This window comes from Euprymna scolopes, chromosome 1 (assembly GCF_053919585.1).
Source record: "Euprymna scolopes isolate OS-2025 chromosome 1, ASM5391958v1, whole genome shotgun sequence".
NCBI classification, from domain to species: Eukaryota; Metazoa; Mollusca; class Cephalopoda; order Sepiida; family Sepiolidae; genus Euprymna; species Euprymna scolopes.
In genome coordinates this window covers 23,454,247-23,515,194 of record NC_136482.1, presented here as the reverse complement: position 1 = coordinate 23,515,194, position 60,948 = coordinate 23,454,247, and the positions used below count along the sequence as shown (strand labels likewise).

At 35.3% G+C, this 60,948-nt stretch overlaps 1 protein-coding gene across 1 annotated transcript; it reads right to left on the bottom strand.

The window, feature by feature from the left end:
* Positions 1–1,391: 1,391 nt before the first annotated feature.
* LOC145286558 (ubiquitin-conjugating enzyme E2 L3-like) lies at positions 1,392–58,080 on the bottom strand. Its single transcript, XM_080135453.1, has 4 exons — positions 57,935–58,080; positions 29,404–29,499; positions 28,877–29,063; positions 1,392–2,680 (listed from the first exon to the last, which is right to left on the bottom strand). Exons 1-4 carry the CDS (start codon positions 57,959–57,961, stop codon positions 2,526–2,528), a joined length of 465 nt encoding a protein of 154 aa, XP_079991579.1. The 5' UTR covers positions 57,962–58,080; the 3' UTR covers positions 1,392–2,525.
* Positions 58,081–60,948: the final 2,868 nt, after the last annotated feature.

Genomic DNA, 60,948 nt, shown 5'->3' with positions numbered 1-60,948 from the left:
ATACTGTACAGATCACGAGATCCAAACCAGTCATTAACACTTTCACTGCATATTCACCGTATCATTTCTTTCTATGCAACGCATTTCCTCAACACCCGGAGCAAGTTTCACTTCCATTCAACATTACATATGCTCGACAGATTCTTTGAGGAGTATACTTCATTTTGATCAAAATTATTTGTAGAACCACATGACACTTGGAATTCCTTAATTTTATACCTTGAAATTAGTATAAAAGATCAAAAGGGTTCAGGGCTGGAAGCAGGAGTATTCAAGGAGAAACGGGGATTCTGATTGATTCCCAAGAAACACTAGATTTATATCAATGGGCGAGAATGATTAAAAAATATATTTTAATTAAAATCAATTTACATGCGTCACACCATCAATGCTGCTGTCTCATTGCAAATGAAAACTTCAATAAAATAATCCATCATTTGTTTAACTCTAAAATTATCTTCACCAAAACTGGTCAAAATGTCATTAAAATGTATAAAAAAATCACAAGTCCTGTTTGCTGACTAATTAGAAATCTCAAAAGCCAGTCACTAGGATGGAGAGACGAAAGCAACAGTTAACTTATTTTTTCTGCAATCAATCTATATTATATTTCTCTTAGTCTGTCCATTCCAGTTTCTCAGAAACTACTAGGCCAATCAGGCTGAAATTTTGTATGGACCTTTGGTATAAAGTGTAGCAAACTAAGTAATATTTGATGCACAATTAATGCAAAAATGAACAAATTTAACCATTAAGCACCCATTCTTAATCAACAGGCTATAACTTTTGCCCATTTTTACCGATATTATGAACAAACGAAACTTGGGAGTCTCGTTGGTTCATAATATACAAATTATTCAACAGTTAACCCGCCACCATAACGCACATGGAGGGGGGGGGGGAGATACCTTCATAGATGTTATGCTTTACTCCTGCATGTTCTACACTTAGCACAGGATAGAGTTTACCTAAAACATATTTTAGATTTTCACATGAATATTACCTCAGGTCTTTCACAACATTAAATGTTTTGTTTAAGAAATTAATTGATTTGGAGATACTGAAACTGTCAGATTTAAAGAATGAAATGTGAAAGCAATTATAAAAAAACGTTTTGAATTTTCCTGTAAAATGTTACTCTTCTCAAAGTTTGGTAGAAAAATACCATCAAGCTATCCATAAGCCATTGCAATTAAACCAGAAAAATTTAATTTGGTTTTACCAATTTTACAGCAATTTCAAATACGAGTTGTTGAATGCTTACAGACTAATCATAAAATAAGATTTTCTCTTTTACCTGTAAACAGAGCACGCATGACTCCAATCCTTTCCAATTGATTTAGTGAACGTGATCCAATTAACAGCATCGAAGATACAACATAAAGTCAGAATCAGATTTGTCAATGGTTTATTCTTTTTACCTCCATCAACGCAGCATCATTCTTCTAATCTTACAAAGTTAATGTTTAAAGAATTTCTACCCTCATTACAAAATTAACTCAAATCTTTTGAAAATGTAATTCTTTAAAATGGTTAAAATCCAAGAATAGTTTTATAATATAACTATAACATCAAATTAGGTTCATAAAATTTTAAGACAAAAACAAAAGCCGTTTAGACTCATTAGGAAAACATGTTTTTATAGCAACTAATTTTAAAAAATTAAAAAAAAAAAAAAAAAACCAGATTGACAGGTCACAAAGTACAGTCAGCTTATCGGCACAAATTGTTACACTCCATTAGAAAACAAACCGATTCCACACATGTAATGGTTTGTTGCGTTTTTTTTTTGTTTTTTAAAGACAAGCAAAACTTTGTGCAAGGAAACTGATTTTAATTGTGGAATTTATTTGCATTGTTTTAGTAAAGAGAAAATCCTAACTCCTTCAATTAGTGGAAGTGGGGCAGCGTAGAAGAAAGAAAGATTGAAATAAAGCATAATAGTGAAGACAGCCGCATTCTATTAGAGAAAAAGAAATTCCTTGAGATTAAAAACATGTTTACATGTGCAGTCTGTGTGCGGGGGAGAAAACATAAGAGGAGGGGTGAGAAGGACAAAAAGAAAGAAAAAACAAATTTGCTGTAGTCATCCGCTTCATTCATTTTCTTTTTTATTTCAGTTTTATGAGTTATGAAGATTTTGTAACATCAAGGAATCATTTAGATCAAATATTGCTGCAGAATTGTCCACATTCAAGTAGAGAAGGTCGCTCCTCCAACACGACATCAGACACTTCAGTCAAGAGTCTAGAAGCTTCTAAAAGACAGAATTTTAGAAAAAGCATGAAGATTCTAATGGCAAATCTAAGTATGATCTTTTCACATTAATTATTAACTCCATAAGATGCATTAGTGTATGAATGTGTGCGTGTGTGTTGTGTTATGTGTGTGTATAGCACTCCTTATTAAAGTAGGAGTACTGATGTACACTCACAGAAAGGAGACTATAAACATGGCACAGGTTTCTTTTCTTTTTTTTCCTTCCGTACTGTCAAAATAATATACACATAAAACTGGACCGCTTCTTAATCAGCTGGTCTCTTTTCTCCAAATTTCTTAGTATATTCCTCAGCATTCTTCATGAATTTTTTCTTATCTTTGGAAAATTCTTCTGCCAAGTCAGCACGAAGAGGATGTTCTGGTTCAGGATCATTAACCAGGGCCACCAACGACTGTATCACTGAAAGAGAAAACGAAAAAAATCCATAAGATTTACTTCTGGCTAAGTTCAAATTGAAGACATTAACATTGTCAATATACAACATTAATTTTCATAACTTGCTAAGAATAAAAAAAAACAAAAAAAAAACAATTAAGCTATATAGAATTTTTCATGTTTTATCCCTATAAGGATTTGTCAAGTTGAAGTTCATTTTAGCTTAAAAAGTCCTTACAAGGATGAAACTGAAAATTCAGTGTAGCTTAATTACCACATATTTTTTATAACCTATCTACTCACATTAATGTAAATACTGAAAATCAATACATAAATTATATCTTATAAAATTTTATGTGGACAAGTGAAATGATTTATTTTTCTAAAAAGGTTAATTCCTTTTAGTAAAAGGAAGACTGCATTTACATTTGGTAACATTTTACTCAGATTGAGCTCACATCTCCACATGATGGATCAAATATACTACTCAACGTTTAATTCCATAATTTAAATCACACACACGATTTATGACAATCTATTTCAACGAAAAACGTCTTCAAAATGCCCACCAACGATTTACATTTACTTATTTCTCTTTCCAGTTGGAATTGAACATTTCTCACTTGTGGTGTTCTCAAGAAACTCACACCTATTCACGCTATATTTACATTTTTTCATCAAAGCCTTTTGCCATTTACTTTCAATACAATCTAGAATACTATTTATGGAGGCCCCAAAGAGAATGAATCTTTTTCCTTTTTCACTTTGCATTGTTACATAAAACATTACAGAATTTTGTATGGCTTATAGCATTTCGTAAAAAACAATCGCCGAATGCCCCAGGAACCTTTTTTTTTGTTTTGTTTTTTTCAGTTGTAGATTTAATTCTTATTTTCAGAATAATTCAACTTTGGAATAGGAAAGCAATTATAATTTTTTGTTTTAAAAAGATATTTTGTTAAAATTTTTCTGTAAAGCCCGTCTTACCCTAAAAACGAAAATATATTTTTCTTGTAGATTTCATTGTGCTAAAAACGAATCTGCTAACCGTTTCCGTCGCAGAGGAATAGTTTTCATGATATGAAGGAATTACTTTTTTAAAAGTGGATGAGCCCTTTTCTATATAAATTGAACTTGTGGGGGGGGGGACATTTTGATTAATTTTTCTGCTTTCATCTTTCAATAAAGGCATAAGGACATCGAAGAACAAAAATAAAAATCCTTACAGATACATGTAATTCCTTATGTTATCAGTGGTGACCATTTCTGTATGCACAGAAATGGCCACCACTGATAAAGAATTACATTGTTTGATATCCGAAAAATTACTTGTTTGTGGCAAATCTAAAAGCGATATTCGTTTTCAGCATACCACAGGCGGAAACTAAAAATTTACTAAATTGGTTTTCAAGCAGCCCAAAACCCAAAAAAAGTATCACTAAGTGGCCAGAAAGTGGGTGCTCATTTTACGTTAAAATTATATAGAAAAGCGATCCCCACTTTTTTTTCATATCATGAAAACTTTCTTTATAATGGAAAAGATATACGATAGTGTTATATGTGCTCTCAGGATTCCATAGAACATGTATCTTTTGCCAGGAGATGGACCTTAAAGGAAAAATAATACCAATATTTCTTTAGCAGAGTCAAACGATAGGCATGAATTATAGTTTTACGGTAAGTTTTGTCCAGTAATTTATTGGGTGAACATCTATTTATATAAAAGACAGAATGTGTATTAGTGTGTGCACTTTTTGTGCATGTCCGGCAAAAACTTTTTTTTGGTTAGGGGTGCTCACTCATTCTTAAAACTTCTTATATACTCTTTAAATTATGATATCTACAAGTCACGAAAAGAGGTCGCGTCCATCTTTAATTTGGCCGACTTTTACTTTTGCTATTTTCAAGATATTTTTCACTCGCCACCTCTTTGTTTCGCTTTTCAGTATAAAAAAAAGAGAAACTGAACTCTGTAGCATAAGCCCCCTGGCACTCATGGAAGGGGGTTCCAGAAAAGCAATAAGGTTTAATCAATGTGGGGAGATGACTGCTCTTCATTGGGACACTAGGAAGCTGGTTTCCCCTGCCAACATTTGGAAAAAACAAACAGTCAAAGTTGGGGAAAGAAAGAAAAAAACTGCCTCGCAGCAAAAGTTAACTGCTGGATATGTTTGACCTCATTATCATTAAATTCGTGCACCTGTTAATTAAGTTTTAATTGTTAAAAAATACTTTTGTTACTCCGCCGTCATTGGCGAGCGAGTAATATGTCAGGATTTTTTTTCCACCTTAGTCTCAAGGTTCAAGCTTCGATCCTACCTACATATCAAAACTTTTCTCTCTTACCACGCAGGCGATGCCAGGCAGTTCGCTGTTTTTTTTTCTTTTTTCGATTTTTTAAAAAGTTTAACTTTTTTTTTTTTTTTTTTTTTTAATCTTTAGTTTTGCACCAACCTAATATTTCACATCAAATTCTATTTGAAATTTTTATTAAAATATGGTAATACTCCAGTTTTATATTAAAGCAAAAAAAAAAAAAAAAAAGGTCCATACAATTTTATTCTACACATTCTTTACAAAATATAACGTAAATTTAAGTTTTTCTACTTAATAAAAAATACTTTGCAGAAAATTAGTGTCAAATTTTAATTTTTTTTATTTTTAGGGAGTAATTGTTTTTAAGCAGTGTTTTTCTTCTAAAATTATAGTTTTAAAATCAGATAACCTACAAAGATTAATACGAGTAAATAAGAAAACTCCTTTAAAAGGTTTTTCGTTGTGTGTGCATCACTGCATCTATGTTACTGTGCTAAAATAACTTTGTTATTTAGAAAAGCCATTCTTAATATGGGAAGGAGGTTGCATTGTAACTATTCTGTACTTTCACCTAAAAATTTAATAAACAAAAATTTCATAAAAATTAAATTTAACTTGAAAATACTACTAAAAATAGCATAGTAACATAGATGCATAAGTACTGGTTTTTCAAACTCTAAACATTAAGCACTCGTTTAAAATGTCACAGCTACACATATCAAGAATGAATCTATGGATAAATTCAAGTTATCGAAGGAGGAGCTAAAATCTGCTAAAATGTCTAAACTAAACACTACTATGCCTCTGATTTGGTTTGGTCCTATCTTCAATACATCTAATTCAACTCTACAAAGTTTTTCATTATGACTAGCGCTTATTTTTTTACGTATGAAACTGGAAGATAGCCTAATAAAGTTTCCTTCAGTTATAATCCATTTATTTATTTTACTTTTCAGATTAGAATGTCAGTAAAAGCACAACGTTCAGTTTTAACCCGTGGTTCACAAAATTTGCTGGTCCATCTTGTCATTTGTCAACTTCACAACAAATCATCCAGTTTAGTTTTTCCTCGAAAACAGTTATCCCCACTTCAAAAATAGTGAGATTTTTAAGTTAATTGCCAAGGAAATCAGTATTCAGCAAGCAGTCAATTCACAATTGCCCTCGTTAAGTTAACATTATAAAGGACAGAAGGTCAATATATTTTGCTATAAGAGGGCCAAAACAGATTGACAGGAAATCTCTTGCAGCAACCAAAGAATGAAGGAACAGCTAGACAGACTATTTGATATATCTTCTTGTAGCTGTAAACTTTCAGTCTTGAGATGTGATGACTTTGCAGTAAAGTGCAAAACAGAAAATTGTCAAAGAAGGCACATAATCTGCACTTGTCCTCCTAACAAGGAGGTAAAATTAATTCTATAGATTCACCTGCAATTATGTTCCTTTTTTGTGGAAAATAAAATAATATATTGGTATTTATTATGCAATCTGACTATTATTAAACATGCAAATTTTCCAATTTTTAGGTTCCACTAGAAGAACTACCATTTACAGCAATTTTTAAATTAATTGATGGAACAACAAAAAGCCTAACAACATGTACTGGTCCTTTGGGGAAACTTTGCATCAATAATTATCAAGATTTGCCTCAAGTAGAATTCTAAAAAATTAGTGTCCCTCCCAATCATATCATTATCTGACAGCAGAAGAAATAATTTAAGTGTGAAGACTAGAGGCTACTTTTTGAGTATGCTGTTGGCATTTCTTGTGGAGAAGTTAACTTAAAAAATTGGGCCCTTGAATCAAGAAAGATGGCTAACATAAGCCACAAGGTTAATGTGTTTATGGACCAGAGGTGTCTATCTTCAAACACTATGATAAATTTAACATTCTGGTCAAATTTATCATCCGAGTGTATGCAGTTGGGTTGAGAACCAAACCAACAATATTTTTTTTTAACCAACAACAGTATATTTTAATATGATTCAGAGAACAAAACAGTTCACTGAAATCCAAATTACTGTTTTAAACTGTTCAAAATACAGTGCTTTTGCACTACTTCCGGAAAATATATCGATGATAAACTCAGATGAATTGGATGTGAGAGAAGAGGGCATTCAAATGATTTTGTCCATTAGGTAAATATTTATCCATTAAATTTCATTAGTTTTCTTAATTTATCCAAACAATAGTTAGTTATATTCATATTACATCGCAAAAATATTAAAAAAAAAAAGTGTTTTCAAATAATTGTTTGTTTTTTTTGTGTTGTTTTTAGAAATAGTGAACAACTGAAAAAAAAAAAAAAAAAAATTACTATCAATTTTGCAGCCACACACTGGTCAAATTTGATTAATTTTTCTCAAAAAGTTGTATATGGGCAGGAAGCAAGACAGATACATTATTACAAAGTCATCATGCAAGCAAATTAGACCTTCATTTTCCTCAAAAAGAAAGTATACAGAACAATTTAGTTCTATTATAACAGTTTATATTATTGCATTTAATAAAAAAATTAAAATACATGGTTCTGTTCCGTTGTATCAAGTTGTTATATTGTGTAATACATCTTCACATATCTTTGTTGCTAATTAGCTTTTTTTTACAATTTTTGATTAATCAATGCAGAAAAAGATATTTTGCTAGTTGTGATTCATAATTAAAATTATAATTCATGTATTTATTTTTCTTTCAATGTATTTCATATAAATATATCAATTTTAATTGGATTTTTTTTTTTATAAAAATAGTGAAATTTCAAAGTCAGTGTTGTGAAAAATGCTATGAAAATGAAGGATTTTTCAGCATTTTTTTTTTTTACACGATTTTTAAATTTAAATGCTCAATTTTCTGTTCAAGGTGGGAATATAATTTTTGGTATATGTTCTTATCACATCAAATCCCAACTATCAACACCAGTGCCATGTTGATTTTCTGAAAAAAGTTGCAAATCGACCTGACCTATTGCAGCGTCTGCTGAGCCCTTTGCCATGCCGTTGGAGAAACAGAAGAACTTTGAAGACGCGGCCGACCAGGAGGATGTCGAGTCAGGAGAAGCAACTGGAAGCATGGATGCAGTATGTCAAAGTGTCTCCCGACCTAGACGCCGAGTACTGGCGTGAAACCAGGAGAAAGAGAAAAAGGCCAGTAAGGCCCTGGTGAGTCACTGGCGAGGAATCACCAATACCACCACCGACGAAACCTCAGTCGGAGACCAGCAGTCCCCAGAAGTCAGCTGCCAAAGGTTTCCGAAAGACCAAGTCTCTGGAGATTATAGTAGTAGAAGGGTGCTCGCCGGGGGGACGTGGATTAATCAAGAAAGTGCCAGCTAGTGCAGAGGAATGGCCAGCCCTCACAGCCAGCGACTGATACCGGCAGCGCAGAGACCATCAGCCAGGACCAGCACAGTGAAGGAGCCAGAGAAGTCACCAGTGACCTGGGGCCTCAAGGAAGGGCCCAAGAAGACTCCCGAGTACTACCGGGAGCTCTTTAAGAATAAATTTCAGGACTATGTGGAGGATAATAACCTCAAAGTAATTCCTGGAAAAATGGAAGAGATAACAGAGCGGTCGGTGTCCTTGGAGGTGAAAGGGAAGGGCCTGACTGGGGTACCGAAGGACAATGTTGGAGGTACTGGGCGACCTGAAGATCCCGGCACAGTACATAGTGAGGCGCAGCTACGCAATGTGGGATCTCCTTTTGCCAACGAAAGAGGAAGCCGAGAAGGTAGCAAAAGGGAACCTCACATGGAAAACTCTGCGTCTCAAACCACAGTATAAATAAAAAGGAGGACGATGGTCACTGTTTGTGAGTCCCAGGTTTCATCGGGGAGAATCGACTTGGAGCCGCGGAACCCGGTGAGGGGCCCCAGGAACATCTTGACCGGAGATTTCAAAATCCAGATGCGCGTCGACCATAAGGGGTTCCAAGAAATCCCCGCCTAACTCATCTGTGAGGGTTGGCAGATGTCAGTCATCGTAGAGGGTAGAAGGCCGCACTGCTGGCACTGCCAGATACATATGTCCCGAATCTGTCTGCTCAAGAAGGGACCAGAGCCGAGAAAGGAAGACAAGCCTGCGGAACAGGTAGAAGTGGAAAAGAAAGAGGAAGCGAAGACGGCGGAGGAGAGGAGCGAGGTCGCAACTTGGAGCAAGGTCGCCTCTAAGAAAGGAGAAAGCAGGAACCAACAGCCCCTCCAACACTAGCAAGAGGAACAGTGGCGGCGACCAAAAGAAAATTGCGAGTGAGCTCCTCAGAATCTGAAGGAGAGGAGAAAGAGAAGATAAAGCAGGCAGAGAAGAAAGAGCGGAAAACAGGACCAGAGGAAACAACCAAAGACCAAGATGCTGAGCCTCCAACATCAATCCCCCACGAGAAGATTCAGCCTACCCCTCCCCTATTCAGCATCCGAAGCAGAATAACAGCAGTAGAAGTAGCAGAGGAAAAAAAGGGACCAAGAAAAGGTGACCCCAGAAGTGGAAAGAACCAGAAAGTATCCGTTCTGGCCGGGGGAGCGTCTTTGCGAGGTAGATGGTGACCAAGTGAGCGGCGACCTCAACGGGCAGCAGAGGAAATTCCTTAAAAGCCTCGTAAAGGTCGATGAGAAGGAGGTAGCCAATCAGAGGAACTTCCGACGCCCCAAACCTCATAACGTTTATAAGGCCAAATATGGGAGGATATGCCAAGGCTATGTGGAGGATGTTGGAAGCTGGGAAAACGACGTTTCCGGACATCAGGCTCATTGACGGGGAGCCCCCATCGCTGGTGCAAATCACCCAAAAATGTGAAGGGAGGGTCCCTATTTATGTTCACTCCTTTTATAGGGCACTAAAAGTGACATTCCCCTTGGACGTGTGAGGCCTGGCACGAGACGGACGGCTTACGTCCAACCTGCTCACGGGCAGTCTCGGTCAGACCTTCGACGGACTTACTTCTGACGATTTCAGACCCATCTGTGACGAATACTACTAGTTAGGGAATAATGGCCACGGGCTTGAACCTAACTAGTTTTAATGCGAGGGGCATGAGATCCTGAAGCAAGGCTGCTCGCATGCTGAGGGATCTCGTGGCCATGAGGTAGACGTAGCTGCATTGCAGGAGACCCACTTTGTTGGGGCCGGGAATTGTGTGCTGGTAAATGACTGACGTTTACTCAACATATGGCAATCTCCGTAGCTGCGAGGTTTCTGTTCTAGTGAGTCGCACCCTGTCTGCGATGGTTACCGTTGTCCACACGGACACTCATGGGAGGTTGGTCGTGGTTGACGTTGCCATTAAAAGCGGCGAATTCCGGATCATGGCAGTTTATGCACCTAACGTCTGCAGCGAGAGGGTTTCCTTTTTTTTGGCGGGTGGAGGTGTTTCTCTCTTCAGGTCTGGAGCAGTTAGTGTTAATGGGAGACTGGAATGCCATCCTGGACCGCTAGATAGATAAGGTCGGGGGAATAGAATGTCGGAGAGGTGTGAAAGCAGCCAGTCTAACCTGATAGCCTTGTGCGATCTTGTCGACAGATTACATCTGGATCACCCAGGAAGGGAGATCCGCTGGTGGAGCAGCTGCATCTGTCGAGGGGGGGGGAAGTTCTCTTGCTGTGGAGTTTTCCAAAAGTTTGGTGAAGAACGAGAGAAACTACTTGTTTACATTGGGAAAAAAAAAAAAACATTCGAGCGTAAAAATCCACAAACATGGCATAAAGACTTTCAAGAAGGACAACAATCCTTGCCAAAAAAAGGATTTAACAAAGATGTTGTCAAAAGCCTTATCTTGCTGTTAAAGCTACTAAAAGCATAAAACTTGTAAGTTGAAACAGAACTCAAGACAATTGCGAGACCAAGTCAGTAAATAAAAAAAAAAAAGCATATCCCGCTAATACGTCTTATGGATAAAAGGCATTAGTGTTGGGAAAAGCAAAAAATAAAAAATAAACTCCTGCAAAAGTAAATGATAGTATATTTTATTTTATTGGCTAATGCAATTATTCGCACACACAAAAAAAAAAAAAAAAAAAAAAAAAACACGGTGGATTTTAATCCGATTAAAATAAATTTTTCACTGTCCAATGGGACTGCATGTTAAAGAGAAAAAAAAAAAATGATTTTGCTAAATACGACAAAGTGTTAACGAGAAAAAGACTTTCTTTTTTACACAAATCAAAAAAAAAAAAAAAAAAGCCAATATTAAATAAATGCTATAAACTCTTCCAGATAAGTAAATGATTTTCTTTAAGGAAAAAAAAAGAGAAAAAAAAAAATGTGTAAGATCAACAAGGAATTGAACCTACACGTTACGAAAATTGAAAAATGACAAACGAAATCTGCTTTCTGTATAAATGCAAACGCTGAATTATTTTCTCGGGAAAATTGCCACATGAGGAAATAAACATGTGAAAGAAATATTCGTTAAATAACCAGGAACAAACTTTGTAAAGTTTTTTTTTCTATAGAGTAGGTAGGAAAAATAAATCAACGAATTGTGTTGTTTCTGAAAAAAACTCATTTTGTCATTAATTCCACACTGTCCAAAAAAATAAATAAATAAATAAATAAATAAATAAATAAAAAATAAACAAAATGGACGATTTTGCAAAACAAATTTTGGAAATGGTGAAATTCCAATAAAGTCAACAATTAGAACTTGAAAAAAGGTTCCAAAAAGAGCAATTGGCAATACAAGAGAAACAATTGGCAACACAGAAACAAAATGAAGAGAAACAGTTAAATTTAATGAAATACTTAGAGGAAAAACAGAAAAGAGAAAAGAAAGGAATGAACAAATATTGGAATGAGAAAAAATACAGAACGAACAAATATTGGAATTGAAAAAAATTACATTTAGAGCAACAAACCCAGTCAGATAAAAAGTGGATCTGATGATGTAAGTTGTAGTGAATAAGGACAGTGGAGAAGAAACCAGCACAGTTTTTTCCCAAAATGGGATCTGGTCAGCTTTTGATACATTTCACTATGCTCCTGAGGAAGACCGAACGTTTGACGCATATTTCAGATTTGAAGACCTTTTGAAGATTGATTGCAGTGCATGGACAGATGCTACGGAAGTTAGGTACATCCAAACATAAAATTTGTGGACTATATTTTACCAAGAAAAACCAACGCATTGTCATTTGACGAGGCAGTCAAACTGTTAATGGAGTTATACTGTCCAAAAAGAAGCCTTTTTCATAAAAGATGGAAATGCATGAATCTTACACATAAGGAAAGTCAGGACTATATGACTTTCGCGTCTACAGTTAATAAGCACTGTAACAATTTCAAATTGTCGTCCTTAACGGCGGACAATTTCAAATGCTTAATATTCACACAATGTTTGATAGTCACAAAAGACGGCGATATAAGACGTGCTCTAAATAAATTGGAATTAGAACATGATCTGACACTTCAGAAACTGGCTTAAGGTTGTCAGTGGTTCATGGCAATGAAGCAAAATTCCCGAAACATAGAAGCAGGTATCGCTCACATTAAAAAAATATGCTTCAAAAATAAAGGATACCCACCCGCCAGCAATTAACAACCAAGAGGCAAAGAGAACCCCTCAGAAAATTATCAGGATAGACAAAATCCTAGGACCCCTTGTAGCAAATGTGGAGGACCTCATGGGTACAATACATGCGAGCAGGGCACAAGGCCTCATATTGCAGAGCAAAAGTAGCAAGAAAGAGCTACATAAAAACTTCAAAAATGGACTCTTCAGATAACATAAGGAAATATGTTACAGTGAGAATCAGAAATAAAGTGAAACTGCAGCTAAATTCAGGGTCGGATTTATCAATTATAAATTTTCACACGTGGAAGAGAATAGGAAAGCCCACGATGACAAAGACTAATAAGATCGGTAACTGATGAAAAAATAAATTTTACAGGTGAGGTAGTTCATGTGTCGCTAAGAAGAACGACAAAAAAGCTAAAAAGTTTTCGTTCTAAGGACTTATTTGGGAAAGATTGGATTCAGGAATTTGAATTATGGACTCGCCAATGAGTGATTTTTGTCACAAAGTCAAAAACTTAACGGTCGAAGCCGACAAACTCAAAAAAGATCTTAAATCTTTCCCAAGTGTTTTCTCTGAAAAGCTTGGATGCTGCACAAAAATAAATGCAAGATTTGAATTGCTGGATGAAGCAAAACCAATATTCAAAAAAAGCCACGGGGCCTACCGTTCGCTTCCAGGGGAAAAAATTAAAATGGAAAGATGAGTTAACACAGGGATTTTGACCCCTATTAACTATAGTGAGTGGGCAGCCACCACCGTATACGTGAAAAAAAAAAAAAAAAAAAAAAATCTAGAAAGATTAGGGTATGCGTGGAATGCTCGATCGGATTGAATGCAGCGCTCAAGGACCATCACTACCAAACCGAGATGAAATATTCGCCAAGTTAACTGGTGGAAAATTATTTTCAAAAATAGACTTAAGCAAGGCATACCTACCTTAAATAAGAGAAAAATCCAGGTTGTCCTCGACGGTCATACATCTAAACAATATGATGTAAATGAGGGAGTGCCTCAGGGGTCTATCGTTGGACGTCTATTACTATTAATATTCAGAAATGACCTCCCTGACAAAATTGTGAGATGGGTATATATGCTGATGACACCACACTATAACAGACGACAGGAAAACGAATGAACACATATCTAAAGAAATGGCAGAAACACTAGAGGATGACCTCCAATCTGTAGTGGAATGGGGACAAAAATGGATGGTCACCTTCAATGCTGCCAAAACTAAGCTGGTTTCCTTCAATAATTACAAGAAACCCTCTCTACCACCAATAGCAATGGCCAAAGACCCTTTATCTGAACGTACATCTTTTAAACTCCTCGGCCTAATGTTCACAGTAAACAAGAGTTGAAACAATTACATTGAGAGCATTGCCAGGGCTGCTGCGAAAAAGGTAGGTTCTCTCTACCATGCTAGAAAGCTACTAATGCCCGAAAGTATACTGTACCTCTAAGGTCACCATTCGCCCATGTATGGAGTATTGTTGTCATATTTGGGCTGGTGCATCTGCTACTAGTCTCTCGCTCCTAGACAAGGTTCAAAAGAGTCGCCAAGCTGAGAGGTCCCGAAGTGTTATTTAAGCTTCAGCCTCTGTCCCATCGAAATATAGCATCCCCCTACCTGTTCAACAAGTACTTTAAACAGTGAATGCTCCGATGAACTGCAAGCACTTGTACCCCCGCCTCAATAAACAGCTAAATCCCACCCCTTCAGAGTAGAGATCCCTAGATGTAAGAGAGCCTTCTACTCCAGTAGTTTCTTCCCCAGAACCACTAGACTTTGGAACTCCCTTCTGGGTTCCTGCTTCCCTAACTGTATTGACATGCAGAAGTTCAAGTGTAACGTGAACCAACATCTTGCTGGCCAACTCCCTACATAGTACCCCTGTAGTTTATGTCACCGATAGTAGCCCCCCCCCCCCACATCAACGTGGCAATGTGCCTTGTTTGAGGTGAAAATGTAAAAACACACACACACACACACACACACACACACACACACACACACACACACACACGCACACAAGTAGAGGAAGATAGTTCGAAACTTGTGAATCTCAGCACACAAAGGATTTTATAAATTCAATAGATTAGCATTTGATATAAAAGTAGCACCTGCAATTTTCCAACAAGTTATCGATACTTTGTTAAGCGGTTTGGATTTGCAATAGGCTATCTGGAGGATATTCTTATGTGTAGTCAAAATGTCGTACAACAGAGATCATGTATTTCATCCTAACTAATCTCAGAACGTATATACCAGTCACTGGACAAAGCGGGGGAGGGTAGAGCGGTAGCTCTAGATATATCTAAGGCTTTTGACAGGGTATGGCATAAGGGTCTTCAAGAAAATTAGATCATACCGCATCACTGGAAGAATACATAACATAATTAGATCCTTCTTGGATAAGAGAAAAATCCAGGTTGTCCTTGACGGTCATACATCTAAACAATATGATATAAATGCGGGAGTGCCTTAGTGGTCTATCCTTGGACGTCTGCTATTCTTAATATTCAGAAATGACCTCCCTGATAAAATTGTCTGTGAGATGGGTATGTATGCTGACGACACCACGCTCTATAACAGACATGACAGGAAAACAAATGAACACATATCTAAAGAAATGGCAGAAACACTAGGATGACCTCCGATCCGTAGTGGAATGGGGACAAAAATGGATGGTCACATTCAATGCTGCCAAGACTAAACTGGTTTCCTTCAATAATTACAAGAACCCTTCTCTACCACCAATAGCAATGGCCAATGACTATCTGAAAGTACATCTTTTAAACTCTTTGGCCTAACGTTCACAGGAAACATGAGTTAGAACAATTACATTGAGAACATTGCCAGGGCTGTTGCGAAGAAGGTGGGTTCTCTCTACCGTGCTAGAAAGCTACTAATGCCTGAAAGTATCCTATACCTCTATAAGGCCACCATTCGCCTATGTATGGAGTATTGTTGTCATATTTGGGCTGGTGCATCTGCCACTAGTCTCTCGCTCCTAGATAAGGTTCAAAAGAGAGTCGCCAATTTGATAGGTCCTGAACTGTCAGTTAAACTTCAGCCTCTGTCCTATCGACGAAATGTTGCATCCCTCTGGCTGTTCTACAAGTACTTTAACAGAGAATGCTCTGACGAATTGCAAGCACTTGTGCTCCCGCAACGTAAATACCCCCGACAAGCAGCTAAATCCCACCCCTTCACAGTAGAGATCCCTAGATGCAAGAGAGCCTTCTACTCCAGTAGTTTCTTCCTCAGAACAACTAGACTTTGGAATTCCCTTTCGGGTCCCTGCTTCCCCGACTGCACCGACATGCAGAAGTTCAAGTGCAACGTGAACCAACATCTTGCTGCCCAACTTCCTACACAGTACCCCTGATGCTTATCTCCCCGATAGTAGCCCCCTACAACAAAGTGGCAATGTGCCTTGTTTGGGGTGAAAATGTAGTAAAAAAAATAAATAAATAAAAAATAAATAAAAGAAAATACGGCTTCACATTGAAGGAAGCAAAATGTGAATTTAACAAATTAAATACCTGGGTCATATAATAGATAAGGAGGGGAGGAAACCCAATCCAGACATGTCCACAGCTATAAAAGACATGCCAGAACCTCATAATGTAACGACATCAGTTTTTTTAGGGCTCGCAAACTATTATTAAATGTTCATTAAGAATATGCATGAATTGCGTGCGCCATTGAATGTACTATTAAAAAAGGACCAAAAAAAAAAAAAAAAAAAAAAAAAAAAAAAGGACTGGACGCCTGACTGCTAGGCAGCGTTTAAGAAATTAAAAGATGTATTAATTTCAGATTTATCCAGACTCCTTTCAATCCGAAATGAGAGATTATTGTTGCAAGTTCTTAAGGGATCGCGGCGTGCATTCTACACAAAATGCCTGATGGGTCCACTAAGCCGATCACCCATGCGTCCAGAACTTTACTACCTGCCAAGAAGAATTACTCCCAAATCGAAAAGGAAGGACTGGGAATCATATTCGGGGTTACAAAATTCTACCGATTTTTTTTTTTTTTTTTACACGGTCATAAATTTAAATTACAAACTGACCATAAGCCGCTTATAACCATCTTTGGCTCTAAAAAAAAAAGATCTGCTAATTTACAGCCAAGAGGCTGGAAAGATGGAGGACCATTTTACTGAATTACGATTTCAGTATGGAATTTCTTATCTGCGAAGTCACGCAGACGGATTGTCGTGATTAATCCAGAAATCAAGGAAACCGCTGGAAGACAGTAATAGCGTCACTACAAAGTGAAAAGAACTATACAAAATACTATGTAATACGATCAAGGAACTACCAGTGACTTTGGAAGATATAATAGTCTATGTGCAATGAAGTACTGTTATACCGAGAAAGAGTAGTAATCTCAGTTATACTACAAAAGAAAATTCTAAAGGATTTCCATACGGGGCACCCTGGGGTTACGCGAATCAAGAGCCTCATGAGGTCCTACGTTTACTGGAAGAGTATGGACACTGATATAGAAGGCACGGTAAAGTCATGTAAGGGATGCGCATTGGCTGCAAAAGCGCCCTCCAATACAATTTAGCCCATGGCCTAAAGCGGACCACCCATGGCAAAGAATACATGTAGATTACGTGGGCCCACTGGATGGAAACTTATTTAATAATGGTAAACAGTTTTTCAAAATAGCCCAAGGTATTTTGATGTAAAAGTCCGACGGATTTTACAATCAGTGCTCTTCATGAATTGTACACTAGGTTTGGTGTGGTTGATTGTCTAGTGTCAGACAATGGCACACAATTCACTTCAAATTTTAAAAACTTCTGCGAGGATTTCCAGGTTAACCACATAACGACGCCAACCTATTATCTCCGATCGAACGGTCAGGCAGAGAGGTTTGTAGACACGCTGAAAAGAGCCCTGAAGAATGCTAAAGGAATGCCCTCAGAAAAGGCCCTACAGCAGTTTTTACAAGTTAACCGAATTACGCCAAATGAAAGCACTCCATCGAAGATGTCGCTGGCAGAGTTAATGTTCACAAGGAAAATTAGGCAGATCTTTGAGAAACTTTTGGCAGAACAGGTGAAACCGCCAAATACTATAGTTCCTAAAAGAGGTATTTACCTGGTGAAAAGGTAAATTTCCAGGTACACAAAAATAATAGTTCGATGTGGGAACTAGGAAAGGTCCAGAAAAAGGATTGGGCAGAGGGTATATATATTTTATACACTTTACACTACTTGTGGTTTCTTTCATTTATGATTCCCTAGCATGGGTCTACAACAGTAAACAACCCAAAAAACTGCCTCACAGTAAAAGTTAACTGTGGTATTTGTATTTGACCCCATTAAATACGCGCAACTGTCAATTCAGTTTTTAATGCTTAAATAAATTCAAATGTCTTTGTTACTCTCCCTTGCTGGCCGAGCAGGTAATGTGTCAGGGTTTTTTTTCCACACTTTATTCTCCACCTTTGCCTTAAGGCTTCTGGTTTGATCCTACCTACCTAAATTTTTTTTTTTTTTTTGTTGTCATCTATCCTCCCAACACACAAACACCCGGCCAAAGCCGGGCACCCCCGCTAGTCTATAATATAAATCTCACCTGTATATATGTTGTTTGTATGTCTCACAAAAACTTTCGACAGAGGCAACAGATTTTCATGAGATCGGTATCATTTTGAAGCTCAACCCTTCGGACGATATATTGAAAAATTGGCCAAAAGCATTAATTCCTTCACCCTCAACTGGGCACTTTTCTACAGGTAAGGGACCACTTTTTTTTTCGCAAGTCATTGCTTATTTTCGATTGTCTTGCCTTAATTTTAACCTAGGTCACTTCTGGTTTGGCGATGGGCATAGCAGCTAACGAATTATTTTTGTTTATTTTTTTTTACACTTTCTTTTCCTCCTTCACAGTATGGGTTTGAGCCTGGCTGTCTACCACTTTTTGCACTTGTTTTTTCTTGCCATCTCTCAACCAACACTCTTACACACCTCCACTTTCTTTTCCACCTTTACGTCATGGGTTCAAGACTACCTACTACAACATTTTTTTTTGCTCCAAACACCCGGGCAACACCAGACACCCAGGCTAGTACAGAATAATTCCAAAAAAGAAAACTGCCTCTCCCATGTTAAGAATGGGTTTCTAAATGATGTTATTTCTACACTACTTTCTCTGCATAAGTACAAAATTACATAACCGCATATATCATACTGTAAGTTTTTTTTTTTAGGGGGGGGGGCATTTATTCATGACTTTATATTTATTTAAAAAAAAAAAAAAAAAAAAGTCTTTAAACTATTCTGTAAGTGCATCTAACAATACATTGAGTAGTATGTTGGTTTTGTAATTAGTTTTACTTTCAGTCAGTTTCCATTTTGTTTACGTAGCCGGAAAGTGTGTGTGTGTGTGTGCGCGTGTGTGTATACATACACACACACACACACTAGAAGGCCGTGCGGCATAGCCCAGTCATAAAATATGACTAAACATTTTTACTAATGCAGATTTCATATTGTATCATTTATAATTGAGAATTGAAACCAAAATGTTTACCTTACGGTTTACTTTTTCCTTTGACGTTAATGACCGAGCTATTAGCTATGAAGACATGTTTGCTGCAAGGCTAAAAATTAAAAACATGAACCAATAGCTATTACATTGCACATGCATATTCGTAATGTCATTTGATTTTCATCTGACGAATTTCATTTTTAAATTTTCACTTGTTTTGTCTATAGACCGAAAACTGGTAGGAGTTTGATAGGCTATGTATGTATGTATGTATATATATATATATATATATATATATATATATATATATATATAATAAAAGAGGTTTGTGTTTACAAAAAAAAAAAAAAAAAAAAAAAAAAAAAAAAAGAGGAAATTAAAATTAATGCTTAAAAGAATATGCAAATTAACTAGATCTTTTGCAAATGAATGCAATTCCACGACCCATAGATAAAGTATTTTCTTTTTAAATAAATAGAAAAAAGGTTTTTACTATGAATACACACCACAACAAAAAATTTATAGCATAAATATAGTAATTTTGGAAACAGTGGTAGTGAAACAAATATGGACGCCCGAGTAAAGTTTATATAAAAACAGATACTGAATAAATGAAAGTGTTAAAACTTTTCTTGCCATATGCAGAATATGGGCCATTCTATTTTTTTCTTAGAATTTTCAAGTTAATCTCAATTTTTACAGTATCTTTTGTTCAAATTATTACGTGAAAGTAATGAATAATTGTTATAAACCCACACACAAGGAATAGATTTTTAAATAACATTTCAGCATCGTATTCTCCATAAAAAATTTTTTTTTAAATCTTTACTTCAGAAATCAAGTTTACCATGCCAATCAAAAGGCTTCAAAATCAATTAAAAATAAAATAAGCATCTTTTTCAGTCATTTTTTGTGCATTAGTCACAGCAATTTTTCCTTGACCGTGCCAAATTGAAAATAACTTTGAAGCCTTTAAATTGAACCCAGGGCCTTATGTTGCGAGTGAAACATGAATGATTTTTCACAATGGTAACTAGAAATAAAACGCTTATATTTTGGCAACCTTTTTAACCAACAAGCTTCCAAAATTCATAAAGTGAAAAATGTCTTTTCAACCATTATTTGAATAAAATGAGCAACATTGCAATAATAAGCCGTTAACAGAATATGCTTTTTTAATGAAGGTTGTTTAAAAACACCTGAAGAAATTTTATACTTTCAAGTCTCAACATGAAATTTGGTGCATATTCACCATTACACTTACCAAAAAAAAAAAAAAAAAAAAAAAAAAAAATTAAATAAATAAAAAAGTAGGTACCCATTACAGAACATATTCCAAAAGTCACAATTTTTTTTTGTTTTTTTTTTTAATTAAGAAAATCAAATTTTAATGATATTTAGCAATTGATAAAATAGCACAGTCCGTAAATCTCTAGTCAAATGAAGTTGTTAGCTTTTGAATTTTAACACATTCTAAAAATATTATGCCCGGAAGTAGCCCCTTTCTTGCTCCCTCCCTCACAATTTCATTTTTTCTTGAAAAAGAAAAAAAAAAAAATTTACTCCAAGTTACCTACTTTTTGGAAGGCAACATCTTATGACAAATATCTACACAATAACCTAAAATTCTTTATAAATTGAAAATATTTGTTAGAAATTAATATTCAATGTACAGTAGAACTCCGGGCTATGGTAGCTCTAGGATTTTTCCAGGTTACGATGTGGAATAGGAGTTTTCCAGCCCCTGATTATGCTTACTGCCTTACAGTGTTATGTTATTGGATTATATACATATGTGTTGTATACTGTACTGTATTTTGTTACTGATTTTTAATATGTACTTTATAAAATTGTACAGGCCCTGATGGTGATTTCACCTTATGATCCCAACCCCGGAACGAATTAATGTCATATCCCAGGGTTCTACTGTATACTTAAATGCTTCCTTTACAAAAATTTATAATCTTCAAACACAATCAATTTTTTTTGAAACCTACATAAAGTGTATGCTGGTTTGAAAGGTCTTGAATGTGAGGGTAATAACCAGCATTTGATAAAAATCCGATTTTGGGACAAAAGTAAAAATTGCCTTAGTCTAGAAAAATTTATTCAGAAGAAATGAATTGTGAGATACAAAAATAGAAGTTAAACGTTTTAGATATGTTTCTAAATATAATTTTAAAGTGAATTACCCCCTTTTTTTTCAAATAAACATGTTTATATTTAAATGTAAATATTGTACTTCCATAATATTTTATATATTAGACAAATTATTAAACTTGTTACTTTAATTTTCCTTATTAAATGTAGAAAAAAAATAATTCTTTAACATTAAAAGTATGTTTTTTATGAGTAGATAAACATTTTAAATTGTTCAATCAACTTAAAACAGAAATGAAAATAATCACAATCATGTGGTATCAATTTGAAAAAATTTGACGGTCAGCTATTTTGAAAGTAGATATTTACTTGCTTCCCACCGCAACAAGATGTGACATTATCGGAAGATGGGAATGTCAAGTTAGCACCACTAAAGCAAAAATTACCCAAGCAGCTCTGTTGGCATTCTATTGTAGGGGTGCCTCAGGCAGTAAGCTATAAACATACTCTACTGGATAGCAAAGTATGGAAGGGTGAACCTCCTAGGTACAAATCAAGCGGCGTACCTCAGTTCAACAGGTACTGGGACAGGTCTGAGCGACCTAAGCAGCCAGGAGGCTCACTACTTAAATGACAAGTAAGTCAAAAATTTTTCAAAGTATAGAAACACTGATAAACAAATATTGCTACACATTTTGTCAGTAAGTTTACTGGATATTTCAAAATTTGACAGGTAAAAATTCAAGTGAATGTAATGTTTGAGATTACATCAAGTTTAATAATTATTAAAATGGATGAGCTCTTCAAATTTAAAGTTGTCATTTGACTGAATTATTCTGATATTTGCCAGGTAACAATACCATTGAATGTGATTGTTACTGAAATCTGATTTCTTCCTATAAATTTCATCTGTATCATCTTAGAGAATGAGAAAAACAAAATTTCACCTGGAAGTGTTTAATTCATACGTTACAGTGAAATAACATTACATGAGTTTGGATAGTAAACAAAAATATTTAGTTGTCAAAAGGTTAACTAAAAGGTAAATTTATCCATAGAAGCCTGGAACCAAAGTAATTTCTGTCTGATATACAAATTCTTTAAACATTTTACATATTTTTTCATCCTTAAAACTGAGTTTCACTTTCTAAATTTTATATATTAATTTAAGTGACAGTTCAGAATAGAAAACCTAGCCCCACCTCCTCATCCATGTAAAGAACAGTGTGCCCGATAGTACCGGTCAGTTCGCAAGCCTCCTAGACCTTTTTCTATCCACTTCCCCTGAGCTATGTTCATGTTCCGTTCTATCTTCTCTGGGATCCTCCGACCACTGCGTCGTATCAGTTAAGATAAAAATGAAATATAATAAATCTACAGACGTACCTCTCCACCGTACTGTATACCGATACTCTATGGCGGACTGGGATAGCTTCCGTACATTCATATCTGATCTCCCTCTCCATTCCATGTTTAAAAAGGATGTGTCCTCTATAGTATCAGATCTGACCGAATGGTTACTTGTAGGCATAGACTAATTCATACCATCCAAAAAATTCCAACAAAAACCTAACAGCCAGCCATCATTCTCCCCCAAATGCGCTGCTGCCATCGCACACAGAAATCACTTTTTCCATAGCTACCAACGTAATAGATGCACTGAAACTAAAGCTGCTTTCAGAACCGCCAGCAACCATTGTAAAAGAGTAATAAAAAATGCAAGAGAACTATATGCGCAATCCGTTAAGTCCAAAGTAGCTGAGCAGCGGCTTGGTTCCCACCAGTTCTGGCAAATAGCAAATAGGATCTTGAACAGAAACGTGCGCTCTATCCCAACCATTATCAATGGACCAGAGGTCATCTCGACAGCATCCGACAAGGCCAAACTATTTGCCAAAAACTTTGCGGCAAATTCTACCCTGTATGACGAAGGCCATCAACTCCCCATATTCCCTTCTATAACAGACAACACGCTATGCAACATACAAATATCTATGCGTGAGGTCCCCAAGCTAATCAAGAACCTTGACTCCAGTAAAGCAACTGGTCCTGACGGTATTCCAATTATAGTGTTAAAAAAATTACAACCAGAACTTGCCCCCATACTTTCCAAACTGTTTAAGCGTTGCCTTAAGGAGAAGTGGATTCCAACACCCTGGAAAACCTCATCAGTATGCCCTGTATTTAAGAATTCAGGTGATAAGTTATCTCCCTCTCAGTATAGACGAATAAGTCTGTGTGTCATGAGTAAGTTGCTGGAATCCACAATAAATAGAGAAGTAGTCAACCACCTCAGCAGAAATAACCTTAGCGACACGCAATATAGTTTCCGTTGTGCTAGATCTACAGCAGATGTGCTAACAGTTATATCTCATAGGATTAGCGAATCTCTCGACAAAGGCTTCATTTCTAGGGCAATTGCTCTCGACATATCAAAGGCCTTCGATAAGGTTTGGCATAAAGGCCTACTACACAAGATTTCCAGCTACGGTATAACTGGAAATGTTTTCTCTATTATTAAATCATTTCTATCTGATAGGCTCATAAGAGTAGTGGTTGATGGGCAGAAATCAGAGGCCCACAGTATTAATGCTGGAGTCCCTCAGGGGTCCATACTGGGCCCAACTCTCTTCCTGATCTACATCAATGATCTCCCAAAACACATACTAAAATCTTTCGTTGACATCTATGCTGATGACACGACCATCTACAGCAACACATCTAAGGCCGTAAATGATGTTCTGATTCTCTCTTCTGATCTTGAGCGCGTGGTACAGTGGGGAAAGAGGTGGCTGGTTACCTTTAATGCATCTAAGACCAAGCTCCTATCTTTACATCATCAACGCTCTGATCCCCATCTGGCATCAATTGAAATGGATGGCTCTCGTCTAAGCAAGGCCCCAGGATTTGATAAGCTCCTGGGTTTGACCTTTACACCTGATCTTAAATGGAACACATACATCAAGTCTGTGGCCAAGGTCGCTGGGAAAATGGTGGGATCCTTCTACCGCTCCAGAAGATATCTCATTAATGATGCAATTCTCTATCTATATAAGAGCCAAGTACGTCCAAAGATGGAGTACTGCTGCCACATCTGGACGGGGGCTGCAAAAAACAGCCTATCCTGCCTTGACGGAGTACAAAATAGACTCCGTGGCTTGGTGGGGGATGTCCTTTTCTCTACCCTGCAACCTCTTTCCCACAGAAGAGACGTAGCGAGCCTGTCATTGTTCTATCGTTACTTCCATGGCAGGTGCTCGTCTGAGCTCCATTCTCTGGTCCCCCCTCACCAATCTTTCTCAAAAAACACCCGTCTAGCTGAAACCACCGTTAATAATTTTCCCCACTCCCTATCTGTGCCTAAATCAAAACGTAGATACCATGAACAAAGCTTCTTTCTTAGAACTGCACGCCTGTGGAACTGTTTTGCCTGTTTCCCTCCCAACTTCAACCTGGATGTCTTCAAGTCCAACACAAACAAATTCTTGATGAACCCCCCCCAAGTAATGACACCTTACCAATTCTCCAATACTATTGCTACACTATCCCTTTGATTACTGTACACACAATAACCCTTATCCCTGAGTGGCCATTGGGCCTTGATAAGTGGTGAACTCCATGTGTAAAAAAAAAAAAAAAAAAAAAATTCTAAGTAACCATTCTTAACAGCTGCATCTAACAATTGTCAAACCATAAAGGTAGTCAGGAGTTATTCTTTAACACATCGTAATCACTGTTATAGTAGGTAGTGGTGATTTTCGTTTTGTCAGTATTGTTAATACTTTTAGTTTTAATACTATTTTCATTTTCTATATTCATACTTTTGTTTTTATTATTAGTATTTGTAGTAGTAGTAGTATTTTCTATTAGTATTTTTATAATTTTAAACTATTCAATATTACCGTTAAAATTATGTTTTACTTTTATTAATGTTATTGTTTCATTTACTGCCATTCTATTTCTTTTAATGGTACTATTTTATCGCTTTTTCAAAAAAAATTTTTATTATATTTTTATCCCAAACAAGGCACAGTGCCACTATCATTAGGGGGCTACTATCAGAGACTTATGTTGTAGGTATACTATGTAGGGAGCTGAGCAGCAAGAGATTTGTTCACATTACACTTAAACTTCTGCATGTCAGTACAGTTGGAGAAGCAGGAACCTGGAAGGGAATTCCAGAATCTAGCAGTCTTGTGGAAGACAATATTATAGTAGAAGGCTTACTTATATCTAGGGATCTGTAGGGGTGGGGCTTTGTTGCTCATCGGGTTAGACAGGGCTATTTACATTGAGATGGGCTTGTAGTTTGTCAGAGCATCCATCATTAAATTACTTGTAAAACAGACAAAGAAATGCAGCATTTCATCGGTAGGATAGAGGTTGAAGCTTAGATGACAGTTTAGGACCTGTCAGGTTGGCGACACTTGAATCCTGTCCGGGAGTGAGAGACCAGTAGCAGATGCACTACAGTGGCCTTAGAGGTACAGGATACTTTCAGGCATAAGTAACTTTCAAGCACAGTAGAGAGCACCCACCTCCTTCACAGCAGCCTTGGCAATGCTCTCAATGTATCTGTTCCAGCTCATGTTCTCTGAACGTTAAGCTGAGGTGTTTGAAGAAGTACTTTCAGGTAATGTATCTTTAGTCAAAGATATTGGTGGTTGAGAAGATTTCTTGTAATTATTGAAGGAAAGAAGCTAAGTCTTGGCAGCATTGAATGCGACCATCCATTTTTGTCTCATTTCACTACAGACTGGAGGTCTTCTAGTGTTTCTGTCATTGCCTTGGATATGTGTTCATTTTCCCCCTGTGCCTGTTGTAGTGTGTGGTATTGTCAGCAAATATACCCATCTCAGGGAGGTCATTTATGAATATTAGGAATAAAGATCCAAGGATCAACCTGAAGTACACCTGCATTTATATCATAGTTTAACTGTATGGCAGTCGAGGACAACCTGCATTATCCTCTTATTTAAGGATTTAATTAGGTTAAGTATCCGTCCAGGGATACTGTATGATCTAATTTTCCTGAGAAGACCATGCCATATCCTGTCAAAAGCCTAAGATATATCTAGGGCTACTGCCCTCCCCTCCCATGCTTTGTCCAGTGTATGGTATATACATTCAGAGATTACAGTTAGGATATCTGCTGTAGAACAGGCTTGCCTAAATCCATATTGTTGGTCGGTCAGAAGTTTAGCAACTGTAAGATGGATTAGAGCTTGATTAATTATGAACTCAAATATTTTGGTGAAGGAGGAGAAGACTAAGGAGACGATAATTTAATTGGTCAATTCTTTTGCCAGAATTCTTGTAAATTGATACTATAGCAGTTTTCCAGCAGACAGGAAAGCAAGATTCGTTAAAGCATTCGTTGTAAAGTTTGGAGAGGACTGGAGTAACCTCAGCGGAGCATTTTGTTTTTAATAGTACAACTGGGATGAGATCAGGTCCACATGCTTTTGAGGTGTCTAGGTTTTTTTATTATGGTATCATGCACCCAAGGGATGATTTTTAGATCTAGTGTGGTGTCAGTTGACAAAAGAAAATCAGGGAGGGAGTGGTTTGCTGGGTCCAATGTAGAGCTTGAAGTAAACCAATTGGCAAGCATGTTAACCTTCTCGGTTGCCATGCAAACAACCTCATGATTGAATTAATTTGGAATTCTTTATTGAGATGAGTAACTTGTATAATGTTTCATTTGTGGACTATTATCCTCATAGTTGTTTCATGACATTTTAGCCAATTATTCCTCTGGTCTTCGTCAGGTTGTTAACATAATAGTCTACAAATAATTAAAATAAAATAAACCTCAATTGTTGGATAGTGGGGGAATTGTTGATTTCTCATTATCTACTATACTGTTGTAGATTTTCCAGAAATCATGAGTTCCTAATTTCTGTGATTCAATGATTTTCCTGGTGGTTTCAGTATATTCTCTTAGCTTTCGATATGTCTTTCTTACAATTGCTTCTAGCTTTTATAAACTTTTGTCTTAGTTCTATTAGTATCATTATGAGTATTGTTATCAGTAATATCATTTGTATTATATTTTTCTCAGTATTACTATTATCATTAACAATAATAGTATTATAATTTCATCACAATCTTTTGCAGGCAATGCCAGGATACAAGTAGGCTAGTTTTCTAATTATTTTATCAACTTTGGTGAATAGAGAGCTGTATAAAAGCTCCAAACTGTTCAAATTATGCAAATGCTATCAGTAATTCAAAAGTTCTAAAAATTTAGTGTTAAAATTAATTTTTCATAAAAATCCAATGCGTTTTTAATTTGACCTTTATCTAGAAAAAAAAAAAAAGTCTTGTATCTGTTCTGATATTACCCTCATAAGGTTTGTCTTAAGTCGATGAAGAACCCCCAACCGAGGCAATTTAAATTTGTCTCAATCCAGAATCCACCTTTTTGAGTAGCTGAATTTTCCCCACATTCAAAACTGACCTACCTAACTACGGTCATGAGGAAATAAATTAGGACTAAAAATCAAAAGTATAAAAATTTTACCAGCTCTTTAATTCACAAGTTATTTTCCTTATTTTATAAACAAAATAAAACAGTACATAGAGAAACAAATTTATATATTTTAAGATAATATATTAAATATAATTGCTTTTATTTTAAAATGTGAGATATGTAAACAAGATATTTAAATATTGTGAAAACGTTTACAGATATTCAAAAGTTTAAAAAAATTTTTATATCTTTCATTTAGTGAAATAAAGATAACTTTTATTACTGAGCTAGCAATTTATGGAATACAACAATACACAAAATAGTAAATAAATTTCAGCACTATTAAATATTTATATAAAACAAAAGTAATTTTGAAACTATCATCTATATGAAATTTATATACATTTATCAGTTTGGAAATATTCTTAGTTAACTTTAATTGGTAATAAAAACCCTGATCACATGGCACCAGTCATCAAGGTTTGAAATTGTCAATAAAATCAAGAAAATCCAATCTCGCCCTGAAGATTTTAATAAAAAAAAAAGGGCACAATATATAAAACTAGAATGCTACTTTTATTTCCATATAACGATTTAAAAAAAAAAAAAAAAAAAAAAAAAAAAAAAAAAAAAGTTAAACAAGTAGCAGATAGCTTATTTAAGCACATCATGTGTAAAATTTTGCAGATGTCCAGTGAAAAGATTTCAGCTTTCAATCCTAGTAATTTTAAATATACAGAAAAATATTGCATTTTTTTTTAAATTGTCAAATAAAAACATTTAAAAATAAAATATAAACAGGTTTTTAAAATTAAAAACTATGACAATTCAATTTTGGCACATTTTAAAAATGGATAAAAAGTCAAAACATTTACTTTCACAACACTACATTTGTAATTAGTTTTGTTTTTGGCAAAAATAAAAGCATATGGAAGCCAATAATGTACAAACAAAAAATGTCCTAGCGTATTATATAGAAACTAATAGAACCTCTGCAAAAATACCATTAGTTTTTAAATAGGAATTTTAAATGGTACTTATTTTAATATGAAGTGAAACTAAAATAGTTTCATTTAGAATTCATTTGTAAACATTTTAATAAATTATGCAAACATTTAATTTGTATTTTATACATCTTAGTGTTATGGCCATAATAAGGGAGGAATAATAAAAATATAGTTTTTGTTTAGTTATGCCATCAAATAAAATCATCTTTAAATCTTTCCTTTCACAAAAGCATGCAACACAAAATAATCTGACAAGTTATAAGTCATTTGTTAGATTGGAATTAGTTATAAATACCCTGATCTGTTTTTGTAGCTGGTTTCCAGTTTTCTGCGCTGATAATGGGCAGACACACTTGGCCCTTTTCATCAACGTTAGGATGATAGATTTTGGTCTTAAATGTAATTTTGGGTGGCTTGAACGGATATTCTGCAGGGAACTCTATGTATATCCTGAAGGCCCCTTTGTTATAGGGAGGATTATCCTGGAAAAGAAAACGTCAAATTTGAACATTTCAAAGGTAATGGTTTAAAATTATTGTAAGTCTAACATATTACTGATTGTTTTCATTAGAACCCCCCCCCTTCCGAAGAGAAGGAGGGTAAGGGTATAAATTTGCCACTTTTACAGTTATTTTAAGTTTAGAATTATCAGCAACATTTCAATATTCCTTACAAAATGCTAAGATTGACGTGATACTTTTTCAAATCAGATAAATGAAAGGGGAAATCTGATCAAAAATTAATGCAAAAACTAGCAACATTTTGATTTTTAATTGAACTGAAAATTAAAGAAAAAAAAAAAAAAAAAAAAAAAATACTTACAGGCACTATAAGGCCTTTCCAAAAGAGGACATTTTCTTCATCCACGTTAATATCTCTAAATGACTTCTGCCTTGATTTTTTAATGTCGGACAGTTCCTGAAAAAATAAATAACAATTACAGAAAACACAAGATGACCCATTCTGAAATTTGGAAGAGATTCATACATTATAGCAGATGTATCACAATACGTAATGTTTTGAGAGTTACATAAAAATCTGCTGTAGAACAAGGTTTTCTTAAAGAGTTTGGAGGATAAGTTTTTGTAATCGTATTCATTTGAATCGTTTTATGAGACATGAATTGTCTATATGCTGAATCAAGAGGTCATTGTTCCCATTGAACAGGCTTAATTATTTAGTGTTATAAGGGTTTTCACCAAGATTTTTCTAAACTACACTTCAAACAGCCAAAAAGATCGAGTTCTGGAGAGTTAGGAGTGTTCTAATGCCATCAACATTTCAAATGTTTTACATTTTTTTACATTTTGATAAAGGGTGACATTTTCCCCCCATATGAAGTCTTAACTCATTACAAACTTTGTAAATTAAATATTTTATAAATGAAAGATCAAGCCGTTTTCAAAATGGTTCTATTTCTAGATTGCTATATTCAGTCTTTATAGTCACAAAAATTGCATCCCTCATTCATGTAATAAGGGCTGCCATGAATAATTCTGACATACAGAAAATATATTCATATTCCTGCTATAGTAAAGTTATTGTATCTAATAGTGTTGAGGCGATTCATCAGAATTGGAACTTTTGGAGGAATCTGAAAAATTTGTGTATATTTGCAAATGCCAAAAACGATTCCTTTTTTATTTATTTTTCTCATTTAAAGCAAAATCTTCCACTACTGAAAGTAATAAAAATATTTTGATTTTAAATTACCAGTAAAGCTAAAGTCTTTAGATCATCCCTCTGAACAATGTCTTGTTGTTGGAAGGAGGAGATGAATGATACCTGAACATTTTGTATTTGTTATTTGTTTGTTACTGTCATTTGTTCTTTGTATGTTTCAGCAATGCTGAGCAGCCTTTGATTATTAAATAAAGTCGTTCCCACTGATCGGGTTGTTCGTCCTCACTTCGTCATGGCGCTACGAACAGGATCCAATCTGCGTGACACCCAGTCTTGGACTATCTTCTTGCTGGATGCATGCGTTCAAGATGATGTTGCTGAAGAATATGCCTCTATTTTCGTTGCTAATCGCATCACAGAAAGAACTGTTCATACCTTAACAGCTGATCACTTGGATTCATTGAATATCAAAATACTGGGTGATAAGCTTGCAATTCTGGCCCATGCAAAGACGTTTTCTCCATCAATAGCACCAGACAGTTCTTTGGCACCTGCTCAATTTACCACATTCAAACCTCCTCCAGCATCTATCAAACTCTCATGCGTTAGTGCATGTATGACACACCCACAGTTCCGTAAATTCCTAGTGGACTGGAACGTGTTTAAAAACATTACGGGTATTCCGGTGCGCCAATTTGCTAACCACCTATATAGTGCCTGTGACGGAGCAGTTCAAAACAGCCTGATAAATTCATATCCGGATTTTTTTTAAATGGATGAACCTTCCATGCTGCAATGCGTTGAGACTATTGTCACTGATAAGATCAATCCTGCAGTGCACCGAATGGCTTTCGGTAATCTTAGTCAACATACAGGGGAAAGCATTAAAGAGTACATAGTTCGCCTCAGATCCGTTGCTGCTGATTGTGAATTCGCTTGCCCGTCCTGCCAGTATGACCTGTCCGATATGAACCTGAAGGATCAATTTGTTAGAGGACTTATGAATGAGTCATTGCAAACTAATATATTGGCAAAGGCTGCTCAGCTCAAGACCCATCAAGATGTTATTCAGCATGCAGAAGCCTTCGAAACCGCACTCCGTGATCAATCACAACTACAAGCATCGTCCACAATCCAGTCCATTCGACATGCATAAGAGAAGCGCAATACCCACCAATGGCAGCACTAAGCAGAGCCATTCTCGGAATCCCACTCGTGTTTTTCCACAGCAGCGTCCTAATCAGAACCATTCTCAAAATCCTCAGCACTCTTCACAGTGGCCAAAGGCATGTCAAGGTTGTGGTAGCAATTCGCATGGTATTTTTGGCAAGCCAAGTAGACATTCGCATTGTCCCGCTTGGGGGCAAACATGCTCAAACTGCAACATGCTAAATCACTATTCATCCGTATGCAAGAAACCAAATCGTTCAGCCGATCATGCCCACAGTGTAATTGACAATTCAGTATCGGAGGGTAATGCCCTTATTGCTCATGTGCATCACAACATCGAGTCAGATGTTTCTACTGCTTGCGACGTTACCCAGGAAATTGAGGCAGTAGTGCACCCTTCCATCGCAACTTGTAAACCAGTGACATTGAGTATTTTCCCTGATAGTGGAGCAAACATTTGTTTGGGTGGTCCTCAACACCTTCGCCTTATGAGTGTTGCGGACTCTCAATTGAATCCATGCCAGAAGCGAGTCAAAGCAGTTGGAGGTATAATTCTTGTCTGTAAGGGTTGGATTCCGGTGACGTTTGTTGTTGAGGGTCTGTCAACCAAGCAAGACCTGTATATCTGTGACAAAGTGGACAGACTGTACTTTAGTAAACAAGGTTGTGTTGATGTGAACATTCTATCGACATGTTATCCTCATCCAATGCCTTTCATGGAACAAAGACAAACCAATGCGGTCCGCCCAGTTCAATACAATCTCCCCGTGAGACCTTCATGTATACCATTCCCAGCTACTTCAGAAAATATCCCCAGGTTGGAGCAATATCTGAAAAAACAGTTTGCATCAAGTGCATTTAACAATGAGGCTCCATTCCCTGCCATATCTGGCCCAGCTGCAAAGATACATGTCAAACCAAATGCGGTTCCTTATGCACGACACTCTCCCGTTCCTGTACCACGTCACTGGAAAGTGGCAGTGAAGGAAAGTCTTGACAGGGATATCGAGCGTGGAATCATTATGCCCGTCCCAATGGGAACACCAGTGACATGGTGTAGCCCTATGGTTGTTGTGACCAAGGCGGATGGAACTCTTCGTAGGACTATCAATTTCCAGCGTCTCAATGAACAATGCCTTAGAGAAACTCACTATACTGCCTCTCCATTTCAGCTCGCCTCTCAAGCACCACCTGGTACAAAGAAGTCAGTCATCGATGCTGTTGACGGATTTCACTGTTGACTTGGAACCTGAATCACGACCTCTCACCACATTCATTACTGAGTGGGGCAGATACATGTATTGCCACAAGGTTTTTTTTGCAGCAGGTGATGCATATACCAGACGTTATGAGATCATTGAAGGAGTCCCGTGCAAGGTTAAAATTGTTGATGATACTCTCTTGCATGACGATACCATCGAAGAACACTTCTTTCACGTTTGGGACTACCTGTCGTTATGCGCTTCGAAAGGAATTGTTGTGAACGAAAAGAAATTTCAATTTTGCAAAGACATGGTTGAGTTTGCTGGTTTAATGATCACTCCTACTGGTGTAGCACCATCCAACAAAATTCTGTTTGCTATCAGGAATTTTCCACAACCATCAAACCTCTCTAGTGCACGATCATGGTTTGGCTTAGTCAACCAAGTTGCCTGGGCATATGCCGTGAGCCCTGTGATGCAACCATTTCGCGACTTGATCAAACCTCACCAAAAGTTTCACTGGGACTCACACCTTTCCTCCCTTTTTGCAGCTTCGAAGAAAGTGCTCATCGATTTAGTGAAAGATGGTGTTCGATCATTCGACCTTGACAGGAAGACATGCATCCAACCTGATTGGAGTAGAGAGGGAATTGGATATTTGCTGCTTCAAAAATACTCTTCCTGTCCCATTAATTCCCCAGTTTGTTGCAAGGATGGTTGGAAAATCATTTTTGCTGGATCCAGGTTCACAAGTGCGGAAAAAAATTATGCACCATCCGAGGGCGAGTCGTTGGCCATTGTTTTTGCTTTGCAGCATTCTCGCCTTTTTTCTCTTGGTTGCCCAGATTTGTTCATCGCAACCGATCATAAGCCCCTCATTGGCATTTTCAACAACCGTGAGCTCGGTAATATCACAAATCGCAGGATATACAAGTTCAAGGAACAAACGCTTCCCTGGAAGTTTGCTATTGTTCATTGTCCTGAGAAGTAAACTAGAGGTCCAGATGCCCTGTCACGCTATCCAACGAATGTCTCTTCTATTCTCGCATTTCAGTGTGACTCTCCTGAAGCATTTGGAGATTCGAGCAGGATATTGCCTTCCAAGCCAGCAGTGTTTGTGCTCTTAACCAATTGAGTAACGTAACTTTGGACCACGTTGCTGATGCTGCACAATCTGATCCCCAATATCAAGCCTTGTTGAGAACCGTGCCACTTGGGTTTCCGGAGAAGCGTAATGATGTGGAACCAATGCTTCGTGATTTTTGGGAGGTGCGTAAAAGACTCCGTATTTGAGGGCATTGTTTTGCTGGATAGGCGGGTTGTGATCCCTCTTCCATTACGGAAACTGGTTCTAAAGAATCTTCATTCAGCACATCAAGGGGTCACAAGTATGAAATTTAGAGCAAACCAATCTATCTACTGGCCAGGACTCGATGCCAATATTCGCAATTACAGGTCCTCTTGTCGTGATTGCACCGAAAATGCCCCTTCGCAACACCCCGAGCCACCAATTTTCACTCCAGCAAGTGTGTGCTGATTATTTCATGATAAACGGCCACCACTATGTAGTCATTGTTGACCGTTTCAGTTGCTGGATCTGTGCTTATGCCTTTCGTTCGAACGAACTGACCAGTAAACACCTGAAGAACACCTTCCGTGATCTTTTCATTGCTTATGGAGTCGTTGAGGAAATCAGCAGCGATGGAGGACCTCAGTTCATTGGCAAAAAATTTCAAGATTTTCTGACTCAGTGGGGTGTGAAACACCGACTGTCTCCAGTCGCCTATCCCCAGTGAAATGGCCGTGCAGAGGTGGCGGTAAAGACCGCTAAGAGGATTGTTTATGACAACTTGTCTCCCGATGGGAGTCTAAACAATGACAAAGCAGCACGTGCATTCCTTCTCCACAGAAACACACCATTGCCTGGTATTCAGCTCAGTCCAGCTCAGATTCTCCTCCATCGTCAATTGAGAGATAGCATCCCGACACATCTGGAGCATTACCAGTTGCATGCAGATTGGATTGTTAGTGCTGAGCAGCGTGAAAAAGTATTCAATGACCAGCATCATCGAGTGGTGCGGGATGACGACAATCAGAGGGAGCTTTGCCCACTTCTAGTCGGTACAAATGTTGTTGTTCAGGGTGCTGACGGGAGGTGGACCAGGTCTGGTATTGTTGTTGAGGTTCTTCCATACAGACAATATCGGGTCAAATTGTTCTCGTCAGGGAGAGTTACACTCCGGAACAGACGTTACATTAAACCATGCACACTGTTGCCAACTGAATCACGTTCCCCTATTCCTTCACCCTCTGTACCATTCAGCTCTCCATGTAATATGCAATCCAATGTGCGTAAAAATTCTGTCACCTTACAGCAGCAAACTCCTATGGACACCTCACATGATTCAGGTGATCTCGACCACCAGGTTGACAATTCAGTCGCCACCAGTGGAAAAGACATCAACATTAAATGCAAGTCAACGAAACTTCCACGAGCGTTAAAAAATCTTCCTTTCAATCGCCCAGGACTGAAAGAATAGCTCACTGAAGGAGGGAGATGAACAATATGTCTTGTTGTTGGAAGGAGGAGATGAATGATACCTGAACATTTTGTATTTGTTTGTTACTGTCATTTGTTCTTTGTATGTTCCAGCAATGCTGAGCAGCCTTTGAGTATTAAATAAAGTCGTTCCCACTGATCGGGTTGTTCGTCCTCACTTCTTCACCCTCCAAGTGTTTTTACATTTGAGAAAATCTGTACATTTAACATGTTTTATGGTAATCTGGGAAAAAATAATTTTATAGTTAAATATTTATAAATAATCAGAATCAGTAATTGCATTGGAATCTGGAATTTTTTTTTTTTTTTTTTACAGTGATCACCACTTATCAAGGCCCGGAAGCCACTCAGGGATAAGGATTATTGCAAGTACATTACATTAGTGTGGAGATTTGATGAAGTGTTTACTTAAGGGGGCGGTTCATTAGGAATTTGTTAACGTTGGACTTATATCGGAATCAAGAAAAGTATTGAAATTGTTTCATCACTAGTATCTAATCTTATGTAGTTTTGTTTGTTTTTAATAAAACAAAAAGTGTGTGTGTGTGCGTGTAGGGAATAGTTTTATTCAAAACAATAGTATAGGTCAAGAAGTACAATTTCTCAATTCCTGAGAAATGTCAAGTGTATTTACTAGTATTTTAGAGAAGTTAAACCTTCATGAATTCCAAGTTAAAACAGTAGGCATATTTTTGTAAATACCTTTACATCAACACAAATTTTATTTTTTGTGATGTAATACTTGAGGATTCCAATAGGCAAAAAAAAAAAAACTTGTAAATTCTGCTTCTGCCAAATTAGTTTGAGCAGTAAATGATGGTTCCATATGTAGCACATCATCAATTTTTTGTTTACACTGTACCGGCTGACAGGAGTCTCCCATTTGAGATATTTTATTTTGCCTTAATTTAAACAGGACTCGCATGAAAATTCAAGTGGTAGCCATGGCATTAAAGTCTTTTTCCAAAGTTTTATGCTTAATTTGCTAGCAATCCAGGACAGTATCGAAACATGGTAAGTATATAATTAGTGAATTAGGAGTGTTGATCAAAGTGATATCAGATGGTCCAGCAAAACTACTAAAATGTGTTTGAGAATCCCAACAAATAGAAATCATTTCTGCTATGTGTGAACTAAATCTGAGTTGGCCATAAATAAAAAATTTTTTCTTCTTTAATTTTAAATTTCCCTTTTTTACAGTTTTGTTAGCATGAGTCTTGCACTATACTAAAAATATTAAGAGATTAAAATCCATTTTTAATGGAGATTTAGTATCTGTCTAAATTAATTCTATTCATGTACATTTGTTTCTGTAGACATTACAATTTACATTTGGTCATAGATTTGAAAGTTGTTTTTTTTGAAAACATTCTTACAATAAAACAGATTTTGTTTTCAATTTTCTGGATTTTTTTTACTTTGCCTAAAGTATAAAAAAAAAAAAAAAAAAAAAAGTAACACTTAGAGTTAATGAGTTTCCTTGAGGCTTTTTTTCATACAATTTATATATATATATATATATATATATATATATATATATATATATACACAGTAGCGTCCAAAAGTTAAGGGTGAGTAGTTTCAAGACAAGTTTAAGTACTTTTTAAGAAAAACCGTTCATTTAAAATACTTAATATGCATATATACTTATAGATATACTCATCACTCATGTCTCGCCTAAATTTCATAAGCATCCGTTGGATATTTTTAAAGTTATGACCAATAACACAAAAGTTTGTCCAAATTCTCGTGGTCCAAAAGTTAAGGGCTAGGCGGTATAATCTTTAATTATTATAACAGTAAGGTACTGTATAGGTGTTAGACAGGTACTATGAATAATCCTACTTCAAATTTTTACTAAAGAACATTAAAATTATTGTAATTGAGTAAAAGAAATGAGTGTTTGTATCGCACTAGTACAACATCGCAGCAAAACAACGTCGTCCTGTTTCTGTCGAAGAAAAACAGCTAATTATTCATCTTCATAGTAATGGCAAGAAAACTTCTGAGATTGTTGACACCGTAGGAAGGTCTCCTAGTGTAGTAAAGCGTATTGTGGCACATTTCAAGCAGTCAGGATCAGTGGCAGCTGCCCCAAAATCTGGTAGACCTCGAATCACAACTGCTCAACAGGATCGTCTTATTGTCAAAATGTCACTTAAAGACAGATTTAACACTGCTGCTAAAATATCTCGAGAACTAAAGCAAAGGTCTTGTTCAAGCGTCTCGGCAAACTGTTACACGCCGGTTGCACGCTTCTGGATTGCAATCTCGAGTGCCAGCAAGGAAGCCTCTTATCTCCAAAAAGAATCAGAAACTCCGCCTCGCTTTTGCCCAAGAACACGTTGTGTGGACAACTGAAAACTGGTCCCGTGTGCACTTTAGTGATGAATCGAAGTTTAACGTTATCAGATCTGATGGAAACACGTATGTCCGGCGAAGAACTGGTGAGAGATTGGAGGTTAAGTGCGTGAAAAAAACTGAAATTTGGAGGAGGAAGTGTAATGGTGTGGGGCGTTATGTCAGCTGCAGGCTGTGGACTACCGATTCGTCTGCAAGGTGGAATAAATGCAGAAGTTTATAAGCAGATTCTACGGCAGCATGCAGTTCCTAGTCTTCGGTCGTCGCTCTATCAACCAGCAATTTTCATGCAGAATAACGCTCCTTGTCACACTGCTAAGAAAGTAAAAACATTTTTAGACGAGGAAGAAGTTGAAACGATGCGTTGGCCCCCTCAGAGTCCAGATCTTAATCCTATGGAGAATATCTGGAAAATAGTTGGTGAACGTGCTCAATTTCAGTGCCCAAAAAATCAAGAAGAACTCTGGCAGTGCTTACATGCTGAATGGAGTGCGATAACGCCAGCATTTTGCAAGAAGTTGGTGGATTCCTGTGCCAAGAGGTGTCAATAAGTCATAAATAGCAAGGGTTTGTTTACCAAATACTAGTTAGTTGGTAATTTCAGCCATTCACAGCAAGGACAAAAGCTGCAATCGTGTTAGCCCTTAACTTTTGGACACACAAATTTTGAACAATTTTATTTAAAATGGTAGTTATTCAAAAAATACTTAGTGTAGGCTAACGAAATTATGACCCATTGAAGATATACATGTTATCTATATAATTGTGAAGTAATTTTTTGTTGTTCGTGTGTATTTGTTTCAAATATATGGTTAAACTTGCTAAGGTTTTACTAGCCCTTAACTTTTGGACGCTACTGTATATATATATATATATATATATATATATATATATATATATATATAAAAGAAAAAACACATGATAATCATTTTTATAGTTATGCTTGAGAAAAAAAAATTACAGCAAATGAATCATTAACTTCAGCATTTTCACCCTTTCACTGTTATTTGATGACCTCATCCTCCCCATTTATACTGCATCACTTACTTCCATCACTATTTATGTACTTACTAATAGAACAGAAAAAAAAACTAGAAAATAGTTATTAAACCAGAGAATATCACTACAGTATTAATACTATTTAATTCTTGAGCTGGTGAGAAAAGGGATTAAATTGTCTTTAAAAACAAATTTAACTGGCTATGCAAGCATTTTTCATACTAACAAGGAAAGGGATTTTTAGCATCATTCTGGTGACCTAAAAACTTAAGGAAGGGAGGGCTTATTAACTGAAGCATCCTTACTAAAAAATATCAACTATTTTCATACTTTTAAAGTATGCAACTGGAGGAGCAGTTTTCCTTGCATATTAAACTATCTTGCACATAAAAAGCTTTTGTTCTAGGAATTTATGAAAATTTGATTTTAGCAGGTCGTAATCCTTTTATGTGAAATAAAAGTATTGTCCAAGGAGGACATTCACCCAAGTGCTTGGACTTATTGCCAGTCGCCTTTTGCCCCAATTAAAAATGAGTCACATTTTTACTAATCATTCAATAAAGAGAACAGCATAAATAAAATTTAATGTACCAATAGAATAACAGTTGAGCAACACAATGTTCAAGATCAATAAGTTATAAGTGAAATAATATAAAATACAATTTGATTTTGCTATAACTCGCAGCTTTGATAATGTTAAATCAAAATGTGAATATTAAGTACCATTTGACTGATCAGGTAATTAGATTGATTAGGGTTGAGTATTTTAAAAACAAAGGGGGGGGGGGACAAGAAGGCGTATAAAAGTAGTGTTTTGTTTTTGAAAACTGATTCTTACGAGTATTATTTGGATTCTTCAGGATTACCATTCTCATCTTTAGTGTTATTTTCACATTTTAGTCTATATAACCTTAGACCCGTAGTGTAATAGATAAAATACTGTAAAATTCAATTGCAAGTTACTCTTCTGGAGTGTAGAGGTTCAATCATCAGTGTGGATAACACTCAAAATACAATTGCAAATTAGTTAGGACTTTTTACCTAGTCATGGTTGATGAATGAGAGCATGCTAAACAGGTGGATTAAATAAAAGGTTCTGCTTGAAATTCAGTGTAGATTGACATGTCCAACAAGATAAAGCTGAGGAGAAAACTTGAATGCCTACTAGACACTATCCTCGAGTGTCTAAGGTCTCTCTGTACAGGAGTTTGTCAGAACAATCTGGCATGAGGATACTTTTTCCATAGAAGGAAACTGACCAAATATTCAAAATCACATAGTATTCACAGCCTAAATAAGATCTCACTACGGCCACCCTACAGTTTTTCCAAGGAATGGTGCACCTTCTCCAAGTGATATTACCTCAAGTAATAGCACGAAGCTGGATACTCCACCAGACTAGATAAATTCTTGTCCTGGAATCCAGTAATATCAAGAGACCAAAATGAAAGATATACTACAACGTATAAAAATGGTAAATTGGGGAGAGGAAAATTATGTTCTCAATTTCTTTACTAACTCAGTGCTTGAGAGATAAAGAACTTTAATGGAACATTCGACTATCTATGTATCTCGTATAGACTTCAAGTATTAGCCCCAGGTCGTGAGCCCCTTGATTTCTGAGAACTTTGAAGTAAAATAAAACAAAAAACTGAAGGTTGGAGGTTACATCAACTAAAATGTGAAAATAAAGCAAAAACAACAGTCCATATAATCCAAATACAAATGATCAATCTCCATCTCTAAAATTCAAAAACTTAACATTTTGGTGGACAAGTGGGAATTACTGTAAGAGAAATATGCATTCCTTTTTTAGTGAGAAAAATGCAATCAGGCCTAAAAGGATTTTAAACAAAATGTTTTATGATAAAATTCTAGTTTTAAATGTAAAGTTACAAAATTTACAAATTCACTCATTTTAATTGGGGAAAAATTCCTTTTCTTCTCTTCAACCTCTATCTCACAGAACAGATGTTGCGAGTTTGCTTTATCGTTAGTTTCATGGCACGTGCTCGACTGAGCTTCAATCTATGGTCCCCTTCTCGCCAAACTTTCACAAGAAACACCCGTCTAGCTGAAAACACTATCAATAATTCCCCCCACTCTTTATCTATGCCTAAACCTAAACGTAGATTCCATGAACAAAGCTTCTTTCTTAGAACTGCACGCCTGTGGAATTGTCTTCCGTTTTCCTGCTTTCCAGCTGACTACAATATGGTTGTCTTCAAGTCTAGCGTAAACAAGTTCTTGATGAGCCGTTCAACTTCAGTTAAATTTTCCATTACTAACGATTACTATATTGTCCACTTGACTACTGTACACTCTTAACCCTTATCCTCGAGTGGTCTCTGGGCCTTGATAAGTGGTGATGCCCATGTAAAAAAAAAAAAAAAAAAAAAAAAAAAAAAAAATTTATATATATATATATATATATAAAGATGCGTTCAATCTGCATATTTAATAAAAATGTTACTTCAAATTTAGCATAACACTTCAACAGAGAGCCACTTAGAGATGCAGGGAGATTTTTTCCAATTTATGTCTAACTATTTCTTCCAGATTTAATACGGAATTGAGAAAGCACACCTGCACTTCATCTAGCCCAAGAACTCTGAGGAATTCTTTAAAGTTAGGAAGCTGTCAGACTTGACAGAAAAATGTTCGATTAATAGAAAAAAGGTTTTGTGATGGCAAATTAGTAAATGATCGACAATTAATTCATTTAGTACAAGGAAAATATTGATTTTTATAGACAATCTCATAGCTGCTATAAATAAGCGACATTAGGTGGCATTGTAGAAATTTTTTCAATTAATTCCCCACACTAAAATTATACAAATTGTGATAACTTTATTCAGCATTCCTATGACAATACCTTGTTAAAATATTGAATACATTGCCAAAAACTTTTAGAGCCCTCTAATCGTAAAAATAATTTAAATATTGTAACAAATTTGTAATTTATCATTTAGTAAAAATGTTCTGTTAAAGCTTTTGAGCAATAAAATCTCATTTGCAGACAATGGTACCGCCACCTTATAGAGATTCTGTGACAAACATAACGAGTCTTCATGCTAATCAAGCAGTGAAAGTGACACCAACTTGACTTATGTCTACCATAAAAGGGTAGATCTTTGCTTGGCAAGTAGCTTGAAAAGGTCAAACCTTTAACAACCTGAAAGTATAGGGTTTGAATTTCTTAAATCCAAAAGCATCACACTGACCATTTGTTGCCACAACAGCCTTTGCATGCACATCTCTGCATTAGCAGTAAACGCATCCACAAAGCCGTTTAACTGATAATCTGCTTGTGCTCTTGCACAACTGCCATCAAGAAAATCAGCTCTTTGAGAGGGTCAAATTCTTTTTCAAAATATTGTACTAGCCATCTGTTATGCTGCCATAGCGGGAATCCCCTCTTTGTACTTCCATAACAGTCCATTGATATATTAGTTGGGTTCACCTACATAGGTTTCCGAAGCACACTTCATTAACAGGCATGAGGGGAAAACAAATGAACACATATCTAAGGAAATGACAAACACTGGAGGATGACCTCAAATCTGTAGTAGAATGATGACAAAAATGGATGGTCACATTCAATGATGCTAAGACAAAGTATCCTGTACCTCTATAAGGCCACCATTCGCCAATGTATGGAGTACTGTTGTCACATTTGGGCTGGTGCATCTGCTACTTCTCTCACTCCTGGACAGGGTTCAAAAAAGAGTTGCCAACCTGATAGTTCTTTAACTGTCATCTAGATTTCAGCCTCTGTCCCATCGACAAAATGTAGCATCCCTCTGCCTATTCTACAAGTACTTTAATGGTGAATGCTCTGACGAACTACAAGCACTTGTACCCCCCAACGTGAATACCCCTGAGAAACAGCTAAATCCCACCCCTTCAGATATCCCTAAGTGTAAGAGCCTTCTACTCCAGTAGTTTCTTCCCCAGAACCACTAGACTTTGGAATTCCCTTCCAGAATTGTTTTGCCAACTGTACTGACATGCAGAAGTTCAAGTGTAACGTGAACAGACATCTTACCACTAATCTCCCTTCATTATACCCCTGCAACTTATGTCCCCGACAGTAGCCCCCACTTCAAAGTGGCACTACACCTTGTTTGGGGTGAAAATTGAAAAAAAAATTCAGTCAAATGTGCGCCTTGATTGCATTAATCCCAAGGACATTTGATTTCTGACAAGACCTATTCAAAACCCAAACCTCAACATTCAAACTAAATCAGTTCCACGATCAACTTTTTCATACTATATCCTAGATGCTGGTCTTTAGCAACAACGCACTGACTTGCTTACCAGCATCCAGAGACATGTACCTATCTGTTTACACTTTTACAGTAGATAATTTCCAGTTTTTCACATGTTCAGGAAAACCAACATCTCTCCTTGAGCACTTCTCCAGCATTGATGAAATGAGTGCAAATTCACTGCAATGAAAAGGTTTGTGCAGCCAAAACTACACTAACCCATCCGGGCATCCTCAGTACAATTCATCATACAGTAAAACCCAGAGCACACGTAATACGATTGCTGTGCGGCACAGCTTAATCCAAATTCAGTCTTACTGTAGATGCGTCAGCTGATATTTAGCACTCTTCGTCATAATGGTCCTTACCCAAGTTAGAAGCTGCTCTATATTTATACTGCCCATCATGGACAAAATTGAGGTAAAGAAATTCAAATAATTCCTCTTCAGAGGGGCACCCAAAACAGACTACATACATAATGTGATCAAGAGGAGTGCGGCAGTATTAGCCCAAAACTAGGCAGAGCAGTGGAAGTGAACCTTAATCTCATCAACGGGTTCATCCGTAATTGGCATGTAAATTAAAAATTATAGATGATTTGGGAGGATCAAATTCATTACTGGTGATTGCACTAACAAATTTGTATTTTCATTGTCTGAAAATTAACCAATATCATTTAATGTCTGCGAGAGGCAAAGAAAGTAAAAAGAACTGTAGCAAGAAAATATCCAGCAATTGTAACTAATCTTATTTTATTGACTGTGGCAACAAGTCAAATTATTTTTATATTTATCTAGTGAAATTTAGCTAGAAAGGCTCGATAGAGTTTCAACTTCAATTTAGGCCACTTTGACTGCTCGATCAAAGTTTAGGCTCATCACATCCAAAGATACACACATTTGGCTGCTGGGGAAAGTTCACTAAAATTCGATTCTGAATTTTATCATTAAGTCTGTCTTGATACTTGGAAATATCTTTAGACCTTCAACATCTGGAAAAGTTCAGTAAAAAGTACTCCCCCCACCTCATCATTTTAAGCAAAAGTAAGTCTTTCAATCAAAACCATGAACACTTAAATTCTTGTTGAATTTGATGAAATAAACATTAAGGAATTTGAAAATGTACAAGAGAAATTTTAATGTTCATTCTGTACAAAATTTTCCTAAAAGTCACTTTTACTTGTATGTAAAATTATCGTGGCTTAAGATATGTTATCACCATACCAAAGCTTTCTGGCCTCAGATATAAGATAAGTAGACCCTCTCTTCACCCCCATCTGCATAAAGACATAATAGAATAACGAAAACCTTCATATGTTAATCTATTCTGCCATCCAATTAAACAGATCCCTCATGCAAGTTTCCAGAAATTATATTTATATTGTCTCCAGATTACCCGACTCCTTCAAATAAACCATGCAAAAAGAAATGCCCCCCCTTTTTTTTAATCAACTATTTATCTTACTACAACCAAGTCCTTAACAGAAGGAAATTGATTAAATCACTCAAATTATTTCATTTTTTTTTTTTAATATTACCTACATAGTACAATAGGTTTTAAATATATTAAAAAAAAAAAAACAAAAAAAAAAACACTCCCTTTCACAGATTAAGTGAATATCATTTGACCATTCTGAATGTCTTTTGCTAATACATTCTGCAAACATTCTGGATTACGCTTTAATGAACAGATGACCATAAACATTAAAACTTGCAAACATTTGCTTTCACACACATGTACATTTTTGACATTCACTTCTGAAAGGTGAAATTAAAAACACCATTGATTCTTACTGTTTCTTTCCTCCTTTAATTTATGAAAATGTAGACTATTTACAAAAATAAAGCATATTTTAATATTTGTAGAAAATCAATTCTCCAAACAAAAACCAAAATTTGCAAGAATATATTGAATGTTTTTAAAAAATATTGTTACAAAAATATCAGATTTTTATTTTCAAACATAATTCATTGCATTTCTATGGCTGGTTAATCTTAATGCATCTAAAACCAAGCTCCTATCTTTACATAATGTCTGGCATCAATTGAAATGAATGGCTCTAGTGTTGGGGAGACTCCATGTTTTGACAAGCTTCTGGGTCTGACCTTTACTTCTGATCTGAAATGGAACACGTACATCAAATTTGTTGCCAAGGTCACTGGAAAAATGGTCGTGGGATCATTCTACCGCTCCCGTAGATATCTCACTGCCAATGCAATTCTCTACCTTTATAAGAGTCAAGTACATCCAAGGATGGAGCAATGTTGTCATATCTGGGTAAGAGCTGCTAGAAGCAACTTATCCTGCCTTGACATTGTAACCTAATGGAGGATGCTTTTTTCTCTTCCCTGCAACAGCTTTCCCACAAAAGAGACATTGCAAATCTCTACGCTTTATCGTTATTTTCATGGCAAATGTTCGTCTGACCTTCAATCTATGATCCCTCCTCGCCAAACTTATGAAAAACACTTGTCTAGCCAAAACCACTATCAATAATTTCCCCCCACTCTTTATCTGTACCTAAACCTAAACGTAGATTCCATGAACAAAGCCCTTTTAGAACTGCATGCCTGTGAAACTCTTCAGGTATCCCTGCTTCCCAGCTGACTACAATATGATTGTCTTCAAGTCCAACATGAACAAGTTCTTGAGTGGTTTCCTTTAGTAATCCAATTTACCAAATTTCCACTAACAATTACTACGCGATATTGACCCATTCACTATTGTACACTCAGTAACCCTTATAGAGTGGTCTCTAGGCCTTGCTAAGTGGTGACTCTAGAAAAAAAAAAAAAAAAAAAAAAAAAAAAAAAGAAAGTATTCAAAACCTGACAGCTAGTATGCAAGTCTCCTTGACCTTTTTCTCACAACTTGTCCTGAACTATGTTCAGTTTCTGTTCTACCTCCACTTGGATCTTCTGACCACTCTGTTGTATCAAGATAAAAATGAAATGTAAAAAGTCTTCAGATGTACCTCTCCATCGTACAGTACATCGATACTCTATGGCAGACTGAGTCCGTCAAGTCCAAAGTAGCTGAGCAGTGGCTTGGTTCCCACCAATTTTGGCAAATAGCAAACAGAATCCTGAACAGAAACATGTACTCTATCCCAACTATTGTCAATGGACCTGAGGTAATCTCGTCCCAAACTCTTTCCCAAGAACTTTGCAGCTAATTCTACCCTTTACGACCAAGACTGCTAACTACTAATATTTCCTCTTGTATCAAAACACGCTATGTGATATACAAATATCTGTACATGATGTTGCCAAGCTAATCAAAAACCTTGATTCCAGTAAAGCAACTGGCCCTGGCGGTATTCCAATTATAGTACTCAAAAAACTTCAACCAGAACTAGCGCCCATACTCACAAAACTGCTTAAACATTGTCTTAAGAATTGCTTCCCATCACCTTGGAAAATCTCATCAGTAGCCCTGTATTTAAAAATTCAGGTAATCGGTCATCTCCCTCTCAGTAAAGGCTAATAAGTCTCCTGTGCATCATGAGTAAGTTGCTGGAATCTGTTAAATAGAGAAGTAATCAACCATCTTAGCAAAAATAACCTTAGTGACACACAATATGGTTTCCGTTCTGCTAGACCTATAGCAGATATGCTTACAGTTATATCGCATAGGATTAGCAAATCTCTCGACGGAAGCAACTTTTCTAAGGCAATTGCTCGACATATCAAAAGCCTTTGCTAGGGTATGGCATAAAGGTTTACTTCACAAGATCTCCAGCTATACCATAGCTGGAAATGTCTTCTCAATTATCAAATTATTTCTGATAGGTTCACAAGAGTAGTGGTTGATGAGCAGAAATCAGAAGCTCACAGTATTAATGCTGGAGTCCCTCAGGGTTCCATCCTGGGCCCAACTCTCTTCGTGATTTACATTAATGATCTCTCAAATCACATCCTAAGATCATTAATGATCTTCCAAAGCACATCCTTACATCATTCGTAGACATTTATGCTGATGACTACAATCTATGGTAACACATCTAAGACTGTAAACAACCAAGTTCTCTGATTCTCTCTCCTCTGATCTTGAGCACATGGTACAATGGGGAAAGGAGTGGTTGGTTAATTTTTAATGCATCTAAAACCAAGCTTCTATCTTTACATCATCAACACTGATCCCCATCTGGCATCAATTGAAATGAATGGCTCTCGTCTTGGGAAGACCTCATGTTTTGACAAGCTTCTGGGCTTGACCTTTACTCCTGATCTGAAATGGAACACTTACATCAAATCTGTTGCCAAAGCCGCTGGAAAAATGGTGGGATCCTTCTATCAATCCAGTAGATATCTCACTGCTGATGCAATTCTCTATATAAAAGCCAAGTTCATCCAAGGATGGATTACTGTTGCCACATCTGGGCAGGAGCTGCTAGAAAGGACTTATCCTACCTTGATAGACTTCAAAATAGACTTTGTAGCCTCATAGGAAATGTCCTGTTTTCTTCCCTGCAACCTCTTTCACAGAAGAGCTGCAGCGAGTTTGTGTTTGCTTTATCGTTACAGTCAGTAGCAAAAAAATCTAATTTGCATATTCTTTTAAACATTCATTTTAATTCCCTATTATTTTTCTGTTTTATAGATGATCATCTTTAACTATTATGTGTAATTATATTAATGCAGATATTCTACATGATTTATATTTGCATAATATTTGTGTAAAAAGGTTATAGTAAACACAAACCTCTTTATATTTATGTATGCATATATATATATAAAAAAATTTTGTCAGTTTTTGGTCTATAGACATGAAACTTAATATATAGGGTATTCACACTCATGTGAAACTTTATATTTGGGTTTCATCTGCAGAAAATCTGTACAAAAGTGAAGATTAAAAAAAAAAAAAAAAAAAATGAAATTTTCCAGGTGACGGTTGAATGAATTACCAATATGCATGCATAGCGTAAGAGCTATTGGTTCAGGTTTTAATTTTTAGCCTTGCAAACATGTCTTCATAGCTCTAGCCAAGTCATTAATGTCAAAGGAAAAAGTAAATCGTAAGCTAAACATTTTGATTTCAATTCTCGGTGGCACACGAGTTTTTTTTTTTTTTTTTAAACTTTTTAAACCATTACTATATATTGGGTCCAATATAATAAATATGAAATCAGCATTAATCAAAATATTATAAGCGTATTTTACGATCAGGCAATGCCGGGCGGTCTGCTAGTGTATATATATATATATATATATATATATATATATATATATATATATATAAAGTAAACTTGTCTGTGTGCAGAACAGTCTATCAAACTCCAATTTTTGGCCTATAAACTTGATATACAAGGGATTTGGACTAGTGGGACAAATCTGATTTGGTTTTTAGCCTATAAAAATAGCTGATATGGGGGTTAAGATGGAGGGAGGGGAAAAAAAAAAAAAAATGAATGTGCAAATAGATATTACGCTAAAAAAAAAAAAAAAAAAAAAAACGCTCAATTTTTAATGTTTTATGATCTGTTAATAGCTCAAACGGTAACAACTAGGGCTGGAATGTTGAAGGCTTTGGTTTTGATTCTAGCTGATAGCATCCAAGTCATTCTTTTAACTTGAAATCATTACTATATATTGGGTAGAATATAGTGATCAATAGATGTAAAATAATGTAATATGAAACTTGCATAAATTAAAACATCACATTTAAGCATATTATACGACCAGACCACACTGGGAGAGGGAATTGCACTAATATATATTACAGTACAATAATCAATAGAACATTGGCTCTATATTATAGATAAATATGAAATCTGCACAAGATCAAATATATTTAAGCATATTTTATGACGGAGGAATGCCGGGCGAACTGCCAGTGCATACATTTTTTTTATATATTGGTATAAATAGTAACTGGATTTCATTTACATTTCTTATTTGCAGAAGTGGCATTTTCTACTGGAGAGTCAGAAATTTAACAATTGTGCTCTTAAATTCTCCAAAACAGCTACATGGTAAACAGCTGATTAGTTTTCTAGTTAACAATTCAACTTAAGCCCCCCCCCCCGTTATATAGATTAACAAGCCGTGCATGCATGATCCCCCTCTGATGCTGCATGTGAGATAACGCCATAAAAAATAGTGAAGAAATGAATGTGAGAAGTGTGAAGGGCCAACGTTGCCTTCACATTTTCGCCAAGTTTCAGAAAAATCTAATGGGTGGGGCAAAAGTTATGAGGTAAAAAGTGTCATGGTTTTTTTTTTTTTTTTTTGCAATTTTGGGGCATTTGTGACCCTTTTCAGGTCGTGGGCATGCTAAATCCCAATGAAAAATGGACAAACTGCAGTTTCACGCCTTAAGACATGTATATTTGAATTACGCACCATGGAAAACCACTATATAGACATACATATCAAGTTTTTGAATATTAAAAAATTACTCCAAATAGGCATGTTTTTTTAGCCCTAAAAGTCTCAGAAGGATGCGAACCAGAATTCTGCCAGGGTCACCAATACTGATTTATTTTGGTCAAGTTTCAGGAAAATCTAATGGATGGATCAAACGCTATGGTGCAAAAAGTGTCATCTGAGGATGTTGAATCCCAGTGTAATGGTGCAGTTTCAGGCCTTAACACATGTATATTTTAGTTGACAATCATGCAAAAACCACTATTTAGTCAAAGTTTGAGAATCATGGAGAGGGAAACAAAAAAAAAAAAAAAAAAAAGCGAGTTTTTAGCACTAAAAGTCCCCAGGGACGCAAACCAGAATTTTGCCAGGGTCGCCCACACTGGACTTATATTAAGAACAATTGGTTCCACATTTTGGCCAAGTTTCAGAAAAATCTAATTGATGGATCAAAAGTTATGGGGAAAAAAATGTGCCATTTTTTACCTCTTGAGCCCCTGGAGACAACGGGAATTTTTGCAAAAGTTTTTTTTACTGTGCACATCTATTTAATGAAATACAATTTGTGACAAAATTTCAGGAAAAACTAATGGACGGTTATCTGGCAATCATCTGAAATAATGAACGCCACTGAAAACATAGGTCCTCCTCCAATAAATTGGGGGACCAATACTCCTTTTTTAACTGTAGATTTTGAAGTGGAAAGTTGGTTTATGCAATATGTTGAATTTTGTTGATATTTCTAGGAATTTGAATTGCATTTTAAAATTTTTTTGTAGATTAATGTGTGTATGTGTATAGAAGTTCATGTTCACTTTTCCTAAAATATACTTTTCATTCCGGAATTAGTTATTTTGAAAAAAAGTTTAATTTTTTTTAATTAGTTGTTAACTGAACACGTCACTCATCCCATTGAACTAGGAGTTCATCTTGCCACCACTCCTTGTTGATTCAACCAGGCTAATATTTCGTAATATGCGAGTATTTGTTTTACATAGTTGTCCGTACACACCATAAACACAATTGTACATTAAATTTTAATTGTGCAAGAAGAAGGTCTTAACAGATGGGTCATAATTTATGAATTTTCAAAAGAAACAATAGTGGCAGTGGTTGTACCCCAACATATGATGGGGTAGTATGTCTAGCATCATAAACTGAACATTTATCCTAGTTTAGGGAAAAATTAAGTTGTATTTACAATTTTTTCAAGTTTTCGTTTTCCCTTTTTGTTATTTCAATTCAACGTGTATTTATCAAAGTTATGTATAAACAAAATTTAAGGAAAATAAAAATTCCTATCCTTCACTACATTTAGAGTTTATTTTCAATTGTGGAGCTGAAAATTAAAAATTACTGTAGAAAGCTAAAATGTTTTTAAAAACTATGATGCACTAAGTTCTTTGTCTTAAAATTGCATAAAGACTTTAAAACGCAAGAATAAACAATGAGAAATAAAAATTTCTGCCAAGATCAGAAAAGTTGGTCATTGTCAAAGTATAATTACTCCAACAGTCAAGCAAAATTATTTGTAGCGAATAGAAAAGAGTCCAATTATTTCCTCCTGGCTTTAAATCAATTTATTTTCATTACAAGTAAAAAATGCCAAAATCTTCAGAGCATTGAGATAAATTATCAGCATTACAAAACAAAAACACTAATTCTTTAGAAGTTAGAAATTGTATCCAATACAAGAGTAAATTAAATTTAATTATACATGAATATTTACAGCTTAGATTTGAAAATCTTAATACCCTTTGACTAGGAAAAAAGTATCTGTTCTGATACTGCACTTCCTTTTCTGTTCTCAGTCAGTGGAGGTGAAATCCTTCATGACAATTTTTTTTTTTTGTTTATGCCCAGAGTACCCCACCCCCACCCCACATTTAAAATCGACACTGTGTCCAACTCTGTCGTAGAGGGGGGGGGTAAATAGGAATATCATCATAATATATCAGGAAATCTTGAGTTCAAACTGAAAATTTTATTCAATTCTTAAAGCATTGTAATTCAAAACAAGTTAGTTGAAAATGAAAAATCTTAATAGAAATGAAGCAAAAGAGAAATTCATTTACAAATTTTAAATTAATTAAATAAGATGAATCCTATATTTGATTATAAATGTAAGAACTGATTAAGATGGTCACTAAAAGTAAAACATCAAGTCAGTTATTTTATAGCATCTACTTGTAAGAATGGACAAAATAGATAAATGCCAATAAACATTTATGAAACGCAGTCAAGATTCATCACATGTCGAAAGTGGGAAAGTTTCAATGCATTGAAAAACATTTTAAGTAAAAATTTATATAAATTTATAAACAGATTAAGAATTAAAAGTAACCTCAACACAAAATGTCTACAAAAATTACTCCGTTCGTTCATTGTACTTGGTACAGGAAAATGTACAAGATTCAGCCTCCCCATTTTAATTATAAATCCCAATGTATAAAATGTGGTACACATACCCAAATAAATCTAACACACAGCCTTTCTGATAGGGATAAAAAGAAAATTGAACTACTAAATGCTATACTTTAATGTTCAACATGCCATTTTCTAAAAGAAAATAAGGAGAGGATGTAAAATATTTTAAAACCTCCATTGAAAATTAAAAGTTTTTATTGCAAGCTTTAGCAGATAAGGTCAAAATATTCACAAGTTGCTAACTTAAAAACAAAAAAAAATTATTTGATAATCAACTTTCAAATAATTTATATTTTGTACAAAGTGGATCAAAATTACAAATCAAATTTAACTTAATCTAAAAAGTGAGATTTTAGAATCAATATGGCAAATAAGATTGAATGTTCATTTGGATGGAGCAAAGCTTTAAATTCTAACATGATATTCTTCAAGTCACATGTTTAGTTTATAGGATTATAGAGAAATCGGGTTTGATTGTCATTGCTTACGCGTTCATTAAAAAAAAAATTTAATTTATCAGACCAATAAAATATTTTAGTGGATAATTAATACAAATATCGATACAACAATGATTAATCGGTCGTTTTATTTTTAGAAAAAAAAGATCCGAATTTTTTAAATTAAGTTTGGAAAAGACCTTTGAAAATGATTTCCGAATTCTTCAAAACTGAAAAGAAAGTGTCACACGTGCGTTCATTTATTAAAAAAAAAGAGCAAAAGAAAAAAAAAATGAGATTCAGAAAAATGGATTCAGTTTCGTTTGAAAATTAAAGCTGAACATCCACTCAAATTTTGTAAAAAAAAAAAAAAAAAACTTTTAAAGGGTTCAATTCGAAAAGGTTGAAAAGTTTGTGACGTCACTGCGAAGAGGAAACTGAACCTTTCAAGAAGGTCAGAATTTCATTTTCACACGTTGACAATCACTCGACACGAAAACGTTTTGTTTGAAAGAGTTAAATTTTATTTACTTGAATGTAAATATGCATCGCATTAAATTGATCCTTGTAAAAAAATTTCAAATTTAAGTTCAATTAATAGAACAAGGTGATATAAACGTTATTGGCGACATTATTTCCAAAGAAAATTGGAAAATTAGTAAAGAACAATTTTTAATAGAAGTTTTAAACATTTTAAATTCCATTATAGTGAATAAAGTAATGAAGGGTTAAACAATGCTGGACAGTACCGAAACTAGTATTCCTTATAACCAATACTCAGAATTTCAAATGCTTATAACTTCTCTTAAATAGATTTTTAACGCAAATAGGTCACAGATGAGTAGAAAAGGCAATTTTCCCCACTGTATTTCCTTAAAAATAATTCATGTTGCTAATAATAACGTTTAGCGAAACGGTTTATGCAGTACTTAAGCAATTTCAGTTTACATTTCTCTAAATAAAACGATGGACTTTCCGGATTCAAATGTACGCACGGCACGATGTGCTTCTTGTCGCAGTACCCACCCCCAATCTAACAAAACATCAATATTGAAATCTTTTTTTCGATTCAAATCCAAAGTTTGATCAACACATTCGGTTCGAGGGTCTTTACTTAAATAAAAATAACGATTTTTTTTGTTTTACAATCGCTGACGCTGCTCCACCAATAAACAGTCTTGACATGTATATGCCAACAGAGTCGGTATCGTTATATTTTCGATAAGGTTTTACTTTTTTGCTATTACACGAGTGTCGCCATGTTTGTCTAAACTACGGCAACACGAAACGAGATTCACGAATAATGGGCGTTTTGTGCTGCCGTAGTTTAAATATTAAGTTTGGATTTCGTTGCATTGATTAGTGAAAGGGAAAGTGTACGGATTTGGTTTATAAGATGTATAGAAATATGGAGAGGTTGAGAGAAAAGTTATTTAACGCATAGAGAAAAAGGAAAAGTTGTTCGTCGCTAAAGACGTATTCGTTAAATAATATTACATATAATTTGTATGGAATTGAGACCCCCTCCCCCCATGAACTTAAATAGAACAAATACCAATTTTATTTTTTTAATTACTGATGCAAACATGGAGGAGTTATAAACAAATCCGCAAAATAAGATTAAAAAAAAAAAAAAAAAAAATACCCCCTCCCCGCACTCCGGTGTATTTCAAAATAATACACTGCACCAATTAATGTGACGACGGCTGTCGAGTGGGTTTGCCACACTTTTGCTTTAAATACAAAAGAAAATAAACCGGCACATAAAACAAAAAAAAAAAAAAAAAAAAAAACATTTAAGATTAACTTATGTTTGAGAACCTATTTGCATGCATTATTATTTCGTGTCGACATTTTGCAGCATGTGCGCCCCCCTCCAATGACGCAGGTCGATCAAACACAAATCAATCACACTACCCCCCCCCCCGCCGCTCTTCTCAGGAAGAACTGTTCTAAAAATAAACAGTATTTTTCTTTAGCCAAACAGATCGATCACCATTCATCCGATGCCCCATGCTTGGCTTTTTGTGTTACAATTATTAAATACTAAAAATTAAGAATGGAGATGATCGCACATTTACAGCAGCTGATGGCGAAAAATTATCTCCCTCCCCGAGGAAGAGTAATGTTTTTTTGTTTGTTTTTTTTTTTTTGTTTTTTTTTTGTTAAAACAAAGCCGTGATATTATATACTGACAATAGACCTAATTATAGTGTATAAAAAAAAATTTTTTTTAATTTTTCATAAAATAAAAAAATGAAAAATACGGAATAAATAAACGTCGAAAAAGACGCCAAAGAAATGGACATTTTATCGAAATATTTCAGATTAACATTATAGTTGTAATGAAAAAGTGAAAATTGCTTGTCGAACGTTAAAATGCATGTTTAAAGATGCAGAATGTAGTCGGGGTTCATTTTATTATATCAAATCTATTTAAAATCAACCCCCCTTTATGTGATCAACATAAAATTAAAAAAAAAAGGTGGTCGCTTTTTAGCTTTCCACAGAAGAGTTCCACTCTTAAGGCATTTTTTCAATTAAAACAACGACGCAAAGATTAAATCTAAGATTATTATTAAATATGAAAAATAGACATGTTAAATAGTACGAACTAGTTGCATTTACCTGGCGTTGCCCGGAAGTTTTGTTTCCGCTTTTATTATCTTTTTAAAAATAATTATTACGATATCGTTTGTTCATAAAATTAACTGAATTGAACAATAAAAATTAGAAACTAATGTTTTAATCTATAAAAATATTACAGAATATGGATCGGACTGGATTAGAAATCCGTTCTATGAGAGGGGATGGCGTTTTGTAAACGAGTAACTATTCTGTACTTGCATACAACAATTTAACAAACGATGTAAAAATTGAATTTAACTGGAAACTTTATCATAGCACAATCTGTATTCTGCATAAGTACCAAATATTGGGATGTAAAATTTCCAAAACTTTCAATACATGCGCTAAACATTTGTGAATTTTACTTGGTTTTTACTTTAAAATTTTCCTTTAAAAAGGAAAATTTATTAAATTTTCGGGTATGCTGAAAACGAATATAGCATTTAAATTAAGTAGTTTTCCAGATATTAAACAACATCGTTCCTTATGTTAAAAGTGGTGACCATTGCTGTAAGTGCATATTTTTGGCTCGCTTGCGCGTACAACAATGGCCACTACTTAACATAAGGAATGATATCGTTTCATATACGGAAAACTACTTATTTGTGGAAAGTTTAAATGCGATATTCGTTTTCAGTATACTCAAAAGCCTGGATAATCGTCATTTTAAAAAGGAAAATGTTAAAATGGAAACCAAATAAAATTTACCGTAATTTTATGCTTTCTGGTGGATTTAATCCCCCCCCCCCAATTTATTTCAGGAAGCGATTCGAATTTTACCCCTTCCCACTTGGAAGTGGTTTCGTATGGAGGTGATGAAAAGCACGTGTTTATCACCTGACAAGATTAAGATCTTTTAAGTTTTTCAGGTGAATCTTTTTAGGACTTAATTCAGTTAGGTTTTCCTTCAACTATGTGGCTCTAACACAAGAACTATTTACCCAAAAACAATCTTACTCAGACAGCACGACAGTTCCAAGCTGCTTAATGTCCATTACTCCATTCCATTCGTAATCATTGCCACCAGCCCCTCCCTAAAAAGAGGACCATTGTTTATTTTTATCATACGATCTCGAACCGATCGAAGAATTGGCAGGTTTTGGCCTCAAACTATCAGACGCAGCAATCGCAACCATTGTCGACAGTTTGATGGGACCCTTCCTTCACCCTATGCATAGATCAGTTCACTTCGATTAGTAAATAAAATGCAGATACTTCTGCAGTCTACAACCATGCTACCAAAATTCGGCAATCACGTACAAACGCCAACAAGTGACCACAATTATATTGAGATAACAACCCTTCAATAAAAATGAAAATTTCGCAAAACAAGAATTTCTGTCATAGCAACAAAAATAATTAACTGCCCTAAAATGCTGCAATGGCATAGAAATAGATGTTGGATGTTAGATTTATGCGAAATTGATCACCCACTCTAAATTCTTAAGTGTTTTCTTTCCGTCAAATTTTTCAGGATCTTCACACGTAATCGCCTAAAGAGTAAAATTCCATTTGTTGAAGACGATTTAGTGAAAATTTAATCCACAATAACTAAATTTACTTAGAGATGGGATCATGGTATAGGAGGTTTTGTCCTATCTGAACAAGGAATTCTAGATTAAAGCATTAAAAAGATTAAAAAAAAAAAAAAAAAAAAAAAAAAATTGTCCCAATCCAGAGCTAGATTTATTTTCGAATATACTTTCTAAGTTACAATAAAAATATTGGCGTGTGTACTTGATGTTTACAGACCATATTGAAATAAAGTTGGGGTGGGAGCTTTTTAACTACTTTGTACTTTCACCTAACAATTTAACAAGTTATCGTAAAATTTAACTTGAAAATGGCACGGTTCGTAAACTGTATAAGCACCTCGGCGTAGTAGCAATGCTAAAATAGTTTTATTTAATGTGAACGTAAAAAGAAAAATTTTCAAATATTTTAATTTGAAAAGAATTTACTTTTTAAGCAGATCATTAAATATTGATCTGCTTAAAAAGTAAATTCTTTTCAAATTAAAATAAATGTAATTTCTTGTAACAAGTAAAAAATTATGGTACTTATGTTACCATGCTGAAATAATTGAAAGCTATTCTTAACATTGAGAGGGGAAGGCTGTTTTAACTATTCTGCACTTCCACCTAACAATTTAGAAGAAATCGTGAAACTCCGATTTAACTGGGAAAATACCATTAAAAAAATAGGACGATAAAAGTGCATAAGGACCGAAATTACGAAATCGAAATAATTGGAGCAACTACTATTAATAAAGAAAACTTGAATATAGATTAATTTCAAACTAATTTGATAAAACTTGGATGAAATCAAAAATAGTAAATAAAAATTAAGTGGAAGATAAAAACAGGAAGAGAAGTAATTAGAAAGTGAATTAGAATTTTCTAGAAATAATTTCTAAACTCGTTCGGAACGTAAAACTATTTCATTAGATCTTTAATTTTAACTTTAAATTCGCCATTTTTTTTATGTGGAATATTTTAGATTCGTTAATTTTAAAATTACACTTTATTTTTTATAACAAAAATACATAACTCGTCTTCTGCAATTTATTTCTTATTTCACAAATATACTTCTAAAATTACCGAATTTTTTTTATTACAATTAAGTTTTTTTTTTTTTTTTTACCTTTTCTTAAATTTTAAAACTACTTAAATATATTTTTCCGGTTTTCGAAAAGAAAAGATGCTGATGTAATTTTTACTCGAAGCAACAAAAAAAAAAAAAAAAAAAAAAAAAAAAAAAAAAAGCGTTATTTTTAATATTTTTAATAATTTGAATAATTTTTAACAAATGGTAAAATCCACTGAAAAGATTTTAAAACAAGATTTTAAAATTTGACCAGGTTTTCTGGACACAAAATGGGGGGTTTCTTCTCATGAACGATATTAAATGGATTTTTAAGGTTTGGTCGTTTGATTTAAATTTAAAAAGTAAAACCTAGAAATGCGAAATACACATGGAATAGTGTTTTTAAAACTTTTTAAAAACAATTTTAAAATAGTTATAGGACAGAAAAAAAAATAGAAGTATAAAATAATTTGATGTTAGAAAAAAAATTGAGCTAAGCAAAAAGAAAAAAATTCAAGTCACACCAATAAAAAAAGGAAAGGATGGACGACAATCGACGCTAGCTTATCTTTTTTTGTTGTTATTTATTTTCATTTGTCTCGCTAAAGAAATAAATTATACGTTTAATGGTTGCAGTGGCTTTCAGTAGATTTCCTAGCCACTTTCGTACAGCATGCCCGATTAAAATGGTGTTGAAAAGGGTGGGAAAAAGGCTTACCTTTTGCAACCTCCTGGTAGCTGCCATGTTGGATATCTGCTCACTTAATTGGTGGCGCCTCTCCCGTCGACGCGACAAACTAAGGGCAGACAACTCTCTGTCGCCTTTTTAACAAAAACACGAAACCATTTTTCTTCCCCCCCCCTTCTTTATTATTATTTTTTTTTTCTTTCCTTTCACAGGTAAATTAGATTTTTCGTACACAGGAAACACCCTCAAAATAAATAAATAAATGAATAAAAACATTCTGAAAAACTAAATAAATAAAAGAAATTCACTAAGAATACTTTATTAAATCGCCTGATCGACTAATCTTTCTAAACCTTTGATACTGAGTTCGATCTGGGTCCACGACTCCACGACCACTGACCAGCCCGCTCTGTTACGTAATTTATTAAAGTCAGAACCTTTTTTATGCTAATACATTTTTCAAAAATACATTAGCTTATTATATTAATATTAACTTCTAAAAACTATTATATAAAAATAATTTAATCACTTAATTAAAATGCACCAGAATGCATTTCCGTTCTTTCGTAAACAAATCTTTTTAAACTGTCGAATTTATTGGAATTCAAAACTGACTCTAAAATTCTTAATTATTCCTTATTTAATTGGTAAATTTTGAACACTATTACATCTAATTGTCTGTATTTTTGAGATGGGGTGTTTTCATTGATTGAGATTGTCGGACTGACTTCCTCATCTTGGTTGTTATTGTCACAACGTTTCGGCCTTCGTCAGGTGTTTTGTATTGAACTGGGGAACCGTTTGTTAGGAGTCTCGAACCCAACCCTTTATTATTATTACGGGGGTACCGTGTTCGGACTCCAGCTAGGCTTTGGGACATAGTTGCTGATTCTTTGTTTTTGAGTGTTACTTTTTCACTGCCTTCGTGCAGGATTGAACTCAGCACCTTTTGGTAACTGTAAACTTTGATACAACGTCTAGGACCACTCGGCCATATGTCACTAGGACAATTCTTAGTTGTTTTTTTGTTAATGTTAAACCTATGTTGTTATTCAAGGTTTTCTCTTTCTATCAGAGGTGTCCCAATTGCATTCAGCTCTATGCTTGGTTTGCTCAGTATGTCCGAGCATGTGAGCTGTTTCTTTTAGGAATTCGAAATAGTCAACCTCCCTCTTACTCAACAATTTCGTTAAAAACTGTTTAATAGTTTTAATCAACCTTTCCCATGCGCCCCCACCCCTCTTGCTAAGCCGAATTAAGAGGAATGGTAAGGTGATTAATCAAAGTAGACAAAGTGTTCTTTAAAGTCGTCGGAGATGAATATGTCTGATAATATTATACCTGACGTTAAGAATGACTTGGCGTTATCGGAATATGCATAAGTAGGTACACTGTATAAATTAGTGAACTTGATAAACACTAACAGGAACGTGTGCCCATGTCTGGCAAAAGTTCCAGATGGCTAGCATGCAAGCTCATACATGTCAACAATAGAACGTACATTTTTATGTCTTGTTCATTGCATGTAATAAAAAAATGTCCAGTAAAATCCACACCCACCTGTTTGAAGGGGTGGACAAAATTTACCCTATGAGGGGGTAGCTGAGACCCTGATGGGGCCTTTCAGGATACAGAATTTATTCTCTTGTATATAATACAACTGTGGAGAAAGGTCTTCACTGCTTGTCTCCCCTGAGGGATCCAAAAACCAGATAATCTTAACTTGTTGAGGATTGAATTTATCTCCATATGGCAGCAAATTAAGTGCTCTTCATTAATGACCAGTTTGGTCAGGTGATGCTTCTTTCTTAACAGAATAGGAAATTTCACCTCGAAGGGAAGAACTTTGGAGTTCTGAATGCATCCTCTGGTCCACATCAGACCATCCTTATCTAGGAATAAGTCAAGGGAAGTTACCCTTGGAGGCGCAACCTTATTTGAAGGTTATTTTAGATAACCCAATTCAAAGGGGAAGGTTTAGCTTTGCATGCAAGAAAAAAAGCAACAATTTAGCTCTTTTATAGGAGTCAGTATTTCGGTATTGTAACTTATCACCGAATCTCAAAACCTTTTCTAAGACACTAGCAGTTCAGCCCAGCTTTACTTGGGCCCTATGTATTGTTCATAACTTGATGTGCATATGTATATATATATTAAAAAGTTTGACTCATGTGCAGGTAACGTACATCTAAAATTTCAAGTGTTTAAACCCAAAATTGATGGAGGAGTTTGGTAGAATCTGCAAAGGTCAACTCTTTCAACTTTGACCTCTTAGCAGCCAAATTTTTGTCCAAAACTGATTAAAAAGCTTGCTGCATGTGTGACTACCCTTTATGTAAAAGTTCAAATATTTAAACCCAAAATTTGCTGAATAGTTTGATAAAGACTGCAAAGGTCAAATTTTAAACTTTGACCCCTTGCTAGCCAAATTTTCGGCCAAAAACCGATTAAAAAGCTTGCCCTATGTCTGAATACACTTTATGTAAAATTTCAAATGTTTAGACCAAAAATTGTCTGAGAGGTCAAATTTTTAAAAACTTTGATCCCAATTTTGACCACTTAACATTTATTATTTTGGGCTCAAATAAAGTTAAAAAGTTTGATCCATGTCGAAGGAACCTACATCTGAAATTTCAAGTGTTTAGACCCCCAAATTGGCAGAGGAGTTTGGTAGAGTTTTCAAAGGTCAAATCGTTGAACTTTGACCATTTGACAGCTAAATTTCTGTCTGAAAACTGATTAAGATTTTCTCAAATCTCAGTATCCCTTATGTCAAATCTCGAGTCTGTAGACCGAAAATTGACAGAGTTATTTGGTAAGGAAGTGTACACAGACAGACACACACACACATTTTCACTTTTATATATATACTAGCAGTTCCGCCCAGCTTTGCTCGGACTCTATGTACTGTTCATAACTTTATGTGCATATGTATATATTAAAAAATGTGAATATGTACGGTAATGCCTTTCTATATATTAGGCTTCCATAACTACCATAGAAAAAAGTTGGTAGAGACTGCAAATGTAAAAAATTTTTAAAAC

Coding starts and splice junctions, on each gene's coding strand:
- LOC145286558 (XM_080135453.1), bottom strand. CDS start 57,961: ATGGCAGCTACCAGGAGGTTGCAAAAG. Junction 29,500..57,934: donor CTACCAGGAGGTTGCAAAAG/GTAAGCCTTTTT, acceptor TTATTTTTTCAG/GAACTGTCCGACATTAAAAA. Junction 29,064..29,403: donor GGAAAGGCCTTATAGTGCCT/GTAAGTATTTTT, acceptor TTTCTTTTCCAG/GATAATCCTCCCTATAACAA.